At 44.0% G+C, this 72,089-nt stretch overlaps 1 protein-coding gene across 1 annotated transcript; it reads left to right on the top strand.

Annotated features, from left to right (window-relative positions):
* The first annotated feature begins 30,719 nt into the window (after positions 1-30,719).
* Positions 30,720-47,598, top strand: Fam124b (family with sequence similarity 124 member B). Its single transcript, XM_041650602.1, has 2 exons — positions 30,720-31,472; positions 45,130-47,598. Exons 1-2 carry the CDS (start codon positions 30,741-30,743, stop codon positions 45,760-45,762), a joined length of 1,365 nt encoding a protein of 454 aa, XP_041506536.1. The 5' UTR covers positions 30,720-30,740; the 3' UTR covers positions 45,763-47,598.
* Positions 47,599-72,089: the final 24,491 nt, after the last annotated feature.

Genomic DNA, 72,089 nt, shown 5'->3' with positions numbered 1-72,089 from the left:
AAACTACAAAACGAACAAGCAACAAGTAGTAGTAAGTTTTTCAGCTATTTGTGTCCTCCTTATTTTATCCAACAGACAGTGATTTTCAAACAAAATACAAAATCTTGGCTTTCTCTTCTTCTTCTTCTTCTTCTTCTTCTTCTTCTTCTTCTTCTTCTTCTTCTCCTCCTCCTCCTCCTCTTCCTCCTCCTCTTCCTTCGCTTCCTCCTCCTCTTCCTCCTCCTCCTCCTCTTCCTCCTCCTCTTCCTCCTCCTTCTTCTCCTCTTCCTTCTTCTCCTTCTTCTCCTTCTCTTTCTCCTTCTTCCTTTTCCTTTTCTCCTCCTTCTCCTCCACTCTCTTTTTTCCTTTCCTTTTATTTTTTGAAACAGGGCCTCTCCACAAAGCCCTGGCTGTCCTAGAACTTGCTCTGTAGACTGAACTTACTATGTAGGTCAGGCTGGCCTCAAGCTCACAGAGCTCCATCTGCCTTTGCCTCTCAATAACTGGTATTAAACACATGTACCATCATGACTGGCTGGTTTTTTTGTTCTCATTTTTTCCCTGACATTTCCTTAATCACAATTCATTCTATGTAGGAATAATAAAGGTGGGTCTGGTGTTACAGGCATTTAACTGCGGCGATTCAGGAAGACAAGGCAAGAGAATAGCAAGCTCAAGGCCATCCTTGGCAATTTAGTAAGACTCAGCCCGGAAGAGTACAGAGGGCTGAAGATGTAGGTCATTTGATAGAGCGCTAGCCTAGCTTGCTTTAGGTTCAATCCCAATCGTACTTAAAAAACAAAATGTTCACAAACTATGGTTGAAATTTCGTAATCAAACACACAATGAATTAAGGCAAAGAAATGTAAGTGGACACTTCTTTAAGACTGTTCAGAGGACTCCCTGTGATTCAAGGTCCAGTCGAACTCTGACAGTTTCCAGTTCGTCATGCTGTTCTCAAGGACAGCCTCTGTCCTTCTCAGAGTGCAAAGGTGCTGTAGAGTGTGTGGGAGGGAAAAAATGGAACTGTGTTTCCTGTCCCCAGAATCCTCAAATCAAGGGCAGAAAGGAAGTTAATTTTGTTCTCAGGGACCTCAGGATGTGATTTCCATGACAAAGGTTGTATTAACATGATAAAAGAACCTTTTAGGGATTTTGTATAACTAAATCCTCTTAGAGAAAGGCCTGCAAAGAATCGCCTGAACTTGCTAAACACTGTTTATGTGGTTTTCTAACTCGGCAGGAGACTGAAAGAACGTTGGTACAGTAGGTGAAGCCTTCCTTCTGAAACACAGCTCAGAGGACTTGGTAGCAGTAGTGTAGGTAGAGTAGGGCCAGCTGAGAGGGCTGCCTGGGGAAAAGCTTGGGCCAGGAGAGAGTGAGAGCAACGTGCGTGGTCATTAGTGTGCTGTCCTCTCTGTCTAGATGGCCTTCCTAATCCTAATGACCGTGTGGGAAGGAGATGATTCCAGTCATTAGACCAAAGCGGGCGGCCCACTTAGTTCCGCCAAAGAGGCCAGGATGGAGACGGACGGAACTGACTGCTACAGATGGGCCTTCAAGCCCCAGACAGGAATTTCACTGTGATGTCAGGGTCGAATGAGAAAAACAATGACATGCTTCAGAAGACAGCCAGTGAGGTTTCTATGGCTGCTGAAGAATTTCCTGAGTGGGAGGTGAGTGGGGCCGTGAAGAGGTCAGACGTGGCTCCACTTGGAGGAGTGTGGAACAGTGTCTTCAACTGTGCCTTCCCCTTGGATTCTAGTTTGCACAGCTTGAAAGCTGTACTCGACGTGAAGTTCTATCATATTGTATAAGACAATGGTTCCTTGGGCTATGCCTGTTGTCTCTGCACCTTGGTGGATATATAAACATCATCTGTCTGGCACTACCCGTGAGGCACAGACTATGATAGAAGACTTACTTGCGAAAGTAGAAAGGGTGCTACACTTTAATTTATCAGAGTAAATGGGTGCTGTAGGAGCACAGAGACATGGCAAAACCCTATCAGGAAAACCAGACCAAGAACTTATCCAACATACCAGCCTGAGGAAAGAATGCAATCCCAGGAACCTAACAACTGTGATGGCGATAGTTCCCATCAACCTGCCCCCCCAAGGTGTGAGTCAAGGCACTGCCAGGCAGAGAACTCCCCCAGGACTTCAACTGGGCTCAGTCTCCAATGGTGATGTGACCTGCTGTGATGTGGGAGTGATTTCCTTCTAATCTGTTGCTTTCATTGGTTAATTAATAAAGAAACTGCCTAGGCCCATTTGATAGGCCAACCCTTAGGTGGGTGGAGTAAACAGAACAGAATGCTGGGAGAAAGAAAGCCGAATCAGGAGTCACCATAATTTTCCCACTCCAGACAGATGCAGGTTAAGATCTTCCTTGGTAAGCCACCTCGTGGGCTACACAGATTATTAAAAATGGGTTAGATCAATATGTAAGAGCTAGCCAATAAGAGGCTGAAACTAATGGGCCAAGCAGTGTTTAAAAGAATACAGTTTTCGTGTAATTATTTCGGGGCATAAACTAGCCATGAGAGCGGCCGGGTGCCAGGGACGCAGCCCCGCCGCTCGTATTTCAACACTGCTGGAATTGCCATCCACCCACAAGCTGTTAGTCCACTGGGAGCTGCCGTCCATGCATTTATCTGTCTAGACCTAGTCTGGATCTTCGCCTCTGTGGTCTCCGGGATCCTATACCTGGCTTAGGCAGCTCTAGTTAACCCTAAACTCAATTAAACTCTGACCTTGGACCTTCGCTCTGCAGCAGTGCTCCAGCAGAATTCCTTATCAGACCCCAGCAGACATTCTTTTAATATCCCTATCACCCTCAGCTTCTGCCTCTCAACCAGGCCCCTTTGAAACTCCTTGCACTCTGCTGTGGTCCTATTTAGCCACCCTTAACCTGTGTGTGCATGTGTGTTTGTGTGTGTTTGTATATGTGTGTGTGTGTATGTGTGTTTACTGTGCGGTGTGTAATGTAGGAGTTAATATTAGCAGTCAGCACTAGAATAAAAGACTTTGCATTTTCCTTTCCCAGCTATCAAGAGAAAGCAGGACGGCTTGGCAAATGGCTGCCAATGAAGCTAATGTAGCCTGGGAACTCATTGCTATTCGATACATTCTGACACTGCGGAAAGACACAAATGTGTCACCAATGGTTCTGACACAGTATGCTCACCACAGCTCCATTTCCAGTTCAAGCTTGAGGAGAGGATGAATGTGTCTCTCGTTTGTGCAATTAAGCAACCACCATCTGTCCAGCACAAACCACAAAGCAAAGCCTGACAAATAGCTTGTTTATGCAAATAAAATATTGCCATCTATGAACACATGGATGGATCAGCACTGCATCCCAGAAACAGGCCTATGAACTTCTCCAACACACCAGAACAGTTGTTCCTGGGACCTCACTCTGGCCTCCCCTCAGCTAGCTCCCCAGTCGTTGCAACCTTCATCAAAAGTGTTCAGACAAGACACAGAGAGTGTAGTGTAGAAGACTAAGTTTATTTCAGAGGAAATGGGAAGCACTCAAGGCAAGAGAGTAGCTAAAGAGTCCACAGCAGAGGGAAACACTGTCATGAAAAAGAGTAGACAGTAGCCAGAGACCATTGTGCCAGTCTGCAAATGAAAAGGCAGCTTCCACTTCACCAGTAGCTCCACTTGGACTAACTCCTAAGGGAGGGGACAGTGGTATGTTTTTGAGGGGACAATGGTATATCTTCATTCTTTACCAGAAAGTTCCCAGCTAGATAGTAACCTTGTGATCTTTGGGGGCATTTAGAATGTCATGTCTTCACTAAGGTCAATAATGAATTCTATCTTTTGACAAGTAACTGAAGTTCCACAGTTTTAGGCATTTGTTTTACAATCTACCAGTGAGGAGGGGGTCTATCCTCAATAACGGTCAAGCTGTCTAATAGCTGGTTTAACAGATCCCACTCAAAAGTGGAAACCTTAAAATGTGTAAGGGTTAGCAACTTAACTCTTAGTTACTGTTCTATTGCTGTGAAGAGACACCAAGCCCAAGGCAACTTTAAGAAGAGTTTATTGGGATCTCACAGAGGGTGACAATCATGGTGCTACCATGGCAGCTGGCAGTTAGCTTTCCCAGCAGATTAGAGCTTCCATCATGAAACCACAACCACAATGCAGAGAGAGAGAGCCAAATGGGAATGGCATGGGCATTGGAAATCTCAAAGCCCACCCCCAGTGACACTCCTCATCCAACAAGGCCACACCTCCTAATTCTTTCCAAAGAGTTTCACTGCCTCTGGGACCGAGCGTTGAAATACATGAGCCTGTGGGGGCTGTTCTCATTCACCACAAATACTGAATGCATCTGGCCACTTAAAACTGATATGAAATACAGAAGCTTTTAAGGTCTTCACACTAACTGACCGCTAGGTTTCGGAACTTGGAGAGACTGAGTTAGATTGCTATATGATGATCTAAGGGTTGATTGATGGCAATAAGAAGAAACAAAATTAAAATCGTGTTTATGTATCCAAAGACCTTTATGAAGATTCTTATAGGCAAACCTCACCATGAAAATCTGTAGCTCAAAGTGCATGTATGTGGCACTCACAACAGTTTTAGTAAGTTCAAAGTGCCCTATTTAGAGCTCATAGTGTTTGTTATGTTAGAACCCACAGTGGAACTCCATTGTGCTGAGGCCGTGCACTGAGATCATGTTATACATGCATGGAGTACAATGTGTGTGTGTGTGTGTGTGTGTGTGTGTGTTGTGTGTGTGTGTGTGTGTGTGTGTGTGCGCTGTGATGCTCAGAGCTCCCGATCATGTTATACATGCATGGAGTACAATGTGTGTGTGTATGTGTGTGTGTGTGTGCGCACGCTGTGATGCTCAGAGCTCCCGGAGCTCCAGGGCCCCTGCGACCACCTAAAGAGTTTAGGTCCACCTAAATAAACAGTTTATAGGATATCTCTTCCGAGACCATATTGCAAATGCATGGAGTTATCAGTGTACTGTTCATAGCCACTCATAACCACAATACACCCGATGTACATTAGTTCACATAGCCCTGTGCAGAGCTTGTAGTGGCCTGTATAGACCTCACAGTGAATCTGTGCTGCTCCCATAGGCCATATATTAGACTCAGAGCGGTCTGTTTGGAGCTCATACTGCATCTTCATTGAAGTCATAGTGCTGTTTTGAACACCTCCTTCTCTCACGTGGAGATCATAGTGTGCCTGCGTAGAGTTCCGGACGCTATGGTCACAGCTTATAGTGCCCTGTGTATATGTTTGAATTCTGTGTTGAACTCATAGTGCACTGGATCGTTCATAACAGCTCCCAGTGCTCACCATCCGAGGATATGCTATCTATGAACTCACAGAGGCCTCTATAGAGCCCAAGTGCCCAGCGAAGAACTCACAGCGCATGCATTGGAGCTCACCTGGCCATGTATAGAGTTTGCAGCATGTGTGGGAACTCGCATGCTGTCGTGATGTGTGATCGTGGAGTGACAAGATAACCATAGACTCCACAGTCTCCTCTGTACATCTCCTCGAGCCGTTGTAACAACAGTTCACAGTGGCCTCCGAGGTCCCATACTACGCTTCTAGCCATCTCATTATAGAGGTCATAAAGCTATTTATTAAACTCATAATGCCATGTATATTGGCTTTCAGTGACCTGTTTAGAGCTTGTATTGCCTCGCTTATAGCTCACAGCACACTGTGTAGAGTTCATAATGCCCTTTATGGAGATCATAGTACTCCTGAGCAGGGAACATCATAGTGCAAATTTATTGAGCCCATGCTGTCTTGTATAGTGCTCCTGCAGCACATTTTGTAGCCATAATAGTTCCCATTATGTATTCATCATGCTTCTCTGAGTGATGTCATGTTGTCCTGTAGAGCACACATGATGCCCTACATGTATCTCCTGATCGATACTGTACAGCCGTTCTCCGCTGTACATAATTCATATTTCCTGCCCTAGAGGCTACAGTGTTCTCCATAGGTGCCATGTTACAGCATACTGGGCTCACATTGCCCTGCACAGAGCCTATAGTACATCTATGTCTTGACAGCACTCTTGTGTACAATAGATAATTCCATTTCTGTGCCTAACATTGGACCATTTATAGATGACTGTGTATCTATGGAAACTGTGGTACCATCCATTCATCTCATATTATGGTTGTTCTTTCTTCAGGTGCATCATGGTCCACACAAAGATCTTCCTGCATGTGTATCCATCTCATAATACAAATTATGGCTGTCATTTTGTGGTTGTCATCAGGTTGTGAATAGAACGACAGGACCCTATAGATTGGGAAATGCACCCAGGAAAGACTTCAAGAAGCACTGTGTGCGTTTGGAACCACCGTAAGTACTTATGACTGCCCAGATTCAGCTCACAGTTCACACTGTAGATGCTGTGGTTCCCTATATAGAAATCATATTGCAAGGCATAGACGCCATAGCACCCCAAGTCATCTCATGCTGTCCATATTGATCGCCGTGGTCCTGTACACAGCACACAGCGGCTGAACAGAGCACCTTGTGCCCTTAGTCAAGATCTCGGTGCCCCTGCACAGAAAGAGAAGCGTGAAGAACAACCTAAGCCCTTAATGAATTTACGGCCCAGAAGTCCCTCTCTTGTCTCACAGAGCTTGTCTGCTACACCACCCACTTCCTGCACTAACGTCTCTTGTCATTGCCACTCTGCTGCTCACAGACTGTTACAGCTAGGACTCCCTGCTGCTGTCTGAGTTCTAGCTCAGAAAAAGCAACATTTTTCTTTCTCTAACATTTTCTCTTTCCCCTCTTTCTAACCCCCAATACTAGCTAGAATCCTAAGCCTGCTTGTCCGGATGCTCTAGGAATTCTCCCTCTCTCTAAAGAAGAGTCCACCCCCAAACTCCACCACTTACCCTTTACCCCCATCCCCTCAAACCCACTCCAGGAGGTTGCATGCAGATTTTATTCCTGAGCTTACTGGCCTTTTTGACTTTTACTCAAAGTCCACTGTGGTGGTTTAAATAGAAATGGCCCCTGAGGGCTCATAGGGTGTGATACTTTTATGAGATATAGCCTTTTTGGAGGAAGTGTGCCACTGGGGGTGGGCCTTGAGGTCTCAGATGCTCAAGCCTACTGTGTCATTGTCTCTCCCTGCTGCCTGTGCATCCAGATGTAGCTCTCTCAGCCGCCTCTCCAGCACCATGCCTGCCTGCATGCCCCCATGTTTCCCACCATGTTGACGATGGACTACACCTCTGAACTGTAAGTCAGCCCCAGTGAAATGTTTTCTATATTCAGAGCTGCTGAGGTCACGGTGTTTCTTCACAGCAATAAAAGCCCTAACTAAGCCATCCGTGTTCTTCCAGCCACTCAGGTTTTTAGCTTGTCTACTCTAGTGTTCGTATTCTCAAACACCAATAAAAATTTTCTTGGGTTTTCCTTTTGTGTTCGTCTTTAAATTCTGGTACCCATGAGACCAGAAGCCTGCAAAAGGGACCCATTTATTCTATGGTAGATGTTGTAGAATAGAATATTGCTTTAGCTATATAAAGATGTGTTACATTTGTTTATGTTGCAGAATATTATTTTATCTATTTAAAGGTGTGTTATATTCGTTTATGCTGCATTTGTTTAATGATGTAAAGATGTAATGCTGTTTCACACATTAATGCACCTGATTGGTCTAATAAGTTGATCGGCCAATAGCTAGGCGGAAGAGGAGTAGATGGGGCTGGAGGGCAGAGAGAATAAATAGGGGGAGGAATCTCAGCTCAAGAGAGACAAGAATGAGGAAGAAAGAGAGGAAGACACTCAGGGCCAGCCAATCAGCCACTAGCTAGCCAGACATAGAGGAAAGGGAACAGGGCCAGACAGAATGAAAGAGGCAAAAAGCCTCTTCACATCGATGAAGAGAAACAGGTTAAATTGTTATAAGAGCTAGTGGGACAAGCATAAAATAAGGCCAAACATTCATAACTAATAAGTCTCTGTTTTTATTTGGGAGCTGTTTGGTGACCCAAAAGAAAGTCTGTTACAGGTAGATACACCCTTTCCTGGAAACACTCTGACGAGCATACCCCAAAATGATGTTTTGCCAAATTCCCCATCATTCTGTGGCCTAGTGAGGTCAACACATGATAACCCCAAGCTATGGATGTTTTTTATTAACAGGTTAACGAGCAGTTATTGTCCTCATCGCTTCTCACAGAGACCAGCAGCATTCACAGAGCCTATAAAAGATTCTCAACTGGTATATTGAGCAGGTATTTTTTCTTTCTCCTTGGAGGTCATGGAGGGTCTGCTCCAATCCTATTACTGGACCTGAATTCCCCACTGTACTCCACTCACTGAATTCTCTCCTTCTTGAGTGTGGGAGTTATCTTTGATGTCAGCTGTCCCTGCGTGTCCCATTCACACCACTCTAGAAAGACTGTCCATCTGGTCTAGTGTAGACAATATCGAGCCAGGGTAGGAATTCTGTCCCTCACAGAAAACATGGGAGTCACTCTGAAAAATAACCCTTCAGCTGACAAAGCTGGGCTTGGAGGTGAAGTTACGGGTGAATGTGCTTGCCTAGCATGCCCAAGGCCCTGGGTTTATCCGTAGGACCACCATAAAAACAAAAACAAAACAACTGACCTGAGCAGGCAGCAATTATAATAGAAACTGTTGTGGGTTTGGCACGCCCTGCCAGCTCCTGGAACAGCATATTTGCATCACTAGGAGTCGAGCGTGGAATTGCAAACCCACTCACGCCCCCTTAAAGGTCCTGCCCATTTTGTTCTGTCTCCTAGTCTCTCAATCTGTCTGTCTTTCTCATGTCTCCATTCCAAGACTGTCTTTTGCCCTCCTCCTCCCCCAATAAACATCTTGCATTAGATCTGTTACGTATGGCACCGTGATCTCTTAGCAACTCACCTGGGCAGGACCTGCCAAAGGTCCATTTTCAATGCTTTATCCTAACAGGAATCCCTTCTGTGGAAGCTGATTGCACATTAACCCGTACACAACAGGCACAGGCACAATGTTATGGTTCAAACAAACAAACCTTGTTTTTTGAGATAAAAATATAACAAGACTTCCCATTCTCTTTCCTCCCTCAAAACCCTTTTCCCACCACCACCACCATCCCCTTGTTGTTTTGTAGATTCATGGCCCTTAGTTTTGCTTTTATCAGTTTAGGAGATCAAACTCAGGGCTTCATGCTTGCTAGGTCACTATCACAAATCTGGAGCCCGCCTTACAGTTTTAATGTGAAGTGCTCCCTATAGATTAATGTGATTGAACACTCGATCCCCATCTGGGAATTGAGCCACGAGGCAGAGCCTAGTTAGAGGAAGTTAGTGATTTAAGGTCCATTTTGATAGTTGGGCGCCACTCCCTTTATGCTCTCTACTTCCTGAGAATGGGTCCAATGAGACCAGTCCCCATCACACTACTGCCACCATGCCTCCCCAGCCAGATGGAGAATGCCCATTTCCTGTCTCCTGTTCCCTAGACCTTGTAGTCCCTCATACTTTCATTTTGTTGCCTAACCTTCTTTACAAATGGATGATGACTGTCTTCCAAGCACTAACATGAACATCACTTAAAATGGAGATCTGTCAGGGAGGTCGAAATAGCCCATTCCAAATTGGTTTCTTTGGTATATTTTGAGTTGGTTACTCAAACTCTGAATACAGAAATGATAACTGTCTTTTAGGAAAATTGTGTATACATTGGAAATACTATACAGGCTGAGGCTGTTCCCTCTAACAACCTCTTATCAGCTCAGGAAAGATCTCACTAAACAAAGATACTAAGGGTCTGACCCCTCGCCCAGAAAGAGGTGACTACAGATGGTCTCCTCTGTAGTAGATGGCTGTTTGTCCTGGCCACCCAGCACTGAAATAACCACACAGAAACTATATTATTTAAATCACTGCTTGGCCCATTAGCTCTAGCTTCTGATTGGCTAACTCTTACATATTATTTTAACCCATCTCCATTAATCTGTGTATCACCACGTGGCTGTGGCTGTGGCTTACTGGGTAAAGTTACAGCATCTGTTTCCGGTGGGGCTACATGGCTTCTCTCTGGCTCTGCCTTCTTTTTCTCAGCATTCAGTTTAGTTTTCCCTGCCTAAGTTCCACCTTGCTATAGACCAAACCAGTCTAATAAAAGCAACACATAGACAGAAGGACCTTTCACACCACTCCTCTATACTAGGACAAGTTTGTTATTTTTCTTCAGTCCACTTCCAGACCCTAAGCACCCAACAGGCCTCTCTTCCTGTAGGTCAGAATGCTCATTAAGAGTGGGCAATATGGTTCAGTCCTGCTTAGCATAAGCGAGACCCTCTGTTCTGAGTACTGTCTATTGGGTTTCATGTAGTGTATATGTCCAGAAATGACCACCTTGGCCTATCTCAAGATGGACTATAGAAGGATTTCTGGCAGTTAGATAATAGCCTGCATACCCAGGAACTTGTGGAATGAGTTCCCGTCTGCCCAAAAGAGTAATTTCCCTTGCCTCTGACAGAAGGGGCATATGACTTTCCATTGGCATCCACCCATGGTTGCATATCAAAGACCATGCCAGCCTCCTATAGTCCCTTGGCTATGAAATGGACAACGTTTCTCTTCAAGGATGGGCTTGTGATGTCTTGCGGATGACTTATGTGTGAGAATGCATCTATGTATCTTTGTCTGGTATAAAGTAGCCCTATCATGGGGTGATGGAGTAGAGACTCTTCTCAGTGCTGTGACAGGATGTCCCACAGAAACAAACTTATGATTTGTCCATCATGGCAGCAGGCCATAGTGGTGGAAACAGCTCTGTGGAAGCAGGAGAGAAGCTCTGTGGAAGCTTGTCAAGCAGCTCGGGTCAGAACCAGCATATAAATACATATATACATATATGACCGCTGACCTTGCTTCTACTAGCCAGGCTCCACATTTAAAAAGTCTCCACGGTCTTTAAAATAGCTCTACTAATCAGGGACTGAGTATTTAAGACATGAGCCTGCCTGGGTATGGTGGTGCACTCCTATAATCCCAGCTCTTGGGAGGTAGAGGCAGAAAGATCATGAGTTCAAAGCCAGCCTTTGTTACATTTAGTGGGTTCAATGTCATCCTAGGCTACATGAGACTTTATCCCCCCCCCCCAAAAAAAAACAAACAAAAACATAAGCCTCTGGAAGACATGTCAGATTCAAATCACAATGGGTCAGAGAAAAGTATCACAAAGATATGTGACACAAGCCTTGGGAAAGTTCCCTGGACCAATCACACACAAAATAGGGATGCTTATGGCTCTAAGTGAATGATTTCCTTAGCTCTACTCACTTGACTATGTTCCTTGCTGAGTGTTTTCTTTCTTTTCTTCCTGGATTGACTTGATGAACTAGCCATGAAAAATGTTTCTGGAGTCATGGCTTCCTCATTTCTGTGGGATGTAGACCAAAGACTGAGAAATAACCTAGAAAGCTAGCTTCACCAGAATGCCCAGCAGTACTTGTTCCTGGACCTTAGATTTTTTTCTGCTAAACTAAACATTTAGCTTTAAGCATTTCAGCTCTTGTTTGGAGCAGCATACAACATTCCTTGGTTTAATAGTTTTGCCTGTGTAACAATAGTGGACCTTCTCTTTGGGAAAAAAGGAAGGTTTTGAGTTTCGGTTTATAGACAAATATCCATCCACTTTGTAGTTTTAAGAATGTTATTTTCCAAGGCAGCTGTGGTAGAAGCGAGCACCTTAGCCCACTATGGAGCCAGGAAAGACGGTGCAGGGTAGTTCAGAACGCACTACATGCACATATCAATATGTATAAAACTGAAGTCAGCTCTTTTTTTTTTCTTCAGAGAATGCTACTTAGAGATTTTCTTCTAAACTAAAATACTTTCAGCGAGAGGGTAGGAAACTATTTTGTTGTTAATATTCCAGCGAATTTTGTTTCACGTGACTCTTGAAAAGGAAGTGAGAGATTATCGAGGGCTGGGTCTGCATTAGTCGTTTTCCCTGTTCTTCCTAAGAGGAAGGCTTTGGACAATGGGGTCACGAACTGTTATTTCAGAATGATTATAAGTAGGTGGGTCCAGACACATCCCTTTGAGTTTCTACTCAGTTAAGCAGACCATCTCTCCTACTCTGCCCCATCAGGCTCTCAACAGACTCCAAAGAGAAGGTCTACACACTTAACTACAAAAGCAGTTCCAGGGCCGGGTGATGTATGCTCTTGGTTGGATAAAGCTTAACTTTGGAGAAGATGATTAATAATTTTTATTCAAAAAATAAGATAAATATTAGCATGAATTTTCTAGTGAAGTATGAGCTACAAAAGAAATCCTGGACACACACGTTCCAACCTCAGCTGATATGCGGGAGAGGTGGGCTGACTATAAATGTTCTGCACTTGCCAAAGTTCAGGTTCTTTCTGCAGCTAACAAATAAACATCTTGTAGTATAGGGGGTTATGCCGCATCAGAATCTATAGCTGACTTAGGTTTCCGCTGTTTGGCCTCTCACACTCTCTATTAACTGATTTTCCAAGCCTAGAATGTTCCCGGCATGGGAGAGCTGTAAACAAACAAAAAACCAAAGCCCAAATCTAGCACTACAGTCCGTCCTCTCTAGAGACGGTCATCTCGCAGTGGTTGTAGTAATGTGCCCGTGTGGTGACGTGAGCGTGACTTTGGTGAGATCTGCAGAAGTCAGGGAAGGATTTTGGAGGAAGGAATGCTTACGCTGATTCTCTAAGAAAGAGCTGAATCTTTCAAGGACAAAGCGGAGGTGGTGGTTAGACAAGAGCATTGAAGAGGGGGTAACCAGTGAATGGCTAAAGGGAACCCACTTGTAGGAAAAGCTTAAAGATGGAGGCTGGCTTTCTTTCCAGCTTAGTGAAAATCAGCTCTAAAGTTGGTCAGGGGTGTGGGACAGAGCCCCTGGGTGTCCAGTCAGGGAATTGGGTGGACTCCACAGAGCTCTGGAGGGTTTAAGCATCTGTAATTCATGTGGTGATAGTTGTGGTAGGTGGGGAAGAAACAGAAGAAGCCTGAAACAGAGTCACAGAGACAGATAGGGCAGTAGGCAAAGGCTGGACAGTTATGTGCACCAGAGACAAGTCCCCTAAGTTTTTGGCATGTCCATTTCTTCATCTTACCACAGTGATAACAGTGCAGCCCACTGTGGGGTGCTTCAGTGATTTAATGATAGACCAGAAGTATTCACAACAGTGTCTTATTACTAGAAACCAGCTACACAAAAAAATGTGAACTCTGAGAGTGTATTCTTGTGGCTCAGAGAAAGGTGTAAGGAACAAGGCAGTGATAAGGTGTTTGGAGGACACAGACGAGGATCTAGACTTGTTCTTAATTGTTGACTATCAACCGTGTCCTTGCAAGGCCTTTGTAGATCCCAGAGGACACGAGTCACCTGTATTAGTTTCTTGTGTCCTTACGGTGGCAAAAGTAACTTACGGGAGGCAGGATTGACTTTGGCTGACAGTTTGGGGTGTGGTCCGTCAAGCCAAGATGGCGTGGCAGCAAGAGCATCAGCAGCTGGCTAGATTTACTCACAGTCAGGACCCTGAGAGAGGAATTTGAGCATTCAGCTTGCTTTCACCTTTTTATTCAGTCCATGACCCCGGCCCCAAGAGTGGTGCCACCCAAATTTTATCTCAATTAACCTAACTTAGGTGATGGCTCACAGACTTCAGAGGGCTTGTCACCATGGTAATTCTAAATCCCATCGAGTTGAAGAATCACCTCTCATAGGACCTTAGCCTTGTTTTTCATGGAGGAGGTCCCACTCCAAATATAGCCACACTGGGCCATAGAGCTTTGGGGTGTGAAGTTTGGAGACAGACAGATAGATGTGCAGTGCACAGCAGCCATCAAACTAGCTTGCATGCTGGACTCCACCAAGTGTGGCAGAGGCCAAGACTGCTGATATGCTTCATGGAATGTATCTTGGTCGTTTTCTGCACATGCCATTAGGACAGGGCCTAATTGTTTTCTAGGAAAATCCCAAGCCTGTGTCTCCTGCCAAATTTCAGAGCTACTCTGGTACTCACATTACTTCAGTCTGAAACAGGCTGGAGTCAGGCCCACCAAGGGCTCCTCCCAAGAAGTGTGCTGCAAAGGAAGGTGTAAGATCTGCAGGGTGCAGAGGTTTTGCATCACAAATGACCTGTAAGCATGGATACCCAAAGACAGCACTGTCCTGCATCTCCTGTGTATTTTTCTTTCCTTCATTGTTCCTGGGGAAGGTTTTGGAATTAAGCTCTGATTTCTTGAGATTTCAGTGGGAAAGAAAAATAGAGGAGTGAAGTTAGTTTGAATTTCCCCACCTGTGCAAAATGATGCCCTCTGAACAGATACCTGTATCGCAGCTGGTCCCATGGTGCCTCAGGAATTTGGAGCACGATTGAAAGAGATAAAAGGACACGGTGTCAAAAGACCTAGAAAATCTAGTATGTGGCTTGAAAACAGGATCTCAAAACTTTGCGAATTCCACCTTCACAGCTGCGTGTCCTGTCAGATCCACCGCCCCGGTAAATGCCTTTGAAGGATAGCACTGACATTTAAGAAAATGTTTAAACAGGAGAAAAAGAGAAGGCTTAAAGTCCTAAGGGGCAGACAAGTTGTCTAGAAGTTAGTCATTTTTTTTGGTAAGTTTTTGAGGCAGAGTCTTATGTAGGGAGCCCAGACTGACCTTGACTCACTATGTAGCCAAGGCTGGCCTTGCCCTTCGGATCCATCTGCTTTCACTTCTTACACCCTAGGATCACAGAGTGTGTTAGTATGCTCAATTTACATGTTGCTGGGTTTCATGCACTCCAGCTTAGCTATGTCTCTAGCCCTGACTCATCCATCTGTGTTTCTTAATAATTAATTTAAAAATTCTGCTAGCTGAACATAGGGTAGAATCAGTCCCAGACCTGGTTATGATGAAATATAGCAGATTAACAGCAGGCAAACAGTGTGTGTTGTGTGTGCAGTGTGTGTATATGGTATGTATATACAATATATGCATGTTGTGTATATATGTATGGTGTTTGCGGTATGTGCATGTAGTATGTGGGTATATAGTATGTGAACATGTATACTATATATATTATGTGCTTAATGTGAATGTTTGCTGTCTGTAGAATATGTATGTGTACTTGATGTGAAGTGTGCATGTAGTGTGTGTGTTCTATGACTATTATGTGTTATTTGATTTGAGTATTTAGGTAGTGTGTACTATGTATATGTATATATGTTTGGTGTATATGGTACAAATATGTGTGTTATGTGTGTACTGTGTGATTATGTATGGTATATATGTTTGGTGTTAGTATATCTATATGCTGTGTATATGGTATATATGTTTAGTGTGAGTGTATTGTGTTGCATGTGTGTGCTTTGTACATGTTTGTATGTGCCATGTGCATGCATTTATATGTGTTTGTGTGGTATATGTATTTGGTGTGCATATGTGTGGTGTAAATCTTTGGTTTATGTTTTGTGTGTGTGTGGTATATGTGTTTAATGTGAGTGGTTTGTGTTTGTGGTACATGAATATCGTGTGTATATGTGTATCTATACTGTATGTTTGGTGTGAGAATGTGTGACATGTACATGCCATGTGCATGTTTGAGTGTGTGGTGTGTGCATGTGAGCTCCACAGATGGGGAGCACCATCCCATATAATACTATCACATAAAATAATAGCATTGCTGGTGGAGCAGGCAGCCCTGTGTATCCTCAGAGGTTGGGGAGTTTCTTCTCAGGTCTGAGAGCCTCTGTGTGACTGATAAGGACTCTTGTATCTCCAGCAGGAAGCTTGGCACAGGGACGCCTATCTCTAAGAGCAGCAGTTGCCCAAGGGGTTAAACTGCCCACAGAGATGGCATCAGGAGCCATCAGGCTTGCCATTGAAGGCGTGCCTGGGTGTTTACTAACTACCAAGCAAGTGAACTACTATTTCTGAAACTTCTCGCTCTTTTTCTAAGCATGTTTGCTGGTTCTATGATTACACAATGTGTAAGAATTCTTCCCGAGTGTCTCTGTAAAAGCAAAGATTAAGAGGATGGCAGGAAGTATACCCTTTCAGTGAGGATTTCGTGCTACTGAGGGCATGATTCCCCAAGGCCAGAAAAGCAAACTCCATCAGTGACGTATAGATCAGCCTCCACCATGCTCACCATCACCAGCTCTCCCACACTGAAGGCTGTGTGTCACGAGAGTGATTGGGTTAATTGGAGAAGATCCCCAAGCTTACCTAATGGCTCCCATTCTGCTGACAGGTTGTCATGACAATCCTGCAGTCTGAGGGTTTTTAGTTGACAGAGAATAGAACAAAGACCTCATGAACCAGCCCCGCCTTTTCCTTGTCCCTTGTCGATGCCGAGTGGCAACTGTCACAGCTTTCCTTCAGGCGGACACAAAGAGATCACGCCAATGCTCCCAGGAGGGAGGGAGTGCTGGAGTTCTGAGTGGCTGCAGGAAACCTGGGCAGTACCTGCAGCAAATGCATCTCTGCCTAAGAGCCAGTGGCTACAGCCCTGGGTGTGGCTCTGCTCTCACCACTTGGTAAGCATGCATGAAGTACTCATTGATAAAATCAGGCACAAACCAAGTCCGACCATCTGACCACTCCCCATCTGCCAGCCACCTGGGGTCCAACCTGAAGTTGGTCTGACCTGGGCGTTAACAAAGGCTTTTCGGAGCATGTCCTAAGTATCTGAAAGATGTATTTTCTATTTTATTATCAAAGTTTGCCTGTGGCTTTTTTTTTCTCCATTTCTTTCCCCATCATGTTTACTATTACTGATTATAACTCACTCTGGAGCACCTAACCCTCAAATAGCCAAATGAAGGGCTGTTAAAGACATTATTTTTGTGTGGTGTGTGCATGTATGATGTATGTGTGGAGTCTAAAAAGCAGTCTTGTGTGTCATTACTCAGGTACTGCCTATTTTTTTTCCGTTTATTTATTTATTAAAGATTTCTGTCTCTTCCCTGCCACCGCCTCCCATTTCCCTCCCCCTCCCCCAATCAAGTCCCCCTCCCTCATCAGCCCGAAGAGCAATCAGGGTTCCCTGATGTGTGGGAAGTCCAAGGACCACCCACCTCCATCCAGGTCTAGTAAGGTGAGCATCCAAACTGCCTAGGCTCCCACAAAGCCAGTACGTGCAGTAGGATCAAAAACCCATTGCCATTGTTCTTGAGTATTTTGAGACAAGGTCTCTCACTGACCTGGAACTGGCCAAGTGAGCTAGGCTGTTTTTGTTGTTGTTGTTTTTTTGTTGTTGTTTTTGTTTTTCCACATAGGTGCTAAAGGCTGAACTCAGACCTTACTGATTGAGCCTCTCCCTAGCCACTGTTTGAGACATTATAGAAACTGATAGTAATATTATACAATTAAGTGTTTATCAAGTTAGTAATCTTTTGGCTGATACATGTTCGTGTGTAGGTGGTGGTGGTCGTGGTACATTTGGAGGCCAGAGGTCAATGTCAGGTGTCTTTAGTGCTTTCTACTTTTGTTTTCAGACAGGTAGGGTCTCTCACTGAACCTGGATAGCCTGGCTGACCAGTGAGCCTCAGGGACTCTCCTGTCTCCACTTTCCCAGTGCTGGAATTACAGGCATGTCACCACACTTGGCTTTTTAAATCTTTTTTAAATGTGGGTGCTGGGCATCTGAACTTAGGTCTTCAGGCTAGTGCATCAAGAATGTTACCATAACACTTGGTCTTATTTTATTACTCACTGGGAATTCAGTAATGATGACATAAGAGTCTTGTCATCTCTATAAAATTTTGCATATTAATTTTCTGATTGATAATTTCCATTTGGTCTTTTCAAAAAACCCAGGCTCAAGAGCAAAGAAAACAAAGACCCTGCCCCTGGGCTGTGGGTATAGATCGATTGGGTGTGCTTGCCTCTCATGCATGGGGCCCTAGGTTCAATTCCCAGCACCATATAAACTAGACGTAGTGACACATGACTCTTCAAGATCATCGTTGGCGGCATAGTGAATTCAGGGCCCACTAGGTAATGGGGGATCCTGCCTTAAAGAGACAAACCAACCACCTAAGCCTGATCTTGACTTGAGCATGACTGGACACAGAGGAGATCTGCATCAGAGTCCCTGTGGGTTGACTTTTTGAAGGTATCCAGCGCCTATTAGCTCTAGAAAATGTCCTTCTTCTAAGTGACTGTGCTGAGTAGAAAGAGGTATTTGGGAGTCTCTTCCGAAACTTGCTTGTATCTGACCCTTTTTCTGTTCTCTTCTCATATAGAAATGAGACATATGGAATGGCTCTCTGTATCAGGAGTCTCTCTATTAACCCAAAATCTTATAGGACACTTGTCTTGGTGTTGTAGATGGGGTCCTTATCCACACAGAAAGAGGACTATTAAAACTTGAATTTCTCATGAACTATTGAGAAAGTGCCATCCATTAGTTAACTGGTATTGGCTAGGTGCTGTTTCTGTGAATGACCGTGTTGCCACTGGACCGTATTCCAGTGCCCCCAGGCCACCCACCTACCTTCTTAGCTTTGTCTTAACACAGAGTCAGAAGATTGATAAGGTCCTGTCAGCTGACGAACTCAGTTACTTGTCATAGGAACATCATGCTGTCTCTCCCTCCTCCCATCAGCAAGCTCTCCCGTCAGGCAGTCATCACGCTCTGTCCAGGAGCCTCTGGATTGGCTAGGGAGCCATGAGTAAAGACGCCCCTGTTCTTAATCATCAAGCATGACTGCCGAACAGGTTATTTCATGTCGTATTTGTGTGCTTCAGGTTTCCCACATGGAGAAACGGTTCACTTTCCTATGTTAGATGCAAATATATTCATTTATGTTAAAGTCAAATGTGTGCTAGTATAAGGTCGTTTAGTTCTGCTTGTTTTTAGTTTTTATTTTATGTGCATTGGTGTTTTTGCATGCATGTCTACGTGAGGGTATTAGATCTTGGAGTTATAGACAGTTGTAAGCTGTCATGTGGGTGATGGGAATTGAACCCAGGTCCTCTGGAAGAGCAGACAGTGCTCTTAACCACTGAGCCATCTGTCCAATCTCTTGTATGTGTGTGTTTTCCTTCTTTCTTTTTAAATTAATTAATTTATTTTACATGCAGGTCCCAGTCTCCTCTCCCTCCTCTCTTTCCAATCCTTCCTACCCACTCCTCTGTTCCCACCCCCAATTATTCCTGCTCTGTTTCTGTTTAGGAAAGGACAGGTCTCCCATGAGTATCAACAAAACATGGCATATCAAGTTGCAATAAGACTAAGCACCTCCCCACGTATAAGGCTGGGCAAGGAGACCCAGTATGAGGAGTGAGGTCTCAGAACCCAGTAAAAGAATCAGAGACAGCCCCTTTTCACAGTTAAGAGTGCCACAAGAGGACCAAGCTACACAACTGTAGCATATATGTAGACGGACTAGGTCAGTCCCATGCAGGCTTCCTGGTTATAGATTTAGTCTCTGTGAGTCCCTAGGAACCCAGGTTAGTTGTTTCTGTGGGTTTTCGTGTGATGTCCTTGACCCCTCTGGCTCCTACATTCCTTTCTCCTCCTCTTCTGCAGGATTCCTCAAACTCCACCTAATGTTTGACTGGGGTCTGCAACTGTTTTCGTCAGTTGCCAGATGAAGCTTCTCTGATGACGCCTGGGCTAGGCGCCAACTCCAGCACATCCCATAGGCAGGACAGACTGTAGGGTATATTGCTGGGTTGGGTCTCACTCTCTGCACTTGAACTCTTGCCTGGGCACAGAAGATGACTAGTTCAGGCTACGAATCTGCTATTGCAGGAGTCTTAGCTGGAGCCATCCTTGTAGACTCCTGAGGGAGTCCTTTGTGCCCTGGTTTTTACCTCGCCCCGAAGTGCTCCTCCCCCTTTCCAGTAGTCTCTTTCAGTATTCTCCCTCTCTGCACGTTCTGCTTGGTTAAAAAAAAAAAATAGAGAGAAAGTAGATATAATATAATACTGAAGAAATTAGGAATTCAACATACACATGTTGCTTGAACTAAGAAAAGAAATTTTAGCTTGTAATCTCAGTTCTCAGGAATCAGAGACAGTGGGGTCAGAAATTCAAGGTCATCTTTAGCTACATAGTTAGAGGCCAACCTGGGCTACTTAAGATCCTGTCTTGAAAAAAAAATTCAGCCAATCAATGACTAATGAAAGAATGGCACTGTTTTGCCTAGGCCCAGTGCCAGGAACTTGTCGCTCCATTTCTGTCTTTACGGTGACACAGGAGAAAGCTGGGTGGTGGCCCATTTGCGAGCAAGGATGCACCTTGATCTTGTATACTACACAGCAGGGAGTCCAACTCAGGTCTTCCTTTACATCAACTATCTTCCCAGTGTTCAAAATCAACTTTTTAAATTGTATATCTGAGCACTATTATTGTTAACATCTACACCGGGGCCCTTGCAGCTCCGGACAGATTTAGAAAGCTTTCGAGGTTGATGCATATTTAAAGAAAGACTCAGCATGTCAGGTAGCCACAGAAACCACAGCTCCAATTCGTGTCTTATAAAAGCTCGTTTACGAAACTTAATTGAGCAAAATTCCTGCTTGGGCATTTTTAAAATGGAGCAGTGTGAATATGTAGGGTTATTTTCCCCGTCCTTCTTTCTATTTTTGCCATGTGGTTGGCACAGCCCTGGCCTTTTGAAGCAGCTGGGATATAAATATAAAATAGAGACGAAGGCCCTATTAGTCAAGAACAGCTGGCTGAGCATAGCGTGGCTCTGGGCGCTGCAGGGCCAACCAACTAGCCCAGGCATGCTGGTTTCGGTCCGACTGACTCTGGCTTTCTGCTGAGCAGGCTTTAATGATTTAAAGGTTGGCAGAGCAAGCCAGGTCTCTTGTCATGCACCCATCCATCTCTATTTTAACCTACACAGTAAGTAAAGCCAGACTTTTTGTTGGAACCTCATCTTTGGCGGCCTTGGAAGTGCGGTATTATATTATCTGTCTCTTTCTAGACTTTTTAAAAGGTGCACATTAAATGCTAGTAAAATGTTTGAAAATTTTTCCTGGTTCAAAGTGAGTTAGCATCATCTTAACCAATATAGATGTGCTGGTTTGTGAATGCAAGCCCTTACATTGGGAAGACACCTGCCTAAAAGCAGGGTGAGTTGGCTAGCATTTGTAATTCCTTTGGTAAATTCTGGGAGGACATTTACTTAGTATGTTTTTGGAGGAGCTTTTTTTTTTTTTTACATTTCTTATGAGGGAAGATTTTGTGTGTGTGTGTGTGTGTGTGTGTGTGTGTGTGATTGTTTACTAAGAACTCAAACTTGACAAATAGATTTTTTTTAAAAAAATCAGAGGATTAGAACTCATATGTAAGAATAAAGTAAAAGCCTTTCCATATATTTTGTAACACACACTTATGAAGAGCCCGCGAGACACTGCCGAAGTCTGTTTTAAGGTTGTGATCCTGGCCCTTGCAGAAGTGATGGCTATTTTCTAGCTGCCGAACCTCTAATCTTTCAGTAGAATATATGCATGCATTTCTATAACATCGCTTAAATATTATTTTGGCTTCAAATATAGGATAACATATGACTAAAATCTCAACGCTTCCATTTTTTCCACCGGTTCCCTGGTTTTCTCTTTTATGAAGTGGGGATACTGAGAGCCCCTACATCAGAAGGCTGCTACAAGGATTAGTTAATGTGAATCGGTGTTTAAAGCAGTTCTTATCTTCTAGCTGGTAATTGTCTAGATTTGCTAGCGCGTTCTGAGTCATGCAATTTTCCCAGAGGCTTGTTCACCAAAAACCTTCCCATCACGCCCAGCCAACTGTGCCCTTCATGTAGAATTCCCCACATGCTGGGCATGGTGGCATGCCTCTAATCCCAACACTTGGGAGGCAGAGGCAGGTGGATCCCTGTGAGTTCACTGGTGGCCTGATCTACATGCTGGGCTCTAGGACAGTGTGGTTCTCAACCTGTGGGTCCAGACCTCTTGGGAGTCAAAGGACCCTTTCCCAGGGATCACATATCAGATATCCTGCATATCAGATTTTTACATGACAACTCATAACAGTAGCAAAATTATAATTATGAAGTAGGAATGAAAATGATTTTACGCTTTGGCGGGGAGGGTCACCACAACATGGAAAGTCTAGTAAAGTGTTGTGGCATAAGTAAGGTTGAAAACCACTGACAGAGAGACCGTGTCTCAAATAAACAACCACCACCACAAACAAAAAACAGCCAACCAAAGAGAAACATTTCTCATCTCATTCCATGGTCCCGCCATTAACAGGTGCAAGCCAGCTCCTTCCTCCAATAGGTCCCTACCTATCCGCGTCTATGCATGCATGTACTGATCTACACCCCAAAATATCCTTTCCCCCTCTTCCTGTGCTTCTCTTCACAGGTCAGAGTTTAAGCTCTCGTCTGCTGAGACTTCTGACCTCATTAGTTAATTTTCTACTGTTATAATAAAATACCATGACCAAAGCAACTTCTAGAAGGAAGGGTTTATTTGGGGCTTATGGTTTCAGAGGGTTAGAGTCCATGATGGCCAACAGGCAGCAGATGTCAGACATGACAGCTAGAGATAGGAGCTGAGAACTGAAGGCTCACATCTCAAACCACCAAAGGAAATCACAGAACGCATACTCAAAGTGGCTTGAGTCCTTTAAAACCTCAAAGCCCCAGTGACATACTTCCTCCAGCAAGTCTACACCTCCTCAGCCCCCACAAACAATCCCCAAGTGGGGACCAAGTGTTCAAGTGCTTCAGACTTATGGAGGAGCATGTCAATCAAACCACCACAGGTCAAATCCAGTGACTTGCATTTAGCACAAATGCATATGACTTCTATTTCTTTCTCTCTATATACATATACGTATACAAAGAAAGAGAGAAGGGAGTGAGGGGTCTCACTGTGTAGCTCTGACTGTCCTAGAACTTGCTATATAGCTCACAGAGATCGATCTGCCCCTGTCTTCTGAGTGCTGGGATTAGAGGCATACACGACCACACCTGGCTGCTACTTTATATTTAATTATAGGATGGATTAATATTTGCTTCTCTTATCACAATATAATCTCTTGCGACAAGAGCAGTTTTTTTTTAAAATTATTATCATATTCCTGTTATCTAGTTCTGTTGTTAAATTACACTATAGATACTAAAAGGACATGGGCTGAAGGAACAGATTAGAAGGTTAGTCTATATTCATGTGTTTCTTAGATCAATCCTGTGTCATTTGTCATTTAATTACAAGAGTCATATATAGTGCTTGCAACAAGTACCAAGAATGCAGGAATATATAAACCAATGAATCTGCCCCTGTATCCCTGTCTCATCTTCCAGAGGGATCCACTATTTACACAAATTTGGGTTATGACCTGGCAGATATTTTTCTCCTGTATGTTTAATAATCATACACACATTCACATATGTAGTTTCTGTTAGAAAACTAAATTGTATGATATATATATATATATGTTAAATACTTAACACTGTGATAGAATTATATTTCTATGTCTATAACCAGTAGACCTCAATTATTAAAATGATTACAAAATACTTTATGAAGGTCTAAAACAATAACATGAACACCCAAGAGCTTCCCATCCAGTTCAGTAAAGGATTTCAGTAGGACGGTCACACTCGACAAACTCTTGAGCTAACCTCCATCTTGAAGTTGATGTTCCCCATTCACATAATTATAATTGTGTCTTTTACAGCGTCTTATGCATCTACTCCAGCACTGAGCTGCATCTCCAGCCCTCTTTATGTGTAAGCACTGAAATTCATATCTATAATCCCTAGAAAGTCTTGGCACATTTCCAAATTACATACGAATGGTGGAATTGTGTGTTGTATCTTCTACAACTCTCTTTCCTGAACATTTGATCTGTGAGAGTCATTTAAAAATGAAATGGTGTGTGTGGAGAAATACTGGGGAGGGAAAGAATTCCCTGGGGAGAGGAGGAAGAAGGGGAGTAGCTGTCCAAAGCCTTGTGGAAACTGTAAGCTAATCAGAAAACCATAACTGGGCCCAGATCTGACCCAGAACCTGGGATGTTCTCAAGGTTGCTCCAAGAAGCCTCTTTCTGCAGTAGGCTGCACTAGGTGCAGAGATGCATAAAGGGCTGACAAGGAGAGACTGAGCGCTTAGAACTTAGGTAGCTCATGATCTAGTTGTAAGTGAAGACATGGAAAAGAAACTGCCAAAATGGCTGCTCTACGATTGGGGGGGGGGATGTTTTATCGTGTGTGTGTGTCTGTGTGTGTGTGTGTGTGTCTGTGTGTGTGTGTCTGTGTGTGTGTGTGTTTGTGTGTGAGCATGCAAGCGAGCACGAGAGAGAGACAGAGAGGGAGAGAGAGAGACAGAGAGGGAGAGAGAGAGACAGAGAGGGAGAGAGAGAGACAGAGAGGGAGAGAGAACAAACAGCAGATTGGACATGGCCAGCCAGGACTAGGGAAGCCGGAATAGCAGAGAAGAGGGAGAAAGAACAGTAGAGACTAGCAATAAAGAAAACAGCAGAGAATATCAAGAGAGAATAGTAGGGGCAAGGGGAAAACCTTGCTGCTATGTAGAGACCTGATGGGTTGTGGGAGGAAGGAAGTCTGTAAACTACAACAACATGAGAGCTAGCATGGTGGGGGATGAGCGAAAAGGGCCAGGATGCTATCATGGGCTTTGAGATATAGAAAAAATGTGAATGGGGACTGAGAGACCCTGGAGGCTACTATCATGGACTCTAACATGCTGGTAAGCACCACAGGTATATGCCAATATAGAGCCATGTGTCCCTTATTCCTGAGGCAAGGGAAAATGACTCCTCTTGACTGACAGAACCCATTTCTCAAGTTCCTGAGAAACGGTAGCTGTTATGGAACCACCAGAAATCCTTCTATAGTCCAGCTTGAGGCATGTCTAGACTCAATTTGGACCAAGTCAGTGGACCCTCCCCTTTGCAGGGATAAATGAACACCCTTTGAACCTGACACTAGTAAATAACCCCATACCCATGCACACACAAGGGACTCTAAGGAAATTCTGTGGACACAAACAGAAAAGCTGGACAGTATGACAGTTGAAGAACATGTCCAGAGAGAGTGGGAAGGATGCTGGAGATGGATGCAATAAAAATATAGTGAACGTGTAGGAAATTGTCAAGGAATAAATAAAGAATAAAACGATAGCCCGGTTTCATTCATTTCCCTCAACATAGGGTCTTCTGCGAGAGCATCTGAGGCTAGCACCCAGCCCTCTACCGCTGGGTGGTCTATCTCCCCTCACTGCCCTTTCTGCGAATCGGTGAAGTTACACACAGCTTTGATCTTACCGTCTTTTATGCATAAGTGGGGAGATTTCTCCAGAAATTCTCTTTAGGGGGTCAAAGGTTAGAAGGTATGCTCATTTTCAGCCTTGCTAGCAGTCCACGATTTCTGTATTATTTTATGTTTTTTTATGTTAGTCGTTATAGCCACACACGATAAGAATATACACAAACTTATTTCATAGCATTGGTATAAAATAATTATACCCATCCCCTACTGTGCTTAAGCAGATGTTATCTGGAGTGAACACAGGTTGAGGCACCCCAAAGCTCCAAGGCTGCTTGCTGGCTTCTCTGAACTCATTAGATCCCTCTTCCTTGAGTCAGGTCAATTATTCCTGCTGTTTCTTTTCTCTTCCATGGATGATGAAATCAGCCTCAGGGGTTTGGAACTGCAGAGACAGGTGGGAGGGGCCAGGCCTCTGGCTCCCTGCTTTATAGGCCAGAACTACAAACTGGCTGGGCTAAGGGAAGTGAAGTCACAGCCGAACACAACAAAGGGCCAGGAGGAAACACATTGTCTTTGTTTGTACCCATGAAAGCCAGGGATCAACCACGCAGGGTTCAGGGAAGTGGGAAACAGATGGTAATTTGCTAGGAACCCGATAGCATTGTGTGGGACTGGGCAGGAAGTATTCCTTGGAGAGCTGGGAGGGAGGTTTCCAGTAAAGCCAAGACTGGGGGAAGATGCCTATGGTAGCTATTTTCACGTCTTCTCTTATAGTACAGCCCTAAAAGGTGGGCATAGCCCAGTCTCCATCACTTTGTGCTGCTATTCCTGCCAGGGCTCCCAGGAAACCAGGAGCTGGGATGCATGGGCACATGTGTGGGCATGCGTGCATGTGTGCATGTGTGAGCACTCGAGTGCGCGTGTTAGTGCATGAGTGTGTGCATGCTGCATGTTAGGGAAGCACATGCTTAGAGGGGTCTGGAGCACTGGGCAATGATCAAATCTAAAAATAATCCCTCTTCCTGTGTCTCCTTTCCCTTCTGAAATGTGTCTTGGAGTCCCAAAACTTACCTGAGTAGCCACAGTTGCTGCACAAGTTCCCTTAGATGTGGTTTGAAACCAGAAATTCAGGCTCTGTCAACAGCCAGTTCTGTGGGGACAATAACATTCCTCACTCCCAGCAAGGGTGTCTCACCTTCTAGGAGATGCCAACAGAGCTTTGCCATGCCTGCTCCACGGGTAGAGAGTAAGAAGCTTCTAGCAGGAAGTAACCGTGTGAGAGAGGTGGCCCTCCCCACCATTGTTCCTTCAGATGCTGCCGGTGGGGAGCAGATTTACCTGGGTCTGAAGTCTGCTGGGAGATGGCTTCTGCTTTTCAGCTGTCCTAATTGAGGAGGAGGAGGAATGCCTCACAATTGTGACAGTATCTAAGTGACAATATCTGCCACTCAAAGCCATGTCCTGGAATCTTGTGACCAAAGACCCAAGCACCACACAGTTAGGATAGCATATCCCATTCTCTTTTTTGTCACCAGGTACCACATAAATGTCTCTTGTCTCGTGGAGTATGCCCATCCTCCTCTCTGCTCCATCCCCATCATAATTTCTGTTAGTTAGACTTGAAGGTGGGTCGGTGTTAATTCAGCACGTAGTCTCTGGTTTGCTGCTCCACTCCGAGGTGGTACTTGATATCTCAACTCTGAATCCAATGGACATCCTCTCAATGTGTTCACACCATGTACCTTACGCTCTACCTGATGCTCCTTTTCTGGCTTAATCCTTATTTGGTACTGACAGCCTCGCCCAAACCCATGGACACTACAGTGTGAAGCCTGATTGGATGATAGCTAGCTCACAAGCATACTCACTGGGTTTCTATACAGCATTTGGATCAGCAGTTTCTCAAAGCATGGCCTCGTGTTTTTTCAAGACAATTCTTTGGCCAGGAGTGGGTAACACAGACCTGTAATCCCACCACTTGGGAGGCAGAGTTGGATGGACTATAACTTTGAGGTATTTTGGGCTACACAGGCTACATAATGAGATCTTGTATTTACATCCCTTTTGTCTAAGACGGCCCTTCTACGGTCCTGTCCATGAAATCAATACAGCTCAAACTGTGCTTACAAGGCCCTTGCCTTCCTTCCAGCTGGAGGGAGAAGTCTGACCTTCTAGTCAGCCACATTTCTGAGAACCCTCTTCCAACAGGCTCCTTGCCCCTTAGTCCAAACCCAACCTCCCCACCTGCCTAATCCTTCCCTCTCACTTATCAAGACTTAAGTAGCATCTTTCTTCCTCCACACCTTGCATCTCCTCCCACAGATCTCCTAGACAACTTGCAGTGCCCTTGACCATGATACCAACAGCCTCAGTCACCTGGACAATTGTGTCCTCCACTCTGGGGGAAGAGCCAGTTTTTCAACGTGTTAGAAATATAAACATATTTGATATATTAAAGGTGGAAAGAAATGTTCTGAAAGATTTCCTGGGTGTGGGAGTAGGAACTTCAGGGTTTCAGGGTCTCACACTAGGTTTATGAGATTCACAGAACGGACAAATCCGGCAAGTCTCATGCATCCCAACACATTTTGAGAAGTTGATGTCTTGTCACCAATGCTTCCGCCTTGCTGTCAAGAGTAGCCCCACTGGTAGCCGACAGCAAACCCAGTCAGGGCTTCCAAGTTTAGAGAAAATAAGGTAGAGATTTGGAGTAAGCAAGTCACAGGTGATGATGTCCTGAATGTTTCCCTCTGTGCTTTCCACAGGAGCACTGTTCAAAAAACAAAACTTACTGTGGCATTAAGAAGCTGCCCTTTGCTGTGAGTGGGGGAGGGTGAGCATGGGTGGAGGCAGTGACAGGGTGGGGGGATGTTTGGTCAGGATATCACGTTGCTCCAGGAGAAGAACGGGCAAAGACAGTCAGTCAAGGTGCTGGCTGACCCCCTCCACTGCTCCTGGTTGCAATTGCTTGGCACTTTAGCTGCCAACAGATAGATGAAAGAGATATTTTATACAAAGCCATAGATGACAACCCCAAGAGGGAGGAAGAACGTTGGATGGAAGGCTTGACAACCTGTTCCCGTGTAAGATTGTTAATATCCGCCTTAGACACAATGCTGACGGCTAATGAGCTAATACTTTTGTCTCAAGGGTGGGAGTTTCTCTTCAAACATGTAGAGTTATTTATGCTATTTTAAGAATTTCAAAAGGTCTTTCAAAATCCAGGGTTTGCTCTAAAGTGACTCAGAAGAGCGACTCTGTAAGAGAAAGATTGTGGGAGAGGAAAGGGCCTTATACTAAGGAAAGAGAGTTATTGCTTTCAAATGTCAGCATGTGACATGAATTAAGAGGCGTTTTTTTTTAAAAGCGTGAGAGCTGTAATTCTTTTAAAACCTTCTAACAATTCCCAGAAAGTTAAAGCAAAATGAATCTGAAAACAATTTGTCAGTTACAAATTATATCCCTATAAATTTTCTAATACAGAAATCTTAGGATTATAAAATGCAATCGATGAAAACTGTGGGCAGGTTGTCAATGGAGATGACTCCTTTCTACGGATTGAAGTTTTAATTGAAGACTTTAAATGTGGTTATCCTACTGTTACCAAGAGATCAGGTCCATAACTTCCCCTGCCCCAGCTTCCCTGTAGTCCAAAAAATTAGGACACAGAAGTTAGAAGAAGAAAATGGGTTAATTGACTGTTTGGGCAAGTCAGGGACAGAAAGAATCTGTTTCTTCTTCTATATATCTGTGAGACTTTTACAGTATAAAGAGAGCTATAAATGGAACCAGAAGATATGTAGACTCAGCTGTGAGACTCTGGCTGGTCCTTTCCCAGGCGCACCACCACCCCTCCATTCTTAGTTATGGAGAGCAAAGTGTCTCTTCAGAATTAGAGTCTCCAGCCCATGATCAAAGCCCAGGATCACAGCTTTCACACTACTGAAGGAAGCCATGAATAGAAGACGTAAAGTGGGAGGAAGTTATCGCTCTCATTAAAGTTGGTTGTGCATTAGAAAGCTCCTACACACGCTGATTCAGTGCAGCGTCATACCTTCCCTTTGAACACATTCACATTAGAACACGGGGCACACACAGGCCCACTGGCAGATGACTATCCTAATAGCATTGTTTGTTTTTTGTTGAGATGGAGGTCTGCTATATTGCCCAGACTGGCTTCTACGTAACCCAACTGGCCTTGAACTCACAGTAATCCCGCCGTCGCAGTCTCCTGAATCATGGGATTACAAGTATTTGTTTCTATGCCTGACTACTAAAGGATTCAGGAACAGACTAGGTGATGACGTCAACTGTGTGATGTTCTGTGTAAGATTTAACAGCCTGGATCCACAGGGAAGTGTGCCAACTGGAAGTTGGCATGGTAGCTTTTCCTCACTTCAAGAAAACAAACAAACAAACAGTAAACAAAACAATAAACTGTGACTGGCCTTCCCAGCTCTTAGAGACGGAGCATGGCATGTGGGCCCTGCCGATCTTTCAAATCTCCCCTCGGCCACTTCATTGTGTGAGTCTGGGCAACTTATCTGATGTTTTCTTTTTCTTTTTTTTTTTTTTTCTATGCCTCAATTTCGTGTCAGCAAAGTGGGGCGTAAAACTCCCTTCTTTGTAGGTTTGTTGGCTGCTTAATTCAATTCCTCTAAAGTTTTAGGACAGTTTATCAACAGATCCTCAGTAGGAAGACATAATAATTACTGACATAGGAAATTTCACTTCCTACAAATTTGCACCAACCGAAGGTGACTTAGTTTGTTTTAATGTTGTTTTAGTGCACCCAGACATAGTTCAGTCAGGCAAACAGTTCTTGAGGAGGCACTGCAGAGACAAAAAAAATCTCTCTCCTCTCTCTCTCTCTCTCTCTCTCTCTCTCTCTCTCTCTCTCTCTCTCCTTGTGACCTAGTATAAAATGGTCAAAATGAAACAGAAGAAATGGGTACTGAAGGCTCTGGCAAAGGGACAAGGCTGGGAGGGTTTTGAAAAAGGCCTTCTATTCAGGTGGCCTGGCAGGCCACTGTAAACATCAGGGTATTTAAGGAGGAAGTCAGCGCCCATTGTGGTCCACCAAATGGATGTCTCTTCAGTGTAACAGAGCTACAGATGGCTATCAGTGCAACAGAGCTGCCTCCCATTCCTCTCCGCCTGGTCATTTCCTTTACTGAGTTGAATGTAAGACCCACCCACTGGCGTGGTTCTCAGCATTATAGGTTTTTAGGTCAAACAGAAACCCCAGGGAATGCCTGAAAAAGCCAAGCCAATATTACCTCTGCCCAGACCGGATGACAGGGAGCTACTGCTCTTGTGTGTAGCAAAGTCCACACTTGAGTGACATTCCCTGCTGGAACATTGGAGGAAGCCAGGAGTGTGTGTGATTTGGCTCAGAGCTTGGTTCAGAAGTTGCTGAAGTTTATCTAGAGGGCTCCGTGGAAGGCCTTGGTTCGCCTTAGAAGGCTGAACGGTGGGCCCTGCTGGGTGGCCTTCATTATCATCCTCACCTAGGCATACCATGGACGAGACACAGGAGTCGCTAGCCTTGACTGTGCATCTTCTTGCTGACACTGGGAACGGCTCGCTTCTGCAGCAGGCGCTGGACCAACTCCTGGATTGCATCTGCCCAGAGGTGCGTCTCTTCCTGGTGTCTGAACGGGCCAGACCAGTGAATTACCATGAAAGGTACCACCCCCGGAGGGCCCGTTTCCCAGGGATGTCTGTTTCGCTCTTTCTTCAAGAAAGCCTAGGACAGGAGCGGCTGTTTCGAGTCTTGGACTTCCTACAACATTCACCCTGGCAGGGTTTCCCTACCCAGCATGCACAGGGGAGGCCTTGTACCTATCTCCCTGCCAACCAGGAATTCTACAGTCTGCACAACCAGATGCCAGTGTGGGGCATAAGGCCAGTGCATTGTGGCACTGATATCCTCAGAGTGACTCTGTACTGCAGTTTTGACAACTACGAGGATGCCATCAGGCTGTACGAGATGATCTTGCAGAGAGATGCCACCATGCAGAAGAGCAACTTCTGTGTCTTTGTTCTCTATGCCACCAACGGCTTCAGCCTGCAGCTCTCTCTGAAGCAGCTGCCTCTGGGAATGCCAGTGGATCCCAAAGAGTCTTCCGTGCTGCAGTTCAAGGTTCAAGAGATCGGCCAGCTGGTGCCTCTTCTACCCAATCCCTGTGTTCCCATCAGCAGCACCAGGTGGCAGACTCAGGACTATGACGGCAATAAGATTCTGCTGCAGGTATTTCGTTTCTTGTGTTTCTTATATGTGCCAGGGTTACTAGCGTTGGTAGGGTCAGAGCCAGGGCCCTGGAAACTTAAACAAGAGATGCTTGGCCACCCATCCTCAGTAGGCCAATTAAAAAGATGGAAAATAGTGAAAAACGGAGACAGGAGGTCTATTCAAAGCAGATACAGCAGAACCCTCTCCTTGACATGAAGTTTAGGTTTAAATAGAGGGCAAGAAGTATGTGTGTGTAGCTAACTAAGGAGTCCCGGCCAGGGTGTGGTCCCAGTTAGCATCCATTCACCATTGTCTCAGTTCAACCTCTCCTGCAGAACAGTCGGGCAAGTTGTGAAATCTTTCTGGGAGTCAAGCTCCCCCTCTGGCCACCATCAGGGCCCCAGCTTTCTCCTCTCTGCAGCATGAGATTCCTGGAGAAATCTGAGTTTCCCCGTTGTGTCATTAGTCTGATAGGCAAAGGAGGGGCACAACCATTTCTTCTAAATGGCCTCATCCCTGCCAGGACGGTCACACAAGCACTTGGAAAGGTATGATGCTATGTCTGGATGAACACTAGAGGTGGTTTTCAACCTGATTACATTTTAAGAGACTGGGGAGGTTTTAGACTTGTGCGTGCCAACTTGTTCCACAGTCCCCTTAGACTAGCAAGTCTGGGGAGACCCAGAGAGCATTTCTTACAAAAGAATAAAAGGGCTCATTGTGTGATTCTAATAGATACTGCAGTTGACAGTCACAGGCTTCAAATTATAAAGGCTCCTCATGTGACAGGAAAGTAACATCTGATTTGTGTGAATCTTCATCTGAAAAGCCCACAAATCTGACAATTCTCCCTCCCCAGGATGCCCTTCACTGTGCTGGTCACCCATCCTTACACATGTTGCCCCCTCAGACTCAGTAATAATATTTCTGGAAATTTTGGAGCATCTTGCCAGAGTTGTGCCTGTTACTGGGGAAATGGAGCTCTCCCCTTTTGGTTCTTAGTCTCATTAATAAAGGAATTTAAGAACAGACCCAGGTAGAAACTCGAGGGCAAAATTCTTGGTGTTTAAAAGAAGAGGAGGAGAAAGAAGAGGAGAAAGAGGGGGAGAAAAAGGAGAAGAAGGAAGAGAAAGAAGGAAGAGAAAGATGAGGAGGAGAAGGAAGAGGAAGAAGAAGAAGAGAAACAATTCAGTGCAGGCAAGTTGTAAATCTCAACAGGGGCCAGAGGAGGGAGATAAGGAAGAGAAAGAGAACAGCCATGCGGTCTGAGGTAGTCTGCATGGAGGTCAGTCACAGATCAGGGAGGAGCCTTAGAGGAGGAGGAAAGCCTGAGTGTTATGGAAAGCACACTGGGAAAAGGGATAGAAAGAAGAATAGGAAATGTTAACCAGCAAGAGCAGGCTGCTTATGAAGTAGCACGGATCCGTCCAGGGCCTACGGCAACAATGCCAGGAGCTTTCCCACAGACTTAAGGAAGGGCACGGTGTCTGGGAGTGTTAGGTTTGCACTACTACCCGCTTCATCTTGCAGTGTTCTCTACCACTGTCAAATTTAAGCACAAACCAAGTTCAACACCCAGAATGCCTTCTACAGAAAATCTGAAAACCACCCCTGTCAGCCAGGTGTTTACCTAGTCATGATGGCTGCCATGTGCTGTCTCTTACGGCATAAGGTGTGGCAGCTAAGCTTTAGCATTTAGTAGCTGTTGTGATGACCTTAGCTGAGTGAAGGTGATACTGGCGTCTTCCTGCATTAAGGTGGCTAATCTGCATGAAATGCCGTAAATGCGCATCGTTACATTTTAGCTGCTGTTGTACTAAGATTCTCAAATTACTAATTTTATTTAGTTATGAAGTTACTGCCATTCCTGTTACAGATGAGAAGACTGAAGCACAGTTATTTGTCCAAGACACAGCTAGGGTGTATCTCTGTCAGGTCTCAGAGTCTGTTTGACTAATGGTGGCACCATAGAGGTGAAGTGGGGCTGGGAGATGGGCAGGGTGGTGGCGGTCCCTGTGCTTACATGTGTGCAGGAGTTATACAGCAGTCAAAGCAGATATCCCATGGTGTCTGTCCTTGGGAAATGATCAGAACGCCCCTTAAGGCCTAGTGTATGGAATCATGCTCGGTAGCAAATATTACCTTTCCCCTTGTCTAACTTCCTTACCACCCATTTCCCTTAGTTAATAAAGCATGAATTATATCGATTCTATCATGAACTAATCTTTTTCTTTTTCCTTGAGTAAAACATAGGAGATGTTTGTAGAACAAAAGTAAAGGCTCCAGACAGCTGGGAGGACACCCCCAAGATGTGGAAATCAGGGTTCATTTTTGTGAGTTCTTTGTCTTACTGATAAAAGAATTTAAAATCAGACCCAGTGTGAGGGAGATGTCTCATCTGGTAAAGGAGCTTGCAGCCATGGCCAAGGACCTGCTTCCCCTTTCTAGGACTCCCCGGGGTGGAAGGTGAGAAACACGGCCACAGAGTTGTCCTCTGACCTCCACTCCCACTGGGGTCACCACGCAAATGCCGTGTCTACTACCTTCCTGCTTAGATGCCTTGTGTCCAACTCCCCAGTTCCCCGGACATCTGAACTTCCACATTTAGGTCTGGTTAAGCTCTGGAATTAAACTTAATATGCCTGGCATGCAGCAGGGAGCATGTCCCTATTCGCTCCCACTCCTGAAGGCTAAGAGATGTTTGACTGGGAGACACAGATAGATAATTAGTCATTTCAGAAAGCTGAATCAAATTTGGGGAGTCTAGAGAAGATTTTGATGAGAGAAAATCCAGTAAGGAATATCAAGATGACTCCATTGTCTCAGGATGTTTTAGAAGTCCCAGCATCTGTTAAGCAGGGACCCAGCATGAGTCCTTCATTCTCGTGGCCTCCCTTGAACTCTACCTTTGGGCGCATCTTACCTTCTCCAGAACACTACTCTTGGTCACTTTTTGATCTCTTCCTACCGATGACTCTACACTTTCGCAAACAAAAGGATGTATTATTTTCTAGAAAATTCTACTGTGATTTCTTGTCATAAAAGTGTTTGAGTAGAGAGTAGTACAAAAGGCTAGACTATACTCTGCTATTGAAATTAGCATGTTATAGCTACAGCACAGCCATTTTGTGCTTAGAACGAAGTGAGATGTTTAAGGTGTAAAGCCCACTGTAAACTTTCTTGGGGTAAGTGTTAGGGCAATAGGGACAGATGATGAATAGTCTTACTTTTGTAACTAAGAGGCCCAGGTCTTAAATTAGCACCCCTAGGATCCAGTTCTTAGCTCTGCTACCTTGTTCTTAGCTCTATAATCAATACATAATAGTCCAATAAAGTTTCTGGATTAGACTCCAATTGGACCAATATAGACTCTATTTTCTCCTCTGAATTGATGGTTGTACCCAAATAATGGAGTTCTGTGATAAAGTTAGTCATGAGGCAGAGATCTGGCCTGAACTTCAGGTGCTGTGTGGGGTCACACTGATATCTGGAGCTGTCACAAAAGGATGAAGGTCCTTAATTAAGATCAGAGTGGAGGAGGCAACTGTTGATAGTTTGCAACCAAATTTCACTTAAGAAAATCGCATCGCCTGGCGGTGGTGGCGCATGCTTTTAATCCCAGCACTTGGGAGGCAGAGGCAGAGGCAGGCAGATCTCTGTGAGTTTGAGGCCAGCCTGGTCTACAAGAACTAGTTCCAGGACAGGCTCCAAAGCCACAGAGAAACTCTGTCTCAAACAAACAAAAAGCAAACAAACAAAAAATCCTATCTGCCACTGAAAGGATCAAAATCACAAATTAACCTCTCTGCAGATAACTCTTCATAGGGCCTGGGTGGGGGCAAAGAGGCAGGAGAGATGCTAAATCCAAGGCGCCAGGGAGAAACTTTCTTGAGGAGAAGTGCTGAGAAGACCTACATGAGCCAACCATGAATGGTAGGAAATGTGTTCTGAAAGGAAGAGGCAGCGTGTAGTACAACGCTTCCTTAGCAGAACACAGCGCGGTGCCTGAGGCTGTGCGGAACTGCAGTAGAAGGAATGATATCATGGCACACGGATGGACCAGTGGCCAGAGGCCAGGTCTTCAGAAATATGATCCATCACGGGCTAGGAGCATCAAGAAGGAAGGCAACTTTTCTGATTCACTCCGATGAAGGCAGTATTGAAGCTAGTGCTTGGAAATGGGAGGCATGGGCATTTGTGTATGAGTGAACACTTGATAGACAGCTTTGGTTCTAACTTTAGCACCATATCCAGCTGCTGGTGGAGCCTGTGGGCAGCACTGACATGTATAATTTGTGTTATGTGAATCAAGTGAAAGAACGTACACGCAAGCGCTTTGTCCTGTAGAAACTTGCCGAGGCCGCACCAAAGCAGAGCAATGGCTGCCTTTGGGTGTCAGAGGCTGTTAGTTCTCTCTAAGGGACACTGTCCACAAAACTTCTTGCCATCAGCCCAAAGCAAAACTTCACCCCTACTGAACTGAATTCAGCATTCCTTCTTCTGAACAGCACTGGGCAGCCTATGCTCTATTCTGTCTTCCTGAATTTACCTGTTTAAGGCATTTCCTGTAAGTGGAATGATGTAATCTTGTTTCTCCAGAAATAAGCAGTTTATTCAAGAACTTCTTTCTTGCATGTCCAAGCTGTCCTCATGCAGACTTCATGACCCCTTCTTCTTTGTTCTTACCTTCCTGTCCTCCCTCCCTACACCCGGCTCACCTCAGGCCATCACACACTCTCACTTCTGCATTTACTGAGTACCTGGGCTGCACCATTCTTGGCAGGTGAGAGTCGGAGGCATTGACCACTATAGAATAGCAGGTTAGCATTTGAGGCTTCTCAGTGGATTAAGGAGTTTTCAAAGCAGTTAACTGGAAAAGGTTTTCCACTCTTCAGTGGTCTGGTGCCATCTCAGAGTTTCTTCACATTTACCTAGTTTGTTTCTACATCATCATTTTTCCCAACTCGGAGATATCCTTTTGGTACCTTTGTGAAAAACTATCAGGAAGACCGTATTTTTTTCCTGTCATAGGAAGGAACCTGGTCCTCAATAGTTGAATCATTCTTCTATGATCATTTTCCCATGTTTTTCAAGTTGAGACTTGCAATGAGGGATGAACGCTCCCCCTGTTTATCATAGATGTTGATATTCTCCGAACTTGGGAAAACCTTATTCTCAGTTTGTGGCATTTCAGTTCTTAGAAAGCCGAGCTCCTGGTGATCACAATTCCAATAAATGTGTTTCCATTTGTTTTCTGACAAGAGAAGATTTACGCCTCCTCCAGGGATTTGTCCAAATCACTCAGAATTCTGTCTCTTGGAATTTTCTCCTTCTGACAGCCCACACTACATTTTTAGATTGACAAGGTTTTTCTTCCATATGACCTAAAGATCTCAGGCTCTTCTCTGCCTGCTATGTTCCCTCTCTGTCTTAGGAAGATTGCAGAAACATCCAGTTGTATGAAAAGAGAAAAGAATATTCACTTAAAATTCTTTTTCTTTTCTTTTTTTTTTTTGTGTGTGTGTGTTTAGCATTTTGAACATGCTCCATCCGTACTCTATCACTAAGTTCCTTGCCCCGGGTTGAAAACTAACCCCATGAGGTCATGAAATGACAGCCAGGTGTTTGGTTTATGGACCTTAATTTCCATTCTTTTCTCTGTGCAGAAAGAATGGATTTCATTAAATGTTAAGCTTTGCCTGTTCAACAAGTACTGAGTTCTTGTCGCCAAGAACTTGTCTTGTTGTAGGCAACGTACTAAGTGTGAAAGGCTCTGTGATGAAGAGCTTTATGATACCTTGGCAGTCCACGGGTGTAGATATGCAGAGGAGATAGACGCATAACCCAGCACACAACAGAATGCCAAGGTCTGTGAGAAGAAACAGCAGTGTCAGACGGTGGACACAGCCATGCCATAAACAGCATTCCCATATGCCAGACATTGTATCATTCGTTTTCATGACAATCTTGTGATGCTGGCACTTACCTTCTCTTACAGGTGAGGAATCACAGGCATAGAAATATTAAGTAAGTTGTGTAAGGTCCCACAGCTAATCAGTGGCGAGGTCACCATGTAGGAGCACATAATCCAAACGTAGTGACATTGAGAGGACTTCCATGAAGAGATGACATAGGAACCTGCAGTTGAAGAGCTTAGGGTTTGCAGTGAAAAGGTTCCAAGGGAGCCCTTCTAGGTGGGAAAGATGACAGATGATCAGAAACAACGGGAAAGGGCAGGCTATGCTTTAGGGGTTGGAAGACGTTCAAAGGGAGAAGGCGATGCATTCCCAAGCATCATGGCTTCTTGCTGCAGATGGGCAAAGTGGACTAATCAAAGGGTTCGCCTTCATCTTGAGACAAGCAGGAAGCCATTAAGGATGGTGAAAGGCTCCCCGAGAGGAGAGTTAAGAGTGGACTAGTTGGAAGGCCAGAGGACATGATGGTTGCTGCAGGGATTCGGATGAGACCTGCTAAGCCGTAAGGCTAACGACAGTGAGAAAAGAAAGACCTGTGAGAGTCTAGGAGCCCGAATTCACCGGAGTAGGTGACTGCTCTACCAGGGGCATGGAAAGGGGAAAGGGGCAGAAGAGGCTCTTGCTTGGGAAACAGAGTGATAATCAGGTAAATGAAGAAGAACAGAGTTTCTGTGAAAGCAGATGAATTCGGTGGTGCAGATGATTTGGAGAGTGCTGTATTTGAGGGACTGGTGCCTGGAAGGCAGTTGGGCAGGTAGATGTGAAGCTTTAGAGACAGACGAGAGTGGTAGCTATGTTTCTGTGAGCCTAGTCACTTGTATGACTAAAAGCACAGGTATCTGAAGTTGGGCAAGGCGTGTGTATAGGGCAGCAGCCCTCAAACCGTGAGTCAGTCCCCTCTGACAAACTCCGGTCTCCAAAAATACTTACCTCACGATTCATAATAGCAGCAAAACTGCCGTTAGGACCGTGAGGAACTGCTTCAAAGGGTTGCAGCATTGGAAAGGTTGAGAGCCACTGTACAGATTATTAAGAAGGCTCAGGGGAGTTGGAGAGATGGCTCAGTTGTTAAGAGCACTGGCTGCTCTTTCAGAGGTCACAGGTTCAATTCCCAGCACCAGCATTCCCTGTTCACCACGTCTGTACCTCCCTTTCCAGGGACTCTGCTAGCCTCTTTGCATCTCCACAGGCAAGAGGCCTACACATGGCATACAAGCATATGTGTAGGCAAAACACTTATACACATGAAATACAAATACTTTTTTAAAAACGAGGGCTCAGGTTATCTCGGGACAACTGTGACATTACATGAACCACATGAAAAGAAAAACCACCTTTATGGAACCCGAGAAAGGCAGAGGAGAAGGGGAAAGGAGTAGGTTGGTCTGGAAACCTGAAGAGAAGACCACAGAAATGAAAGATACAGATCGCAGAGGAAAATCCTTCTAGGAGCTCACAACAAAACTGACCGTAGATGAGCTGGTTTGTGGAAGCATAGGCAGAGGTGGAGGTTGTTGAAGCAGGGTTAGCAGGAAAAATAAAATATTTTAGAAACAAATGTTGGACAGAAGAGCAGTGGGGAGGAAGCTAGAAAGGTGAGAGAGAAGATAGGAGCCTTGAGAAGCCCTATTACTAGCTGAAAAGAATGAGGAAAGGGAGAGAGGAGAAGTAGGGGAGAGAAGAGAAAAAAATGATTGAGAGGCCGAGGTCATGAAGAAGGCAGAGAGGGTAATGGAGATCACAATACAGGTAGCGGCTGGTCCCTTCCCCATGGGCAGGATGAACGGAGCTGTGACTAAGGACGGTACCTGCTTCCTCTGAAACAGAGGGCCTGAGACCTTCTCACGAGACTGCTGCGGTACTAAAGGGAGGTTGTTCCTCTAAAGCTTTTGGGACAGTTTAATGGGTGCACAGCAGCCGTGCTAACCAGAGCGGGGAGACCAAGGGAACAGGAGGACGGGATACAGCCTGCCTGAAGCCAGAAGCCACAGCCGCCTTGCAACACCAGCTTTTGTAGCCTGTGTTTTTCTACACCCTGTGCCCAAGTTAAGGAAATGCGGATGTGTGACTCCAATTCTGACTCCAGTCCAAGGCTGGGAGTGTTTGGTGGAAGTAATGGCAGGGAGGAAGTGATGTGGGAGAAGAGGATGGCAGGGGAATGGTTGACGCAATACTCTTCGGCTTTCCAGTGGCTGTAGTATATAGGAAGGTGGAGGACCAAGAGACTGAAATCTAGGAACCATGTTGGTGCCAAAAATCAGGAGTAACATGAGAGGAGTCCTGGGCTTCACTTGGGTGTTCAAAGGCAGAGTGTTTTATGGGAGAGGAAATCCACAGGAGGGGCTAGGGAATCAGAACAGATGGGAGGGCATGCCTACTGGGCTGGTTCTGAGGGGCCCAATGACTCTGGAGTCCAGGAGACTGCTGACGTAGACTTAGCTGTGACTTCTAGACCAATCTTGTTCTAATTTGACGTTAGTCTATGTGTCAAGGGGAAGCAGATTTCTCTTTCTTTCATCTTTTTAAGACTTATTTATTTATTGTGAAAGATAGAAATAGAGGGAGTGAGAGTGTACACATGAGTGTGTGCACACACAAACCTATGTTAATAATGGCCCCAAGCACAAAATGACCATCAGTTCAGATATACCAAGGAAAAGCCATAAAGTACACCATCATGATGGGGACATGGAGATCTGCAGGGAATCTGAGGGAGTCAGTCTTTCCTTCCACCACGTGGGTTCTGGGTATCAGATGCAAGACATCTGGCTTAATGGTAAATGCCTTTACCATTTAACCGTCTCAGAGCTCTTCTCTTCTTTCTCTCTCTTTCTCTCTTTCTTTCTTCCTGTCTTTTTTCCTTCCTTCTTTCTTTTCTCTCTTCTCTCCTTCTCCCTTTCTTTCTTTCATATAACATTTTCTTAGAGTATATCATTGTACATATTAATGATTTTTATAAAGACATCATATAGGTATATTACTTGTACTTCAGACTTATTCATTTCTCTTCTTTCTCCATATGTTTGCCATTCCTGATGTGGGATGTGCTTCCCTTTAATTTCTTCATACAATCTCACGTTTATTTTCATGTCATGTATGTGTATACAATGGGCTGGTTAGTTTTAACTGAATTTGACACAACCTAGAATTACCAAGGACAGGAGTCTTAATGAGGAATTATTTAGATCAGGTTAAACCATGGACTTGTCTGTGGGGTTGTGTTCGTTAATTAATGTAAAAAGTCCTAGCCTATTGTGGGCAACACCATTCCCTAGGCATATGGTTTGAACAGTATAAGAAAACTAGCTGAGAACATAGCACACTATTAAGAAAATAGGGTTGCATACATTTATTTCATTCTGCTCTTGACTATGGATGTGATGTAACCAGCTGCTCAGATTCCTGCCTTGGCTTCCCTCAATGATGGGTTGTAGCCTGGGAGTTTAAGCCAAGTAAATTCTTTCTCCCATGAGCTGTATTTTGTCAGGGTATTTTATCATGGCAACAGAAATGACACTAGAACATATGGTATTATGTGGAACAATCTTTGTACACTGTAAATATGTATTACTCTCATTGGTTAATAAAGAGATGACTGGTCTATAGATGGGCAGGAAGAGACTGGGCAAGAGAGTCAGGCCAGAAGGACACTGGGAAGAAGGGTGGACTCCGGGGAGTCTCCAGAGACCTAGGAAGAAGAAAAACAAATGTCCTGTGTTGAAAGAAGGTACTACATGGCAGAGGGTAGATAAGAAACATGGGCTAATTTAAAATGTAAGAATTGCTAGTAACAAGCCTGAGCTATTGGCCAAGCATTTATAATTAATAATTAGCCTCTGTGTGGTTATTTGGAAGTGACTGCCAGAATACAGGAAAGCTGTGCCTGCAATATTATAGGTATATTATAATATAACATGTTAAAATACCTGTATAAAATGTAGGATCTACAAATGAAATAATGCATGATATATGGTTTTTTGAGTCAGGCTTATTTTGCTCACTATGGTAGTCTCCAATTGTGTTCATTTTCTGCAAATGACTGACTAGAACTTCATTGTATGTATGTGTGGCAGAATTTCTGTATTCCTCCCTCTCTTCCTGGGCATAAGCTAAACCTGTACATCAGCTGTTATGGATAGTGCTGCAATAGACATGATCTTCCAAGTATGCTTGTGGGAATACCACTCTGGGATACATATCTAAAGGGTTTTAATATAGCACACCACAGGGTTTTTTTTTTCTGAAAGCAGTTGGTAGAAAATGAAATGGGGTCTCAGAGACAAACCCAAGGATTTGTTTCTCCAGACTGGGTAATCTAGTATTACCCCAGAATGATTTGGGATAAAAGATATCCAACCCATAATAAGATATTTTTATTAAAAACAAATGGATTAAAAAGAAAGAAAAGAATGGAAGAACAAGAGAAGGGAGAGGAAAGAAAAGGAGGGAGAGAAGAGACTGAACCAACAGGACAGGGAAATGGAATTAGGTGATGTAGTGACCAGCGGGGTTGCAGGAGTCCAGTTGTCCAGAAGACAACTACCCAGGCACAGCTTTTCTGTGCCCATAGAAGTGGCTGCCAGATTTTCTATGCATTTGGAACACCGGGGAAATGTGTGGATTCTTAATACCCACGTTACATCCTTGTTTGGATACACTTGAATCTTAAGGGTGGGCGCTAGGGCCTTTTATCATTGCAGTGTGCAACAATGCTTGGAGACAGACGTGTCTCCCGTGGGGTTGTCAAAGTACATATATTAAGGTGCCATGGACATCCATGCAACAAAGCCCCTCAATGCTGACAAAACTGGTTTGGACAAGAGCACCACGGTAGATGGGTTCCATCTTGGAATCCCATTGGTAGATTAGGGGTGGGTATCTAGATGTGTGCAGCTCTTTAGGAATTTATGGGACTTGTCCCATAAATGGAATCTAAGGATCCTGGAGTGGTGGTTTTAAATCTGTATTTTAAAAATCCTGCAGACATGGAAGTGGGGCTGAGAAAGGTTTAGCAGTCCGTGGTACCCCTGACTGCTCCAGTGTTATGGCCTCCAAGCTTCGGAAGTACGACTGCTTCATGTTTGGGACCTCCAGGTAAAGAATTTTAGAAAGAAGACTTAGAGAGAGAGAATGAGCGAGAACTGCTGACTCATTGATCTAAAGAGAGGAGATATTGGGCAATTATGGGAAGGAACTCAGCATAGATTTCCATTTTTAAATGATTGGAAAAGAAATATGAAACATGAAAATGACACAGAATTCAAATTCCATGGTCCACAAATAGAAATACATTGAATCGCAGCCACACCATTCATGTGGGGCTTGTCTCTGGCGGCTCTGTTGAGCCAAGGGGCTGGGCTGATAGCTCCATGGTGAGACACCTGCTACATGACCTTCTCGCAGGACATATTTGAAATTTCTAAAAGAAGAAATAAATGTCTCTTATTTGGGGGGATTGTCTTTGCAGTTTCTCTATTTCTATAGCAGAGAAAAGTTAGAAGAAAGCATGTATGCCTGTCATTTGCAAAAAAAAAAATACTTTGTGTATGCATTCAGTAAGCGACTCATTGTAGACCTGCTCCCCCTCCCTCCCCCGTCCCAACTTCTGCCTTCTTGCTTTGGGAGGCAAATGTACAGTTCTCTCTTTTCCTCTTCAAAGACTCTGTTTTAGCGTGGTGGTGGCTCACATCAAAGCCAGTGCATAAAGCGTAGAGAACTTCATGACCCCACAGACATATAGCCCCCTCTGCTCTCAACCTCTTTGAAAGCTCTTCAACTAGGGATGAGGCCTCATGTGCACTCCCCTATAAATGCTGGAATTTGGACTGTCCTGATTTGTGCAGGTAATCGCAGCCCATGTGAGTTCATGAGTACAACAGCCTTGTCCTGTCTGTAAGACAGCGTTTCTCAATACTCCTCCTCCTTCAGCTCTTTAAATTCTTTCCGCTCCCGTCTTCCATATTACCTGATCCCGCTGTATGTGTGAGGAGGGACTTGGTATAAATGAGTTTATTTGTGAGGTTCTGCATTAATCACTACCTGCTTAGAAGAAGCTTCTATGACTAAGGTTGAGAGCACCATTAATCTATAGGTATAAAAAACTATAGTTATAAGCATAAATATTTGCAAGGCAGTTTGATGTGACTATTTAGCAACAAAAATAGTTAGTTCTTTCCTAGGACCTATGAACGTAGGAGGAAGACCACTTGTTTGTACCCTGCTGCCCAGGCCCGAAATCATCACACAGAAACTATATTATTTAAATCACTGATTGGCCCAATATCTCTAGCTTCTTATTGGCTAACTCTTACATCTTAATTTAACCCATCTCCATTAATCTGCGCATCACCACGAGGTCATAGCCTACCAGCAAAGTTTTAGCACATCTGTCTCCGCCAGGAGCTCCATGGCTTTTCCCTGACTCTGCCTCCTTTATCTCAGCATGCCGTTTAGTTTTCCCTGCCTACCTAAGTTCTGCCCTATCAACAGGCCAAAGCAGTTTCTTTATTAACCATTGTCATCCACAGCATACAGGGAAGAATTCTACCTCATATGAACTCCCCATCAAAGCCCTGGACTTTGACCAGGCATAAATTCTATCCCAGGGAGAAGTCCTGAAATCTGACTGTAAAATCATTGGTTTCCTTCATAACAGTTATGCTATATTTGAGCCAGTGGGTATGTTTTGGCTAGAAGTGCTATTAAAGCACGCAGGAGCTAGGGCTAGAAAAGCCCACTGCTGTCTTTTCTTCCCCACTGGCCGTGTAGCAGTGTTCAGCCCTAGCCAGCAGATGGCAGTCTCCCAGGCAGTTGATCTCTCCAAGTCCCGCAGCCAAAGTATACATTTCTTACCATCTAGTTCTGGTGGGCAACCAAAAGCCACGGCAAGAGCCTTTTTATTATGGGTTCCTTGAACAGTAACTCATAGAGAGGTACTAGATACTAACTTCTAGGGTGAAAACTAGTACGTCCAGAGATCGTCTTGGGAGAGCCCCGTGAAAGAGCTGGCACGTCAGCTTCCCAGGAATCTAGGATGGAAGGTGTCCAGTGACCTTGATCCTGTGCAAAGAGAGGGCAGCCACTCATAGGATGGGGATTTTGCTGACCAGCAGTGTAAGATTGGAACCAGAATGCAATTTTTGTGAATTAAAATGCTAGAAAATTCATATAAGTAGTCTTTTCTGTTTTCCCAGACAATATGCTCTACTGTGTATAAATGGTGCCTCAAGAAAATAAGGAAAAATTGTTTTAAAAAGGTACTAGCATATTAACCTGTCTGGGGTACCCCCATATCTAAGGCACATCCAAGAAGGATTCCTTTATTAGCATGATCTAGTAGAGGTACCACCAGCGTTGTAAGGTTGAATTCCCGTTCTGCTCTTTGTCTTGACTGTGGCCACAGGCTTTGACTGTTGTCTGTTGTAATATATCACTTAAATTATCTGGTCAGGTCACTGAGAAATGTCTGTGCATGTCATGTCTTTGGGTGTTTAAACTACCAGATCTACAGGAAGTGTGGTGGTGTCATTTCCGACATCCCCCTCAAAACCAGTAAGAATGAGAATACTGATCATTTTAAACAGATTCATGTCTCACTTCCGCTCAAACGGTGCGGCTGAAAGCAGCAGAGGCCAGACAAGGGTTGTGAAGTTAGCAGTGGAAACCATGTTACATTGGTTCTTCCTTTCCTTGTCTCATAGGTCCAACCGAAGCCAGGACTTGGTGTTAGAAATGCTGAGTGCTCCTTCCTGAATGGCAGCCTCAGCGGTGACGTGCATCGACGGTGCTCCAGGCTGAACTCTGACTTCACACCGAGAACCTTAGAGCCACGGAGCCGGAGGAGCAGGAGCCGGAGGTTCAAAGTACATTCTCTGGAGCTTCCCCAGCCCAGTGGGACATCGGAAAGCTCTAGCGACCCTTTCTGGAGTAGCCCTGGCCGGACCTACCTGGCAGATAGCTCAGACACAGGTTTGCGGCAGTACCGCCTGTCTGTCCCCATGGAGCCTGAGATGCGAATGCATGCCCTTCAGGAAAACAGCTTCCAGAAACTTGAGGCAGAGACAAATGTTGACACTGGCTTCACCGTCATCAATTCCAAACCCAGGCAATCTTTTATGAGATTTCCCAGGGATTTTCAGAACAGTCAGCCACCATGCTGCTTGTCGAGCTCTTCCTTCGAGGCGACTGCTTCCTCAAACCAAAGAGTCGTAAAGGACAGACTCCGTCCTCTGTCACTTCCTGGTCAAAGGGACTTTGGTATAAAGAAGAGAATCTCAAAATGTGCCCACCATCTTCCTGTCCACGGCGAAGAGAAAGAAGAATTCTTCATCTAGCATAAAACGAATGTGTCTAAGAACAGATAAGATAGAATGTTCTAGAAACAAAGCATTGTATTAGTTGCCCCTCTCTCTGAAATACCTGACAAAAGCAACTTAAGGAAGACTATTTTGTCTAATACTTCAGTGGGAAGGTCCATTCGGGAAGTCACGGAAGTGAGAGTGTGAGGCAGCTGATTATGCGCCTTTATGGTCAGGTGGCCGAGCAGGAGGGAGGATGCCGGGGCTTGGCTTGCCTTTTTTTTGTTGTTGTTGTTCCATCTGGGACTCGGGCCCATGGAAGAACCCACCCATTTTCAGAGTGGGTCTTCCTTCCTCAGTTAAATCTTTCTGGAAACACTCTTACAGATACACCCCAGGTGCATTTCCACGGTGAGTCTAAATCTAGTTAGGTTGACAATGAAGGTTAGAACTACAAACGCTGATCCAGGATCGTCTAGTTTCTTGCTCGTCCGCGAGGCCCCCAGGCTCTCAATGTACAGGTTCATAGTGCTTTCATTTCCAGTATTAGAAGTCCATGAGGGGCTGATAGTTTGCGGGCTGGAAGGAAGAGAATTCAGCCAGGCAGAGGAAGCAAGCCCAGTGCCTGGACTTCTCAGTGGCACACTAACCCAGCTACATGTGTTGGCTCAGCACCCTGATTAGAACACTGGCATTATATGCAAATGAATCACATACACTATGCAGATATGATTAGTGGGTGTAATTTGGCTTTAATTTTTACTTGAGATTGCATGGTTTATTCCCCCTGGACAGTGTGAACTATTTATTCTTTAGTGCTTTTCAATTTTTATGTGACCTCCTTTGGTAAGTAGGCCCTGTTTACCACATACCCTCTTGTGGTTTTCCTTTCAAAGTTCTTTGCATCTGAAATGACTGAAAATGCAAAGTGTTTTAAAAATTATTACCCCCTGCCCGCCCAGTTTAATTAGTAAGAGTACCAGAAGCCAGAAAGCTAGGGCAAAGTGAATGCTAGACTCTGTGATAATTCTATTTCTCATTTGTTTATGGCCTACTCTGAACGGGGCAGCACTTCTTGTTAAAAAACCAAGGAAGACATGGGATGATTAGCAAATTTCAGCTCTCCGCTGAGCACAGCCGAAAGGTTGTGCTGACTGAGTCACTAAAACAGGACTTGTGAACTAGATGTCTTTTGGGGGCTCCCAGGGTTTTCTGCAGTTCTTATTCATTCGTTTATATGTTCACACCATTCATATTTTTGCCTGCCTTATGATGTATGTATGATACGATACCTAGACATTTTGTGGCCCCCAAACTCAAAAGGTGGCAATGGTTTTGCAACTGCGATAATCTACAGAACCAACTCTTTAAAGAGGGGTGAGGGGTTGAGATTCAGACTTAGTCCACAATCCAGGCCCATGTTTGCCATATAAAGAAGCACTGCCTTTGTTACTTGTCTCATTGGTTTGATAAAATACCACAACAAAAGCAAGTTAAGGGAGGGAGGGATTGCTTTGGCTGACAGTTCTGGGTTGCAATCCATGATGATGGGATCCTCCTGGTTCCAGAGTTTGAGGTCTCTGGACTCATTGCCAGCTCGAGGAAAACCCACCCACTTTTAGGTATATTCATCCTATCTCAATTAACCTAGTCAAAATAATCCTTTGCACGCACTCCCAGAGACTTGACCTAGGCATCCCAACCCAATCACGAGCATTCGTAACCTGCAAGTGGAGACGGCCAATATTATAAAGTGCAGTTTACGGTCTTGAAATCATAGTCACAAGGAACACAATCTCTGCTGCCCAAATGCTGGAGTGTGGGGATTAGGTGTATACTCATGATTAAAAATAAAAGGAAGCTGTTAGTGCCTGTGCTGTTGGTTGTGCTGTTCAAGAAGCTGTCTCCTGTGCCAATGCATCTGAGATTATTTCCCACTTTCTCTTGTATCAGGTTCAGTGTATCTGGATTTATGTTGAGGTCTTTGATCCACTTGAACTTGCACTTAGTGTTCTGGGATAAATATGGACTGATCTGCATTCTTCTCCATGCGGACATCCAGTTAGACCAGCACCATTCACTGAAGATGCTTTCTTTTTTTTCCCCATTGCGTAATTTTGGCTTCTTGGTCAAAAATCAGATGTCCATAGGGGTGTGGATTTACTTCTGGGTCTTTGATTTGATTCCATTGATCCACTTGTCTCTTTTTATGCCAATACCATGCAGTTTTTATTACTATAACTCTGTAGTAGAGTTTGAAATCAGAGATGTAATACCTCTGGAAGTTTTTTATTATACAAGATTGTTTTAGCTCTCCTAGGTATTTTGCTTTTCCATATGAAGTTGAATGTTGTTCTTTTAAGGTCTGTGAAGAATTTTACTTGAAGAATTTTACTGGGATTTTGATGGGTCTTGCATTGAATTGGTAGATTGCTTTTGGTAAACTTGCCATATTTACCATGTAAGTCCTACTGATTTATGAGCATATGTGATCTTTCCATCTTTTGATATCTTTTTCAGTTTCTTTCTTCAAGAACTGGAAGTTCTTGTCATACAGATTTTTCACTTGCTTGGTTAGAGTTACACCAAGAAAGGATTGTAGGAGCCAGATGGGTCAAGGAGACAGCACAAGAAAATTCACAAAATCAACTAACCTGGGCTCATAGGGGCTCATAGAGATTGAACCGACAACCAGGGAGCCTGCATGGGACTGACCTAGACCTTCGGCATGTATATAATGTTACAGTTTTGTAGCTTGGTCTTCTTATGGGACCTCGAATAGTGTAAATAGGGCTGTCTCCGACTTTTTTTTTTTTTAACTGGTTTTGGGGACCTTACTTTTCCTACAAGGTTGCCTTGCCCAGCCTTAATACATGGGGAGGTGCTTAGTCTTACTGCAGTTTGATATGCCATGTTTTGTTGATACTCATCGGCGAGCTGCCCTTCCCTGAACAGAAATGGAGGAGGAGTGGATAGGGAGGGTGGGAACAGAGGCGGAGGGACTGGGGGAAGGGGTTAGGCGGAGAGGAGGGAGGAGAAACTTCGGGATGTAAAATAAATAATAAATAAATAAATTTTTTAAAAAGAATAAATGGAAGGTGAAGCCCGAAAGGCACACATCTGGTCCCCAGAACCCACACTGGACAGCTTACAACTGCCTGTAACTTTGGCTCTGTGAGATCTAATTCGTTCTTCTGTCTGCACAGGAACATGCATGCGTATGGTATACATTCACACAGACAGACAGACACATAAAATGAAAATAAGTATTTAAAAAATATTCGATTCTGTGTCTATCATCCTCTTGGATAGGTGTAATATAAGAATACACATGCTTGTTTAACTGCCCTCTTTCCTTTTCTTTGTCTCTTCCCCCTTCGCCGCCTCCTTCTCTCCTTCCTTCCCTCCCTCCCTCCCTCCCTCTCTCCCTCCCTCCCTCCCTCCTTCCTTTCCTCTTTCCCTCCCATGTTACCTTCTCCCTCTCTCCCTTTTTCCCTCCCTCCCTCCCTCCCTCCCTCCCTCCCTCCCTTCCTTCCTTTCTTCTAGGGATGGAACCTAGGGCTTCTAGGATGCTTACGGGGCAAGTCATCTTCTAGGTGGTACACTCTCAGCCCCACCTAGATCTGTCAAGACCTGGAATACGTACACCCAACTGGAGAGAAAGCCTGGCTTAGGCACCGACAGGCCTTTCAGAAACATGTGCAGTCTGGGTTTGTGTGCTCTGCTGAGAACACCCGGGGACCTGAGGAGCATTGCAGGTGGATAACAGCAGGAATTCCAAATTGATTTTGTTTCTGTCCATTAAACATCAAAATAGTCTCACAGTATTTTCCCTCTACCTCACAGATTAAACTTTGGTCTTAGAAAATAATATGAGGGACTTAATGTTGGTGTGACTTTCTATAACAAAGGCTTTTTCTAAAACCTCATTTCCGTTGAACAATTGAGTTGCCTATGAACGCACAGCAGGGGAAAGTTTTAAATTTCTTTTACACTTTTTGACGCTATCTCAATTTCTTCAACATAAAATATGGGTGAGGATAGGAGTCCATGGAAATCGTAAAGAATATTGAGAAGTTCAAATATGCACCTTGTAAGACTGGCTTATAAAGTAATGTGCTCTTAAAATGTCACCCACTCTCTCTACTCAGTGTAAGAATCCAATCTACATTATGGGATGGAAATGTCAGGGGGGCAGGTTGGGATTTCAAGTTCTCTATATATGTGACCTTGAACACAGTGGCTCTGGTGCCTTATCTACTGTAACAAAGGTAATAATAATAATAATTATAAATTTGTTATTATTATAGAGAACATAGGTAATGTATATAAAAATATCTGGATGTTATTAAATGCTATAAATGTGGAAGAGTTTTTTATTATCATATTATATTTTATAGTTTACTATATATTTTAGTGTTAATGTAATTGGTCCTTCAGGCCCACAGTTTAAAAATGTTATGAGACAAAAATTATTTTATGAGACAAGTTTTAGTGAAATCGATGAAATCATAAAAAAGGCAAATTTATCTAAGATTATTTTTTAAGCTATGTATGCTATTTGTTTTACCTAACAGGAAGATGATATCCAGTAAATAACAAAATACATCATAAATTTCAATCGATTGCATACAACAGAATAAGTTAGAATCGGAGGGTGGTGGTGTTGGCCTATAGTCCTAGTACTTTGGAAGGGAACAGAGCCATCGCTCACACCGAGTTTTCTGTTGATTTCATTACCTTGTCACAGACCATCTTTAGAAGCTCTAGAAACAACTCAGGGCTGTTTGCTTTTCTAGAACCTTCACAAAGTCTCTGCAATGACCTCCCTGTTCCTTCTTGTCCTTTCTCTTCTCTGGTCCTTATTCTTTCTTGCCTTCTGTTCATCTCCCTTTTCTTCCCTCTCCCTTCTTCCCCTCTGTGCATTTGATACTATGTCATCTTCACTTATTTTTTTCCCTCTTTTGTTTATATGTTTGGTTTTGAGGATCCATAGGGGTGGGAGGTTGGGGGAGATGGGAGTTTGCCTCATTGTGTAGCTCAGGTTGGCCCCAAACACAATGAAGGAAGGGGCAGAACTGTTTGGTGTTTCTTCTTTAAGGTCACTAGTTGCAGCACCAGGACCTCTCCCCAAGACCTAGCAACCCCCAAAGGCTTTTCCAGATTCCATCACACTGGAACCCATCCAAGGGATTTGTTAGAATCCGTGTGTGAACTGAACCTAACATCCTCATATATCATGATTCATATTCTCTCTCTCTCTCTCTCTCTCTCTCTCTTTCTCTCTCTCTCTCTCTTTCTCTCTCTCTCCTACAGTTGCACTTTGGAATTTTCTCTTGCTTTATCCAATGATCCAATCAATTAACCAAATTAAGCATGACTAAATTTCAGCAGGATTTTTATAAGTTTTCTTTTATTCTATTCCAAGCTTGTCACCAGAAGGTACTATGGTAATGTGCTCTAAATTTTTGGGCTGCACTCCCACCTTGCTTTCACCAAGAGGAGACATAACAGATACTATATTAGATTTTTTTTTTAAAAAAATGGTTTGGGCTTAGGAGATGATGGGAGGAAGAGCCCACCCGGAAGACAGAACTACAAAATGGATCTCCTTGGATCACGTGGCTTAGTGCTTTCTTCACAAATGCACTACTCTTTTCAATACATTGGATCACCGTTGGGGGTGAGGGTCTCCCTGATGTTCATATGCGCTCCCAGGGGCTGGATTTCATAATGCCAGATAATCATTTCTGCCTTGTAGTTAAGAGCAATGAAATTTATGTACCGAATGGTTTCTATAGTAGGAGGTGGCTTGTTTGTTCCTGGCTGCCCAGAACCTAAATAATCACAAAAAACTATGTTATTTAAAACACTGCTTGGCCAATGTCTCTAGCATATTCCTAGCAAGCATTTACATATTAAATTAACCCATTTCTATTATTTTATATTTTGCCATGAGGTTTGTGTGACAGCTTGCATCCTTCTCCTCTCATGGCTCTATGGCGTCTCCCTGACTCCTCCTTCTTTCTCCCAGCATTCAGTTTAGTTTTCCCCGTCTACCTCTGTTCTGCCCTGCTATAGGTCTGAAAGCAGTTTCTTTATTAATAGATGGTAATCACAACATACAGAGGGGAACCCCACATCAGTTTTCCTAGATGCTAGTCTAGGAATTAACAATGAAGACAAGTGTAACTGCCTGCCTCCGCTAGGTCTTAATTGCCCATCTAGATACAAGTGACAGGCGCTGAATCACACATGGCCAGAACCTTTTTTTTTCTGTCTTGCTCTCCCTTTTCAAACCAGTCACTCTCCAATTTTATTTTCTCAATTTGGCCACGGACAGCTGAGATATGTAAGGAAGCCTTCAGAGGGCCCCGGAACTGGGTTCCGCAGTTGGAAAGGTGGGCAGTTAAAACCTTTTTCTAGTTGCTGTTGGTTGGTTTTACACCATCACGCTAGCAGTAGCCTCACCAGCCCCAAACACCTACTCATGGGAAGCGTCCGTGAAGTGGTTTCTACCATGACACTTTGCAGCCACAAGGACAATCAGGAGACAGCCCCAGTGCTCCAGCTCTGAGGGTCCGTGCAGGTTCGCACCACAGCTGATCCACGCCAGCTACTAGCATGGCTTTTCTGTGCCCTTCTACCAAACGGCAACCCTGGAACTTGAGAAGGGTTTGCCTGATTCTGGCCTCGGGAATTTGAATCGATTCTTGTAGTTTCTCACCAGACATTTCTTGTGTGTGTGTGTGTGTGTGTGTGTGTGTGTGTGTGTGTGTGTGTGTGTGTAAAGAAGGTAGTTGGTGTAGCCAGAGAAGCAGGCTGCATATGGCAATGCTCACTGAGCAAGTTTAAAGGGAACCCCACAAGCGCCCTCCACAAAAGTGAAAGCCACAAATATCTTTTGTCAATTTCACCCCATAAAACAAAAAACAAAAACAAAAAAACCATCCAACCGTAGGAAGAAAAGCTTCAAGAATGGAAACGGGTTGTGATCTATTTCCCAACAAGGCGACAGTGAACAAGTCACCTCTGTAGGTGTCTCAACTTGTCAGGAGCCGGTCAGTTCTGCTCTCAGGCACACCCGTGTAATTCCAGGTGAGTCAAGTCACTTAATGCTGCATCTCTTTGTGAGGAAGTTTGGTCTACATAAGAAAAGAGAATGAGGCAGTCAAGTACACATCCTAGACGTCCCCCCTCCCCATTTTGTTGTGAACATTATTTGGGAAAGGGGTAGAAGGGCAACTGAGTCCTGCGTAGCCATTATTAGGCATGAAAAGTACCTTAGTGAGCACTGACACCATGCCCCCAAGCTGCGGGTGCAACGCTTTCATTCTATGCTGTGTTCAAGTAAAGATGTCAAGTTCTGTGGTCACAGGTGGTACCGCAGGGACACTTTTGCAGCAAGCCCTGGAGTGACTGAAAACAGAAAAGTGTGTACTGCGGGCGGGGGTGGGGGGGATTACCAGCTCACTTGACTGAGTACTCCCCAAGCTTGTACCCAGCCCAAGATTCCGTCTCCATTGCGGCATTAACTGGGTATGACTGTATCTGCCTGTATTTCAGGTACTCGGGAGGAGGAAGAGGAGGCAGTCAGATCAGAAATCCAAGGTTAGTCTGGACGGCATTGTGAATTAGAGGCCAATGCTGGCTCCATGAGACCCCAGTTGAGAGAGCAGAGAAATAAAGGTGATAATGGAATGAGCGGCTGTGCCCTCAGCTGTCCCAAAATACTGTGACTAGTTCTCTCATTCAGATGAAAGGAAGAAGATTCAAAAAGAGTCTCCAGTGATTGACAACTTAATGTCTGTTGAGAAAACTGTCCCAGGCCTTGGTGTTTCAGGAACAAGCAAGCAGTACCCCCCCTCCCCCGCCCCCGTCACTCTACAGTATTCCTTCTTTGTTTGTGGTTTGCTTTTTCGAGACAGGGTTTCTCTGTATAACAGTTCTGGCTGTCCTGGAAATTGTTCTGTAGACCAGGCTGGCCTTGAACTCACAGTGATCCACTTGTATCTGCCTTCCAAGTGATGGGATTAAAGGCGTACACCACCACTGCTCAGCTTTTTTATTTTTAAAGATTTATTTTTAACATATTTTATGTGTGTGAATGCTCTGTCTGAATGTTTGCCTGCTTGACAGAAGAGGGCATCAGAACCCACTATAGAAGGTTGTGACCCACCCTGTTCTGGGAATTGAACTCAGAACCTCTGGAAAAGCAGCCAGTGAGTGCTCTTAACCACTGAGCATCTCTCCAGCCCTTCACAGAATTCCTGCTTGAACTTTCGGCAGCTATGGCAATCTGTGCAAGATTGAATCCATCATCACCCCTCTCCTGGAGTGTGGAGGGAATCAGGAAGCCCCACACTACACAGTCATGAGGAGGCCATTGAGACTGATCACCTGCCACAGGATGAATAGCCCTAGAGCTAGGTACCATTCTGTCTTGACCATTTCTGGTTGGTGATTTTACTCTGTAGACAAGGGAAAGCCCAAGTGAGAAGGAGTGAGCCTGCAGCACAGAATCAAGTCACCAGAAAAAGAGTGGGAAGGGTAAAGAGTCACCTCAAGCTCTCCTTCTTGGTTGCCAATGGCCATGTAATAAAACCTTTGTTTAGCATGACAGGAGCTGAGTCAGGGGTTGCCATGGGGAGGCATGCAGGGCCTTGAGCATCTTAGCTTAGCTATGATTGGCAGAGCCAGGGTTTATTAATAAGCAATGGGCCTGGAACCAAGATAAGAGGAAATTAGTGTATTGGTGTCTATCTGCCATGGGATGTACAGTTCCTTGGCAAGATTAGAATAACCACAATAAGCACTCATGTCTCAGGTACTAAGAGCCTGTGATGCTGATTACAGTCTTTAAGGACACCGTGCCTACGGTTGTAAGCATGAATGTTAAATTCCTGAATGGTCACAGTCCTTGAAGACTAACACACACTCCCTACCCACACCAAATTATAATATTGAAAGAGTAAATCCCCAAGTTGGAATCCTTCAAGCAGCCATTCCCACTTTGAGTCAAAAACAAAATAAAAAAAAAAAAAGAAGGTTATGTATGAGCGTCAACAAGGGACTGGAGATATGGCTCAGCAGTTAAGTGCACTGGCTGCTCTTCCAGAGGTCCTGGATTCAATTCCCAGCAGCCACATGGTGGCGCACAACCTTCTATGATGGGATTTGATGCTCTCTTCCAGCATGCAGGCATTCAGACGAAAAAAACAAACAAACAAAAAGTGTAACAACAGATGGAATTCGGTGGAGAAGTCAGCCAGCTTTGGTTGTGCACTGGATCTGAATGCCTCGTAAGGTGAAACAAACACCCAGGAACCCCGTGTCTTGGTCAATGATCCATTGCTGTGAAGAGACACCACGACTAAGGCAACTCTTACAAGAGAAATCATTTTGGAGGCTTACTTACAGTTTCAGAGGGCTAGCCCAGTGTCATCATGGCAGGAAGCATGTCTGCACACAAGCAGACACTGGAGCAGTAGCTGGGAACTACATTTTGACCCATAGGCAGAGGAAGAGAGAGAGAGAACAGATAGGCCTGGCTTCAGCCTTGAAACATAAAAGTCCATCACTTTCTCCAATGAAATCACACCTACTCCAAAAAGGCCACACCTCCCAACCCCTCCCAAGCAGTGCCATTCCCTGACGACTAAGCATTCAAACACATGAAACTATGGAGACCATACTTATCAAACGACCACACTTTGAAAGGTGTTATTTTGGGTGTAGATGTGTTTCAAGAGAAAGTCAACAACATGGCTTGAACAAGTAGTGGCCAGCTTTAAGATGGACGGCATATACACAGAGAGTCTGGAGGCCACATTGTTCTCCAAGTTCACGTGTATGGAGCGTTTGATGATGGCTCAGATGAGATACAAAGTACAGGTGCAAAGAACAAGACATTCCTGCCAAAGTTCAGTCAGTGCGACCTTTGACACACCACACGTTACATCATGCTGGCCTTCCAAAATGCCCCTCCTTCGTCAGAGAAGACGCAAGATTCAACAAGCTCCAAGTCCTTAAGAATCAATGTTATTCGTTCCTGTGTTCCCACAGCATCTCATGTTCCCGTGTTTCTGATTAGTTGATTGACTGATAAAGGAGATACCTTCATGTGCAGAAAAGCCCGCAGCCCTGTGGCTTTACAACGCACAGCTCTTTCAAAACTCCACCCATTGTTGTTTTCAATGCCCCATTAGATACAGAAATTCTAGAATTTACTGTGTATTAATAACTTAAAGCGAAGCAGCTTGGGACTGGGGAGACACGTTAGTCCATGACATGTGAGAGATCTTGCCCCAAAGAGCAAGGTGGAGAGTGGCAGCGTTAGATGGCCAGTGTGGAACTCTAGCACGCACACAGTGTGGAACTCTAGCACGCACACAGTGTGGAACTCTAGCACGCACACAGTGTGGAACTCTAGCACGCACACAGTGTGGAACTCTAGCACGCACACAGTGTGGAACTCTAGCACGCACACAGTGTGGAACTCTAGCACGCACGCTTGCACACATGTGCACACGCACACGTGCTTGCACTGCATGCGCACACACACAGTGTGACACTTTAGCACGCACACAGTGTGAAACTCTAGCACGCACACAGTGTGAAACTCTAGCACGCACACAGTGTGGAACTCTAGCACGCACACAGTGTGGAACTCTAGCACGCACACAGTGTGGAACTCTAGCATGCATGCTTGCACACATGTCCACACGCACACGTGCCTGCACTGCATGCGCACACACACAGTGTGAAAGTCTAGCATGCACGCTTGCACACTTGCACACATGTACACACGCACACGGGCCTGCACTGCAGTTGCACACACACAGCACGTGCAACGGTAGAGAAGCTGTGTGTGAGTGCTTACTCGATTTAATCTTTGCAGCAGGCGTAAGTTTTATTTGGGTTTCTAAATCATAAAGACAAATGAGGAATGGGGTGTGTTTAAGGCTTCCAGTGGTAAAATTTGAGGTGAATGCAAGCAAGTCTTATGGCTTTTTTCCCTCCACACACCCCAGTGTGTTGGCAGAAAATGTGTTTGGGTGAGCTGATGACACCCAGGACACAGCAGGGATGAAAACAGGTTTAGAAGGCTGTCACTTGTCTGCAGTGACAACCATGCATCAGACGCCTCAGTGAGATAAAGTTGCATTTCCTCAAAGAGACGCGTGAACTTACCCCTTGTGTGAAAATAATTACAGGCGTGGCGGGGTGCAAAGATCCTTGCTGTTGTGTTGCTGTTCACAATCAGCCACGTGGGATGAACTCTTACCTGCCGGAAACAACCCGGAAGGAAAGGCCAGAAGCTGGGAAATTGAACAGGAACATGCCCGTCAGTGCACATTAGACCACTGGGGAATTCCGGCAAGATCTGTATTAATGTTAACATATTCTTTTTATTTATTACAGATTCACTCTTCGGTGGGGGGATGGTAACCCACCGAGGCAATCAAATTACATAGAGATGGCTGAGAGAATCTCTGAGCATCTCTGCTAATCTCTACTGTGAGCTGAACTGTATGTCCAGGAATCGTCCCACTACCACAAGGCCAGGCGAGTCGGCAGCCAGACACAAGCGGCCCGCAGATGTGATGGTGCTTTACAAATAAAAGCAGCACCTTCTCTCTCCGAAGAGGCTGCATGCATCCAGTGCTCCCAATTCTATTGCAGTGGAGAGTTCTTCTCAAGTGACAAGTGGCTGACCCAAGTTAATGAAAAAAATGTGAGTTACTTTAAAAAGAGCAATTTTGCAGTCTTTGTAAATACTGACATTAGCATTGGAAGACTTGGTTGATACTGTAAAGAAACAGGAACGGTCAGGGGAAATAAACGTGTTGGATTCCATCAGTGGTGGGGAAACTCTTACTTGAATTGACTCTGCTCAGACTTTCTGTATGAGTCATTCTCTCCTGTAATCTACCATATTTATGTTGAACATATATTTGGTGCTGCTCAGGGGTGGTGAGACCATGAAGGTCAAACATTATCATTTGAATGCTGACATATTTATTTGCTGTGGTTTTAATATTGCAGCCATCCCCCCAGACTCATGCATTGGCTACTTTGTCCCCAGGAAGATGAGCAGGAAGCGAGGTCCCTGCAGCAGATCTTCACAGCTTCTATTAGATTAAGATACTTGTTACAAAAAAGCCAGTGCCAGACTTGTCGAATGAGGCGAAATCCCGAGATCCTAACTTATGGGGCTGTCCAAGTCAATACCACCGGAGAGCAGGACAGTAACCCACCCAAGAGTTGGTACAGCTCTAGGTGCCTAGACTAAGGACCGTGATTGATTATTTTGAAAGATCTCTCTAAACATCAATAAATTGCTCAAGAGGCGGTAGTAGATTGAAGATTCCCCTCCAAGATCCATGGCCTTTCTAGCACCAAGCAGCTGGCTACACAATTTTCTCCATATTGGCCATAAGTCCAATTAGACAGCTGTTGGTTTCCACCAAGACGGGTGAGCCTCGATGGACCCTTTGGGTATTTCATGCCAGAGAGGACATCGTTGTGTCCGTGAGCATCAGGGCTGGCTCGGTCTATTGACAGCTGGGGAAGTACCTTCCGGTACTGTGAGAGGTGACACTCCCACCCCCCCGGAAGGAGGCTTTCTGCTTAGATCCAGCTAGAATATTCAGTCCTATATCCAAAGTGTGTGGTGCCTTCAGCATTGGGGACGTACCCTCAGCCTCTGAGAGGCAGCCAAGGGCAACAGCGATAGCCTATGTTGGTTTTGGGAATAACTTGGATTATGCTAACCAACACCTCAAACAGACGTTCCTCATGCCTGGTATTGCGATTTTTTGTTAGTCTCCGGCTCTTACAGGGAGCACTGTCAGCCCCAATGTCATAACTTGATTTTATATGTATATACAATACAACATAGCATAGGCACGCAATCCCCTTATATGTATTATATATAGCTTTATTTTGCCAGACCGACACGGTGCCTAGTTACATTCTAAAACTTATCTTTATGCCCACCGAGGAGCAGCTCTCACCCCCACCCCAATACACAAAGTAGCGTCTCTTCACTGCAGAGGGAGACCTCTCAGGGAAACCATACGCCTGATACCTCAGCAGTACGGCTGCTGAAACAAGAGACAGTGACAACCCCAGGTGGACACGACGGCATGGAAGGAACTAACCATAGGCTACTAGTGACAGCTGATAGATGGTGTCTGATCTGCAGCAGGGTGAGGTCCCTAATTGGTTGTCCAATACAAAGTGGTCATTGGAATCATATACACCATCTACGTATGCTAAACGGACTTAGCAGGTGGTATTTATATATTCATGAATATATGTAATAGCAATAATCAAAGAAAAAGAGGCCATTAATTTGAGGGGGCATGGGAAGTGTTAGGAAGAGGAAAGTGGTGGGGGAAGTGATGTAATTATATTTTAATTAATGCACACACACACACACACACACACACACACACACACCAAGAATCCATGGACTTCCTGAAGATCAGTGTTCAGAAAATACTCATCCAACGGATTCGATCTCATTGAAAAATGTCTTGACCTTTGACCTTTACAGGGGAAGGGTGTTAAGGTCAGGGGACACATTCTAGCTTTTTCATTACGTAGTCAGATTCCCAGGGAGCTGCGAGCAGCCTCTGCAATAAATAAGCGGGATCCTATCGCCATCTTGTGGGCATAAATGGAAGTGTTTTCATTCATGGAGAATTGATGCAATTCTTTTAACTCTGGGTTCCTTTTTGTCATTTGCGGTAGATAAGTTCTCTTTCACAGTGTGATTTGTTTTTCAACGCACATTTGCAATCGTTTTGAGTAAATTAAAAAACATATCTTTAATTTCCAAAGGGCAAAAAAAAAAACCCTACTCAAAGTTATTAAAAGCCAAACTTCCTTCAATCCACATCTCTTCTCGGGTGGACTAAATTCAGTAGCTTTGGTAGCTATCACTCAAATATGCCAGACACTTGCTAGATGGATTGGGAGAGACTCAGACAGCTTAAGACATCATTTCATAGATAACTATTTTAAATTTCTCCACAATTAACTGTCAGGAAGACAGCATATGTACTTCTGATTTTGACTCAGCTTATTTAGAACAGTGCAGAAGGGGGATCATTCAGGCTACATATTTTGAAAACTTTATCTAGAGAGAACACTCCCAACCACTGGAAATTAAAGCATCAGACTACATATTTTGAAAACTTTATCTAGAGAGAACACTCCCAACCACTGGAAATTAAAGCATCAGACTACATATTTTGAAAACTTTATCTAGAGGGAACACTCCCAACCACTGGAAATTAAAACAAACACTGATTTAAAAAATATACCTAAAATATTTCATTAATCGGAACTAATGTAAACATTAATTTTGTATTTTTTTAAGAATTTATTTTATTACACTTGGCTACATAAAGCCATTTTTATGGAAACATGTAATATACTTTGAGTACATTCTCACTTTCTTCTTTAGTGCTTCATAAAATACTTTTGGATTCCTGAACTGGAAAGTTCTCGATTGTAAAGCTTATTTACCCCTATTCAATTCCCACTGGAGTTTTTAAATTTTTATTTTTTTATATTTTATTTTAATTTCTGGGTCTATGTTTGTGTTGGTCCATGCATATGGATGCAATATCTGCAGAGGACAGAAGAGGGCAGCAGACTCCCTGGAGCTGGAGTCACAGCCCTGAGTGAGCTGCTGGTCAGGGACTTGGAGAAAGGAGCGCGCGGTCCTCTGTGAGAATGTCTTAATCACTGACCCTTCTCTCCAGCCTTCCCACTGGTTTCTGTCGTCAGTTATCACATTACCTACGTGATGACAAAGTGCCTTTAAAAGCTGCCTATGTGTTCCCATGACAACATTTTGTTAGAGGTTGTCCTTATAAAATTCTTGATCTTCTGTCATTCCCCATTTGATCCCTGTTGTTACCATCATACCCTATCATCCCCAACACTCCTGACATCTTCCCTTTAAACATTAGTGTATATAAGCTATACAGAATAGTGGATTTCACTGCAAGACATCATACATGCATGTAAGGTGCTTTGAACATGCTATACCCTCTCTTGCCACTTACCCCATCCCTTCAACATTTTCCCTTCTAATTTCACATACTTTTTAAGAAGTGCAGATTCAACATAAGAGATGTCTTAGATAGGGTTTCTATTGCTGTGAAGAGACACCATGACCACGGCAACTCCTATAAAGGAAGGACATTTAACTGGGCTGGCTTAAAGTTCAGAGGGCTAGTCCATTACTATCCTGGTGTGAGACGGTGGCATGCAGGCGGATATGGTGCTTAGAGAAGGAGCTGAGAGTCCTACATCTTGACCTGTAGGCAGTAGGAAGTGGTCTGAGTCACTGAGCATAGCTCAAGCCTAGGCAATCTCAAAGCCCACCCCCACAGTGACACATTTCCTTGAACAACGCCACACCCACTTCAACAAGGCCACACCTCCTAATAATATCACTTCCTATGAGCTTATTGGGGCCAGTTATATTCAAACTGCCATAGGAGATAAACACGATTCTTTTCGTTTTTGAGTCTGTCTTAATTTAGTTAACATAAGAACTCTGAGTTCCATTCATTCTCCTGCAAAGGACATGATTTCATCCTTCTTAGTGGATAAATACTATTACAGTGTGTGTGTGTGTGTATGTGTGTGTGTGTGTGTGTGTGTGTGTGTGTGTGTGTAGTGTATTCGTGTGTGCCCCATTTTATCTACTCGTCTGCTCCTGGACACCCCGGCTGATTCTATAATTTGGCTACTGTGAATAGTGCCAAGGAAAACACGGACTTTTCACGGGAGGTGGTTGCACCGTCTTTTCAGGATACATTGCAGTATCGAGTTATGCTAGCTGATCTCGTAAATGCTGAGACTTTCCTCTGTGATATGTGGATCACCGGGTCACCGTGAACTGTCAAAGTGATGATAGCATCATCTGTCTGCTGTTTTATGGTATGTGTAATTAAAACTGCAATTTCTTTCCTCGTGGGCTCTTTTTGTTATGGCATTCTATGTGATTTCCTACTCTGTCCTGGAATAACGTGAACGGCGCTGGAACGATCTCTTTCCTAAATCATTAGCTGTTTGTCTTTCATCGCCTCTCTGTATCATTTGGTTTCTTCTTTCTGTTCTCTAATAATTTATTTTGAAGTTTCATTTTCTCTGCAATCCCTTTCAGCAATTCCTACTTCTTGGGAGCATCATTCATTACAAATGGGTTTTAAAAATCAGTAAAACAGAGACTCGCAGAGGCGGAGCGGCGGCCAGACGCGCAGAGGCGGAGCGGCGCGGCGGCCAGACGCGCAGAGGCGGAGCGGCGCGGCGGCCAGATGCGCAGAGGCGGAGCGGCGCGGCGGCCAGACGCGGCGGAGCAACACCACATACAGGAAGAGGCTTTCGGGGACCAGCGCAGCTGCAGACCCAAGCGGCGGGGACAGGCGTGCAATAAGGAGAGCAGTTCGCCCTACTACAATTGAATCAAAGAGGTAGGCTTTTGGTTGGCCAGGTCACTGGCACAAGGGGAGCCTGGTCCTGTCCTGAAGATCCTTCGGAGGGGTGAGAGGGTTCTTGGCCAGCAGCAGGAACCACGAAAGAGAGTGAGGGCATTTTGTAAGCGGAGCCCTTGGCCAGCAGGGAAACCTGATCCGGTTTTTAAAGGACCCATTGGATAGGATCAATAGGAGGAAATGGGCAGGCGCCAAGGCAAGAATTCACCCAATAATCCGAAAAACAACATGAAAACATCAGAACCCAATGATCTTACAACAGAAGTATTTGAACAACCTAACACAGAAGAAGTGGAAAAAATCGACTTTATGAAGATAATAGAGTCCCTTAAACAACATGTAAAAAATGCCCTTATAGAAATGGATGAGAAGTATAACAAAAAGTTTGAAGAAATGAGTAAATACGTACATGATACCCTGGGAAACCAAGAAAAAACCATCAAGCAGGTAATGGAAACAGTTCAAGAATTGAAAACTGAAATGAAGGCAAAGAAGAAAATACAAACTGAGGACCAGCTGGATATGGAAAATCTAGGGCAACGAGCAGAGTCTACAGAAACAAGCATAATCAATAGAATACAAGAGCTAGAAGAAAGACTCTCAGATGCTGAGGACACCATAGAGAAAATAAATGAACAGATCAAAGAAAACAGCAAAGCCAACAAATTCTCAACACAAAACATTCAGGAACTATGGGACACAATAAAAAAACCAAACCTAAGAATAATAGGAATAGAAGGAGAAGAGTCACAGCTCAAAGGCCCAGAAAATATTTTCAACAAAATTATGGAAGAAAACTTTCCCAACTTAAAGAAAGATATTCATTTAAATATTCAAGAAGCATACAGAACACCAAACAGACTGGATCAAAGAAAAACATCTCCTCGCCATATAATAATCAAAACACAAAATATACAGGTTAAAGAAAGAATATTAAGAGCTGCAAAAGAAAAAGGGCAAGTAACTTATAAAGGTAAACCGATCAGACTTACACCTGACTTCTCGATGGAAACTATGAAAGCCAGAAGGTCCTGGATAGAGGTTCTGCAGAAGCTAAGAGACCATGGATGCAAACCCAAACTACTATACCCAGCCAAGCTATCGTTCATTATCAATGGAGAAAACAAGACATTCCAGGATAAGAACAAATTTAAACAATACGTAGCCACAAATCCAGCACTACAGAAAGTAATAGAAGGAAAATCGCAACCCAAGGAATCCAACACTGCCAACACTGCCTACAATAACCCAGGCATCTAATGACCCTTCACGAGCACATCTCAAAGAAGGGAGACACACAATCTCTACTACCAAAAGCAATAAGAATAACCGGAGTAAACAACCACTGGTCATTAATATCACTTAATATTAATGGGCTCAATTCACCTATAAAAAGGCACAGGCTAAAAGATTGGATACGAAAACAGGATCCAACATTCTGCTGTTTGCAAGAAACACATCTCAACCACAAAGACAGGCACCTACTCAGAGTAAAGGGTTGGGAAAAGGTCTTTCAAGCAAATGGTCCTAAGAAAAAAGCAGGTGTGGCCATACTAATTTCTAACAAAACTGACTTCAAACTAAAATCAATCAGAAGAGACCGAGACGGTCACTTTATACTCATAACAGGAACAATTCATCAGGAGGAGGTCTCAATCCTGAATATATACGCCCCCAATATGAAAGCACCTACTTATGTAAAAGAAATATTACTAGAACTCAAGGCAGACATCAAACCACACACACTAGTAGTAGGAGACTTCAACACACCTCTCTCTCCAAGGGACAGGTCAATCAGACAGAAACCTAATAGAGAATTAAGAGAATTATTGGAGGTAATGAAGCAAATGGACTTAACAGACATCTATAGAACATTCCACCCAAATAGGAAAGAATATACCTTCTTCTCTGCAGCTCATGGAACCTTCTCAAAAATTGACCACATACTCGGAAACAAAGGAAACCTCCACAGATACAAAAAAATATCAGTGTCCACCTGTGTCTTATCAGATCATCACGGATTAAAATTAGAAGGCAACAACCACGCTGCCCCCAAAAAACCGACAAACTCATGGAAACTGAACAGTCAACTACTGAACCACACCTGGGTCAAGGAAGAAATCAAGAAAGAAATTAAAGTCTTCCTTGAATTTAATGAAAATAAAGGGACAACATACTCAAACCTATGGGACACAATGAAAGCAGTGCTAAGAGGAAAGTTCATAGCACTAAGTGCCCACTTAAAGAAAACGGAGAATGCATACATTGGGGACTTAAAAACACACCTGAAAGCTCTAGAAAAAAAAGAAGCAGACGCGCCCAGGAGAAGTAGAAGACTGGAAATAATAAAACTGAGGGCTGAAATCAACAAAATAGAAACACAGAAAACAGTCCAAAGAATCAATGAAACAAAAAGCTGGTTCTTGGAGAAAATCAACAAGATCGACAAACCCCTATCCAAACTAATTAAACGACAGAGAGAGAACACGCAAATAAATAAGATCAGAAATGAAAAGGGGGACATAACCACAGACACAGAGGAAATTCAGAGAATCATTAGATCTTACTACAAAAGGCTGTATGCCACAAAACTGGAAAATACAAAAGAAATGGACATTTTTTTAAATAAGTATCATATACCAAAGCTAAACCAAGACCAGGTGAATGATCTAAATAGACCGGTTTCTCGCGAAGAATTAGAAATGGTTATCAAAAATCTCCCTTCGAAAAAAAGCCCAGGACCAGATGGTTTCAATGCAGAATTCTACCAGAACTTCCAAGAAGAACTAATACCTATACTCCTTAATGTATTTCACAATATAGAATCAGAAGAGTCATTGCCAAATTCCTTTTATGAAGCTACAGTTACCCTGATACCAAAACCACAAAAAGACCCAACCAAGAAAGAGAATTACAGACCGATCTCACTCATGAACATCGACGCAAAAATTTTCAATAAATACTGGCAAACCGAATCCAAGAACACATAAGAAAAATTATCCATTATGATCAAGTAGGCTTCATCCCAGAGATGCAGGGCTGGTTCAACATACGCAAATCTATCAATGTAATCCACCATATAAATAAACTGAAAGAAAAAAACCATATGATCATTTCACTAGATGCTGAAAAAGCATTCGACAAAATTCAACACCCCTTTATGATAAAGGTCTTGGAGAGAATAGGGATACAAGGGTCCTACCTAAATATAATAAAAGCTATTTACAGCAAGCCAACAGCTAACATTAAATTAAACGGAGAAAAACTCAAAGCCATCCCACTAAAATCAGGAACACGACAAGGATGTCCACTCTCTCCATACCTCTTCAATATAGTGCTTGAAATTCTAGCAATAGCAATAAGACAACATAAGGAGATCAAGGGGATTCGTATTGGAAAGGAAGAAGTTAAGCTTTCATTATTTGCAGATGATATGATAGTGTACATAAGCGACCCCAAAAATTCTACCAAAGAACTCCTACAGCTGATAAACAGCTTTAGTAATGTGGCAGGATACAAGATCAACTCCAAAAAATCAGTTGTGTTCCTATACACTAAGGATAAGGAAGCAGAGAGGGAAATCAGAGAAGCATCACCTTTCACGATAGCCACAAATAGCATAAAATACCTTGGGGTAACCCTGACCAAGGAAGTGAAAGATCTACTTGACAAGAACTATAAGTCTTTGAAGAAAGAAATTGAAGAAGACACCAGAAAATGGAAAGACCTCCCTTGCTCTTGGATTGGGAGGATCAACATAGTAAAAATGGCAATTCTACCAAAAGCAATCTATAGATTCAATGCAATCCCCATCAAAATCCCATCAAAATTCTTCACAGATCTGGAGAAGACAATAATTAACTTTATATGGAAAAACAAAAAACCCAGGATAGCCAAAACAATCTTATACAATAAAGGAGCGTCTGGAGGCATTACCATCCCTGACTTCAAACTCTATTACAGAGCTACAGTATTGAAAACAGCTTGGTATTGGCATAAAAACAGAGAAGTCGACCAATGGAATCGAATAGAAGACCCTGACATTAACCCACAAACCTATGAACACCTGATCTTCGATAAAGGAGCTAAAAGTATACAATGGAAAAAAGAGAGCATCTTCAACAAATGGTGCTGGCAAAACTGGATGTCAATCTGTAGACGAATGAAAATAGATCCATATCTATCACCATGCACAAAACTCAAATCCAAATGGATTAAAGACCTCAATATCAGTCCGAACACACTGAACCTGATAGAAGAGAAAGTGGGAAGTACTCTACAGCAAATGGGCACAGGAGACCACTTCCTATGTATAACCCCAGCAGCGCAGACACTAAGGGCATCATTGAATAAATGGGACTTCCTGAGGCTGAGAAGCTTCTGTAAAGCAAAGGACACTGTCACTAAGACAAAAAGACAACCCACTGACTGGGAGAAGATCTTCACCAACCCTGCAACTGACAAAGGTTTGATCTCCAAAATATATAAAGAACTCAAGAAACTAGACCGTAAAAGGCTAATCAACCCAATTATAAAATGGGGCACTGAGCTGAACAGAGAATTCTCAACAGAAGAAGTTCAAATGGCCAAAAGATACTTAAGGTCATGCTCAACTTCCTTAGCGATCAGGGAAATGCAAATCAAGACAACTTTAAGATACCACCTTACACCTGTCAGAATGGCTAAAATAAAAAACACCAATGATAGCCTTTGCTGGAGAGGTTGTGGAGAAAGGGGTACAATCACCCATTGCTGGTGGGAATGCAAACTTGTGCAACCACTCTGGAAAGCAGTGTTTCAGTTTCTCAGGAAATTCGGGATCAACCTACCCCTGGATCCAGCAATACCACTCTTGGGAATATACCCAAGAGAGGCCCTATCATACAACAAAAGTATATGCTCAACTATGTTCATGGCAGCATTGTTTGTAATAGCCAGAACCTGGAAACAACCTAGATGCCCTTCAACGGAAGAATGGATGAAGAAAGTATGGAATATATACATATTAGAGTATTACTCAGCAGTAAAAAACAAGGACTTCTTGAATTTTGCATACAAATGGATGGAAATAGAAAACACTATCCTGAGTGAGGTAAGCCAGACCCAAAAAGAGGAACATGGGATGTACTCACTCATATTTGGTTTCTAGCCATAAATAAAGGACATTGAGCTTATAATTCATGTTCCTAGAGAAGCTAAATAAGGCGAATCCAAAGACAAACACATAGGCATCCTCAGGAATATTAACCTTCATCAGGCGATGAAAGGAGACAGAGACAGAGACCCACACGGGAGCACCGGACAGAAATCTCAAGGTCCAAATCAGGAGCAGAAGGAGACGGAGCACGAGCAAGGAACTCAGGACCACGAGGGGTGCACCCACACACTAAGACAATGGGGATGTTCTATTGGGATCTCACCAAGGCCAGCTGGCCTAGGTCTGAAAAAGCATGGGATAAATCCGGACTAGCTGAACATAGCGGACAATGAGGAATACTGAGAATTCAAGAACAATTGCAGTGGGTTTTTGATCCTACTGCACGTACTGGCTTTGTGGGAGCCTAGGCAGTTTGAATGCTCACCTTACGAGACCTGGATAGAGGTGGGCAGTCTTTGGGCTTCCCACAGGTCAGGGAACCCTGATTGCTCTTCGAGCAGATGAGGGAGGGGGACTTGATCGGGGGGAGGGGGAGGGAAATGGGAAGCGGTTGTGGGGACGAGGCAGAAATCCTTAATAAATAAATAAATTTAAAAAAGAAAAAAAAATCAGTAAAACATTCTATAATCTCAAAGTGGGTTTGCATCCAGCTTTTTTTTTTTCATTTTGTGTACTTTCTGCCCTTCTTTCTTGCTTACATTAGGACAGCGTTTTACTTTGGCACTACTGAAATCTGTTGCTCAACACTATAGTTCTGTATTTTGGGGAGGTTGTATTGGCATGACATGCTTATCAGCACTCTTAGCCTCCATCCACCAGATGCCAACTGCAAACTTTTTCTCCAGCTTTTGGCAAAATTCCTCCAGATGTTTGAAATGTCCCATGGTAGTACAAAGGGATAAACAGAACCCACAGATGAGGCAATAGTTTGTTTTTACTTAATAAGTAAGTGCACTTTGTAGTTTTTCAAGGGAAAACTCTTGTGTGTGTTTTGGTTCTGTTCTTATTCGGGTTCGACTTTGCTCCTTTTCCAGCTTCTCTTGATGTAGTAGTAGGAGCGGCGGGGCTTGCGTCCCCGGCACCCGGCCGCCGGCATGGCTAGCTTTATCCGAAATAATTACATGGAAACTGTATTCTTTTAAACACTGCTTGGCCCATTATATCTAGCCTTTTCTCAGCTAACTCTCGCACCTGGACTAGCCCATTTCTAATAATCTGCTGTAGCCCACGAGCTGGCTTACCAGGAATGATCTTAACCTGCGTCTGTCTGGAGTGTGAGAATCATGGCGACTCCTTGACTCAGTTTCTTTCTCCCAGCCTTCTGTTCTGTTTACTCCACCTACCTAAGTTTTAGCCTATGAGGGCCAAGCAGTTTTTTTTTATTGCTTAACCAATGAAATCAACAGATTGATATATGACACTCCCACATCATCTTGACTCCTTGGCACGTGTCCTGAATGCCTAGGCGGCACACTCGGCATGTCCCTCCCGTACTCACTCAGCCACTCATGCTGTCAGGTGGGATTCACAGACCTCTGCACCCTGCAGCCCTGCACGTGCTCACAGGGTCCTGGCCTGGCCTGTAGATACTTCATTGATTCATGCTGTGCCATGCCAGCTCTTCTAGAGGTGCCCCCTCTCTCCATGATTTGGGGTTTACTATCTCCTCTTTCTCAAAGATGGAGTTACCATGTCCTTGCATTTTTTTAGTTTACTCAGCCTATTTCACGGCTGAGAAAGAGCCAAGGCACTATAATCTGTCAGGGAATAAAATTTCCATACTATGCAAATTGCCGGATAAGGTTCAATCTGCTCCAACGATATTGCTGGCTGGCAGTTTTCTGTATGTGTGCGTTCAGTTTGTTCAAATAGTGACCTTCAATGTCACTTGCTTAAGTTCATTCTTTCTTAACTGCATCTGCATCTTCATTTTGACCAACTCAAATGTGCATCCATCATTATGAGAAAAAAATTAATGTGCCCCAGCCGGGCGGTGGTGGCACACACCTTTAATCCCAGCACTCGGTAGGCAGAGGCAGGTGGATCTCTGTGAGTTCGAGGCCAGCCTGGTCTACAAGAGCTAGTTCCATGACAGGAACCAAAAAAAAAGCTACGGAGAAACCCTGTCTCGAAAATTAAAAAAAAAAAAAACTTAATGTGGCCCAATAGCATGCTTTGCTTTATAATAACACCTTTCTTTCCACTGGAATATTTCGTAGACAGTGAGGAGTACTGTGAGCCTGGTGGCCCTGCCTTTCTGGGGACTGGAGATGATAATGCTGCCGGTACAGAATGATGGTCCAGGAGCATTTCCTAAGGAGAAACACCCTGAGTGCTTAGAGCCCACTGCTTTGTTCATAGAACATGGATTTCTGTGGACCCAGCTGGGTGTACTTCTTACTTTTCTCATCATTGTGACCAAATACCTGATAATAACCAACATAAGGAACAAAGAATTTATTCTGGCTTATAGTTCCAGAGGGACACAGTTCATTGTGGCAGGGAAGAGGTGATGACGCTGTGATGGGGTGGGAGTGGGTGGAGCCAGAGGTGGCTGGTTCTATCACATTCACAGTGAGAACCAGAAGATAGGTGAAAGCTGCGGTTTAGCTGGCTTCTTTTTCCCCCTTTTACTCTGCCAGGGATGCCAGCCCATGAAACAACCTGACCTAGTGTTGGAAAATTGTCTCTATTCTGTCAATCATGTTTTAAATAAACGCTGATTGGCCAATAGCCAGGCAGGAAGTATAGGTGGGAAAACCAGACAGAAAGTAGAGGTGGATCAGAGAGAACAGGAGTATTCTGGGAAGAAGGAAGCCTTTTCCCCAGTCCTGCCCAGACCACTGAAGAAGCAGGATGTGATCTGCCTCGCTGAAAAAGGTACTGAGCCATGTGGCTAACACAGATAAGAATAATGGGTTGATATAAGCTACAAGAGCTAATAAGAAGCCTGAGCTAATGGGCCAATCAGTTTATAACCTAATGTAGACTCTCTGTGTGATTTTCTTTGGGGCTTACAGGCTGTGGGAACTGGGCAGGACAGAAATCCCCAACAAGCCGGCCCTCATACTACACCGACCTCTGTTAGTCTCTCAAACCATCCTCACACACTCCAAGAGAACCCTAACCTCCTAGTGTTTCCTAATCCCACCAAGTTGTCAGTCAAAATTAGTCATGCCCCGGGCCACCTGTGACACTGTTTTAAACACCCTCTATTTAAAACGTATCTTCATGTGCTTAAGCTACAGTCTTAGGATCAAAAATGAAACTTAAAGTGACATGCACCCTTTGTTGGAATTCTCTCTCATTAAGCTGGGGAGAATCGAAATGAAGGAAATTTAAACTCTGGAAATGACCAACACTCAGAGGCAGTAGTGACCGTTCCATTAGATATAGTCTGTCATTGTCGTGTGTCCTGTAGACTTTTAGCTTGCAGTAGCAACATGAGGACAGAAGAAAGAGATTCGTTAGCTCTGGAAGATTTTCCTCTTCCCTCATGCTATTACTACATATTGTATGAAGGGGAATCACGATTTAAAAAAAAAAACCCTTTCTTATAATTAGGTATGACTATAGGAAATTAGACAAAGTGAATTATAAAGTGCTTCTAGAAGTTGTAAAAATATCAAAATTTTATTCAAAGTCTTTTAATCTCATTTTTGCAAAAGGCATGCATTGTTATAATGCCAAAGATTTGATTAATGTCAGTGAAACTTATCTTCATTATGAGTCATAATTCTTGATCCTGTTTAACAGTGAGGAACTATTAATAACTTAAATTAATAACACAGGTCTCTTTCTAACTTCAGAAAGAGTGTGACTTTAGAACTCCAAGTCACTAACTCTGACAATGTGGTGACAGTTTGATGTTTTCACCAGCTCAATCTCTCCTCCTTGGGAAATGTTGATCAGCCCCTGGGTGTCGCTGAGATCTTGATATTCTATACAAGGGTGAGGAGTCAGATTTCTTGAGCAAGCTTGTGTTGAGGAAATTACCATGGACTGATGGGTTCTGAGATGAGGACCGTGATGGTTGGATGTAAAATGTCCCATGTGGATGCCTGTGTTTAAACCCATTGTTCCCAGATGGCTTCCCTATTTGGGGAGTCTTTGGGATCTTGCTGTAGGAAGTGGATCTCTGGGTGGTGGGAGGGCCTTGAGGGTCGCTACTGAGTCTTCCCTTCTGTCTGGCATTGATGTGTCACCGGTAAGTAAGCACCCTGCATGTCTTCATTAAAATACTCATGGGGAAGGGGTCTCAGCATGTTCTCACAGCTGCCTCTTGGCTCTGAGCCTAGCCTGTGTGACACGGCAGGGCATCTGCTCATCCATGCTCACACAAACTGCACTAATCCTGTCTCCATGTGAGAGACCCAAGGATTTGAAGACTGTGAGCCCAGCAGAGACAGCATAACTCACTGACAAAATGTGGGCCATGCTGTTGACTCGTAAGCAGGGTTCCTTGTAGCGTGGTTGAAAACAAAACATTACCTACCTGAAAGTGTGAACAGCTATGTGCCTATCCAAGTTGACGTTGATGTTTTTTGGCATGTCTACCTTAGATGTAGAACATATTTTCTGTAGTGGATGAACACCAAGAAGCTGATGGTCTCTCACAAGCTCATCCAATTTGACTTGTGTCTGCGTTACCCTCACCAGGTGATAACAGTTCCATGAGAGAC

Source organism: Microtus oregoni, unplaced genomic scaffold, assembly GCF_018167655.1.
Source record: "Microtus oregoni isolate MIOR12 unplaced genomic scaffold, Mior012 000004F_ref0000308, whole genome shotgun sequence".
NCBI lineage: Eukaryota > Metazoa > Chordata > Mammalia > Rodentia > Cricetidae > Microtus > Microtus oregoni.
The sequence above is the reverse complement of the archived record's forward strand: the minus strand, read 5'-3'. Positions and strand labels throughout refer to the sequence as shown.

What these genes read in the sequence shown, in the direction of transcription:
- Fam124b (XM_041650602.1), top strand. Translation starts at nt 30,741, where the DNA reads ATGGACGAGACACAGGAGTCGCTAGCCTTGACTGTGCATCTTCTTGCT. An exon ending in GCAATAAGATTCTGCTGCAG is followed by an intron (nt 31,473 to 45,129) that starts GTATTTCGTTTC and finishes CTTGTCTCATAG; the next exon opens with GTCCAACCGAAGCCAGGACT.